The sequence below is a fragment of the Gossypium raimondii genome, chromosome 11, assembly GCF_025698545.1.
Source record: "Gossypium raimondii isolate GPD5lz chromosome 11, ASM2569854v1, whole genome shotgun sequence".
Taxonomy (NCBI): domain Eukaryota; kingdom Viridiplantae; phylum Streptophyta; class Magnoliopsida; order Malvales; family Malvaceae; genus Gossypium; species Gossypium raimondii.
In genome coordinates, this window is record NC_068575.1 from 43,131,678 (window position 1) to 43,197,110 (window position 65,433).

At 33.8% G+C, this 65,433-nt stretch overlaps 8 protein-coding genes across 12 annotated transcripts; 5 read left to right on the forward strand and 3 right to left on the reverse strand.

The window, feature by feature from the left end:
• The first annotated feature begins 20,270 nt into the window (after positions 1-20,270).
• On the forward strand, positions 20,271-22,040 carry LOC105803778 (hypothetical protein). Of its 2 annotated transcripts, none has more exons than XM_012636176.2 (2): positions 20,271-21,343; positions 21,449-22,040. In XM_012636176.2, the coding sequence occupies exons 1-2, from the start codon at positions 20,351-20,353 to the stop codon at positions 21,947-21,949; spliced, it is 1,494 nt and encodes a 497-aa protein (XP_012491630.2). In that variant the 5' UTR covers positions 20,271-20,350; the 3' UTR covers positions 21,950-22,040. The 2 variants fall into 2 exon arrangements, with proteins under 2 accessions (XP_012491630.2, XP_012491629.2); XM_012636175.2 differs by having other exon boundaries at positions 20,272-21,343; positions 21,446-22,040.
• A 1,943-nt stretch (positions 22,041-23,983) lies between these two features.
• LOC105803779 (thioredoxin domain-containing protein PLP3B) lies at positions 23,984-26,024 on the forward strand. Its single transcript, XM_052623119.1, is given in 9 exon segments — positions 23,984-24,094; positions 24,177-24,270; positions 24,592-24,666; positions 24,766-24,813; positions 24,921-25,063; positions 25,182-25,254; positions 25,371-25,437; positions 25,485-25,601; positions 25,674-26,024. Coding segments are annotated over 8 exon segments (717 nt in total). The 5' UTR covers positions 23,984-24,094; positions 24,177-24,186; the 3' UTR covers positions 25,784-26,024.
• A 288-nt stretch (positions 26,025-26,312) lies between these two features.
• On the forward strand, positions 26,313-30,728 carry LOC105803777 (phosphatidylinositol/phosphatidylcholine transfer protein SFH12). 2 transcript variants are annotated; one of them, XM_012636171.2, is made up of 15 exons: positions 26,313-26,826; positions 26,918-27,028; positions 27,127-27,352; positions 27,484-27,583; positions 27,694-27,960; positions 28,093-28,170; positions 28,255-28,356; positions 28,437-28,486; positions 28,587-28,686; positions 28,781-28,876; positions 29,025-29,102; positions 29,360-29,456; positions 29,661-30,082; positions 30,163-30,243; positions 30,328-30,728. In XM_012636171.2, the coding sequence occupies exons 2-15, from the start codon at positions 27,010-27,012 to the stop codon at positions 30,364-30,366; spliced, it is 1,755 nt and encodes a 584-aa protein (XP_012491625.1). In that variant the 5' UTR covers positions 26,313-26,826; positions 26,918-27,009; the 3' UTR covers positions 30,367-30,728. The 2 variants fall into 2 exon arrangements, with proteins under 2 accessions (XP_012491625.1, XP_012491628.1); XM_012636174.2 differs by having other exon boundaries at positions 30,351-30,728.
• Positions 30,729-33,832: 3,104 nt separating this feature from the next.
• On the forward strand, positions 33,833-34,865 carry LOC105803776 (bZIP transcription factor 11). Its single transcript, XM_012636170.2, has one exon. The coding sequence runs from the start codon at positions 34,320-34,322 to the stop codon at positions 34,824-34,826; it is 507 nt and encodes a 168-aa protein (XP_012491624.1). The 5' UTR covers positions 33,833-34,319; the 3' UTR covers positions 34,827-34,865.
• A 2,293-nt stretch (positions 34,866-37,158) lies between these two features.
• LOC105803773 (uncharacterized) lies at positions 37,159-42,588 on the forward strand. Of its 3 annotated transcripts, none has more exons than XM_052623978.1 (8): positions 37,159-37,597; positions 37,932-38,013; positions 38,142-38,918; positions 39,085-39,345; positions 39,934-39,990; positions 40,088-40,663; positions 41,762-41,839; positions 42,306-42,588. In XM_052623978.1, exons 1-6 carry the CDS (start codon positions 37,192-37,194, stop codon positions 40,146-40,148), a joined length of 1,644 nt encoding a protein of 547 aa, XP_052479938.1. In that variant the 5' UTR covers positions 37,159-37,191; the 3' UTR covers positions 40,149-40,663; positions 41,762-41,839; positions 42,306-42,588. The 3 variants fall into 3 exon arrangements, with proteins under 3 accessions (XP_052479938.1, XP_052479936.1, XP_052479939.1); XM_052623979.1 differs by having other exon boundaries at positions 37,290-37,434; positions 37,515-37,597; positions 39,934-40,663; XM_052623976.1 differs by having other exon boundaries at positions 39,934-40,663.
• Positions 42,589-42,881: 293 nt separating this feature from the next.
• LOC105803775 (AAA-ATPase At1g43910) lies at positions 42,882-44,586 on the reverse strand. Its single transcript, XM_012636168.2, has 2 exons — positions 43,493-44,586; positions 42,882-43,406 (listed from the first exon to the last, which is right to left on the reverse strand). Exons 1-2 carry the CDS (start codon positions 44,489-44,491, stop codon positions 43,011-43,013), a joined length of 1,395 nt encoding a protein of 464 aa, XP_012491622.1. The 5' UTR covers positions 44,492-44,586; the 3' UTR covers positions 42,882-43,010.
• Positions 44,587-58,028: 13,442 nt separating this feature from the next.
• Positions 58,029-59,751, reverse strand: LOC128032039 (uncharacterized). Its single transcript, XM_052623652.1, has 4 exons — positions 59,351-59,751; positions 58,816-59,305; positions 58,369-58,632; positions 58,029-58,280 (listed from the first exon to the last, which is right to left on the reverse strand). Exons 1-4 carry the CDS (start codon positions 59,749-59,751, stop codon positions 58,029-58,031), a joined length of 1,407 nt encoding a protein of 468 aa, XP_052479612.1.
• A 2,204-nt stretch (positions 59,752-61,955) lies between these two features.
• Positions 61,956-64,538, reverse strand: LOC105801043 (uncharacterized). The gene has a single exon (XM_052623653.1). It carries the CDS (start codon positions 64,536-64,538, stop codon positions 61,956-61,958), a length of 2,583 nt encoding a protein of 860 aa, XP_052479613.1.
• Positions 64,539-65,433: the final 895 nt, after the last annotated feature.

A 65,433-nucleotide genomic window follows, 5' to 3' on the forward strand; every position in this document is an offset into this window, starting at 1 on the left:
GTGGTGAAGATGAGAAATGCATGGAAATGAAGAAGAAATGAAGAAATTCTTGACAAAGGAGGTAAGTTTCATACTAAACTTACTTGTATTTCAATAGATTGAGTTAAAGATGTTTTGAGTGAGATGTATGAAACATGTATTTAATCTAAATACTAGAAATAGAAAGTATTTGATGAAGAATAGAGACTTGAAACACTAAATTGGTAAGAGAGAATGTGATTTGTATGGTGAAAAGTACTAAGATTAAAAATGAATATGTAATCTACACATAAATATAAGTGTCTAAATTGTATAGTAATCAAAATTATGGCAATTATGTGTGAATGAATGAAAGATAGAGCAAAGAACCATGGCAAAGAAACTATTTTTTTCATTAAAACAGTTTGGATAGCAGCAGTGACTTAATATTGAAAATTCACCAAAAATTATAGAAATTTAGTTAGAGATTGAATTAAATATTTAATTAAATATTATTGAGTCTAGTTTCATATGGAAGAAACAGTGAAAGAAATGGAATTTTATAGTTTTAGATATATTAATTTTCGTGAAACAAGGTCGGAGTGGATTCGGGTTCCCCTGTTCTAACTTTGGGAAATCATAAAAAAATTGTAAAAATATTATTAGGGTTTTAAATTTATATTTTTAAATTATTAATGAGTCTATTTTTAAGAAAAACAAATGGAAACATCATCCAAATCCTGTAATAAGAGATAATTAATTTTAGTAAAGAAAGGTCGAAGTTGTCAAACAAGAAAAGCAGAAACAAATTCAAGAATTTATTGTACTTATTGGCTAATTCTTAAATTCTAAAATTTTTATGGTAAAAATATATTTGAGTCTAGTTTCAAAAACATCAAGCGAATCTTAATTTCAAATTTTTAGCTCAAGATATAAATAATTTAGTGACTATAACTTAAGTGGACAGCTTTGATATGAACGCATAAGTAAATAGTGGAATTATAGATAATATTACATCTAAGCATGTTATATACTAAAAGTTAAAGATTCTAACGAATATATACATAAAGGATGTGGAATAGAGAGGAGAAGGAGGAAAATACATATGAATATATATATAGTAGATGAATTTGAAATGTTTCAAATAGTTGTAAGTGATGGAATGATTAATACATGTGAGTATGTTTAAATGAATTGATAAAATAATAAGTGAATAATTGTTAATTGATGTGATATTTAATTCATTGTTAAAATTTTATGAAGAATTAACTTGATTGACACAATTTAGAAATAAATATGAAATATACGTAAAGTGGGTAAACTACTTTTGAAAGTGCAAGTCTTCCAATGGTCTTATTTGTAAAACTTTAATATTTGTGTTAATTTTATATACTTTGTTATCTTTGATTGAATATCATGTTATCATGAGGACTTGATATTAGAAATAGATGTAAGTGGATGATATGTAAAATGAAGTGGCGGTTATGACATTTGAATATATATTCAAGTAATGATATAAATAAATAAAAATAAAGCGTGGAACTTGTAGGAAAATGGAGACGACATCTCGATGACAAGATCGCCATGTCACGACATGGAAACCCCAACGTCGCGACTATAGTTCAAATTTTTTTATGAGCTATGCAATTTGGCATTTAATCAATTGTAAATGTTTTAATGAGCTTATTTAACTCATAATTAGTTCTATTGTAAATTTAATTATTACTTAAATGAGTTAATGATCTATATTAATTAAATAATATGAGATATTGATCTGAAATTTTCAATAGTTGCTTCGACAACGAATGTGACATCCTGATGCCTTGACTCAGCAACCGGGTCAGGTATTAGGGTGTTACACAAAGTATTCCAAGGGGTCGAACCCAAATGACTTCCAAGTGGGTAAAACATGTTTATCAAGTTAATTACAAGTTAAACAATTACTAATCTAATCGAGTCGGAAATTTTTAGTGCAAGTCCAAATAAAAAGATTTATAAAATAAAATTAAACTATTAACTAAACTAACTAAGTTAAAGTTTCTTCCTAATGTTTTAGATAGTGTATATGATTAAACGATGGTCGGTTGATTAGTTGAGTGCTAATTAAACTAATGAACCTATACCGATTATATTGGTTGCCACTCTTAGTAGGAATCTCCTCTCGATCTCATCCTAGACTAAAAGATACCACCTAAGATTACCTCTCGGTCTCACCTAGGCATATAGATTACCTCTCAGTCTCACTACTCGACACAATCATATTGAACTATCTAAGGATAAACTCTCCTCTCGGTCTCATTTATCTAGGTTTTTTGCTAGAGGCATCAATTATAGCGTATTAAGTATTTCGATATAATCAAACAACCAATTAATCAAGAACAGACATTAACTTAAGCTAACAAACAACCAATCAACCAACCATCTAACAAATTTAGCATATACTCAAACTAAAATTCCAAATAAGCATTTTATCAAACATATTGTAAGTCTAAAATGAAAGCAAATGGTTTAAGAAAATACTCATTCAATTCATGAAGATCCATTGAAGCATAAGAGTTTGTTCATCCTTGTTTACAAAATCTTTAACAATAAGGAAGAAAGAAAGCTGTCACACTAAGATCCATTGAAGCATAAGAGTTAGTTCATCTTTGTTTACAAAATCTTTAATAATAAGGAAGAAAGAAAGCTATCACACTAAGATCTAACCTAAAAAGAAACAAAGAAAACCTAAACTAAAAATGAAAAGAAAAAGAGAAAGAAAACCTAAGGAAAGTTTTTTCAACCAGTAAAAGCTAAAAACAATGGCTTATAAAGTTGTGTTTATAGCCTACTAACATTTAACCTAACATTGATCATTTTTCCCTCAAGTAAAAAGAAGACATAACCTTGTTTGGATACAAAATTGCCCCTGTAACTTTTTTCACTTGTCAGGATTAGGTATTGCGATACCCAGGATTAGGTATTGCGATACCCAGGTTTGAGTATCGCGATAACCACAACAGTCTTGAGATTGGGAATCTTGTGAGACACGGTATCGCGATACCCATAGTCTGGTATCCCGATGCCAATGTAGATGACTTTTATTCTCCTCATTTCAGCATTTTCAGAGGTATCACGACTTACATGTTTCGATATTGCAATACCCCATTTGGGTGATGTTTTCTTCACGTTTGCACTGTTGACTCCCTACAACACTCAATCAACTTACTAGGTTTCCTATGGCACGATTGGCCAATTTGGGTCTAAAAAATGGCTTAAAACTAATAAAAACAATTTATTAATGACAAAACTAAAACTAAAAAATATATATATAAATGACACATCAATTGTTTGATAATAAGCTCTTTAAGTATACTAGAGAGCCTAATTTGACGTATCAAACTATGACAGATCACAATGCTTCTAATTCATTTTGGATCACAAACATATATCTTGCATCCAATTACAAATGGTAAGAAAATATTGTTATATTTTTTTATTTTAATTAATATCATTATTAAGTTGTTAATATTATTATATTTTTAAATTTTTTATATTTATATAATCAGGACAAATATCGAATTATTAAAACATATATACACAATTTAAGTGCAAAAGCACCATGTGTTATTAAACAGTACTTGAAAGAGGTAGGATTCTTACTCATGTCTCGTATGTTCGACGGGACTAAATTAGAGCCTATTTATTATTCAGTGCTTTGTTGGAGAGATGGAGACTCGAAACACACACATTCAATTTTCGCGTGATGAGTCTATGATTACACTCGAGGATGTGGCATTATAACTCGGTCTAGTAATTGATGGGGATTGAGGCCAATTTGCCACCAGCTATTAGGCAAAGTGCTAGACAGTTTAGTGGTAATCGTATAGATATGAAATGGTTAGAAGATAATTTCTCTCATCTCGACAACTCTTCTAGTGCAGTTGAAAGATAATAATTCACTCGAGCATTCATACTGAGGTTGATTGGAGGTCTTTTAATGCCAAGTAAATCTCGAAATTTGGTACATTTAGTGTGGCTCTTACAACTAATCGACCTAAAAGAAGTTGGGAGACTTAGTTTGTAACAACCCGATTTTGGGTCTAGTCGGAACAGTGGTTTCGGGACCACAAATCCGACGAGGAAAAAAAATGTAATGGCCTGAATTTTCAAAGGTGTCGGAATGGTGATTCGAGATCACTAAATTCGACAAATGAGTAGAAAATATTATTAATTTAGTGAGTATAAGTTAAATGTGAAGTTAGGAAAAATTTTGAAATAGTGAATAGTGCACTAGAAATAAATATTAAAATAATTAGAATCAAAAACGAGGTATTGAGACCTCGAGATTTTAAACCGAGCCATAAATATTTTTATAAATATTTATGGAGTGTTAAAAGTTGGTATTAAAGTTTAGTCAAGAAATTTTAAAGTTCGATAATTAATTGAACAAAAAGGACTAAATTGTAACAAATGCAAAATTATAGTAAATGATTAAATAGCTTAAATGATAAAAGGAAGAGGGCTTAAAAGGAAAATAGACCCAAGGTCTATTTGGGTTGGACGTCAAAGGCAGAAAATCAGGAGAATTAAGGGCAAAATTGGAATATTGCAAAATTTACTTAATAAAGTTAGGACCAAAGTGGAATTATCTAGATTTCTCTTCATTTTTTCTGCATTCTCATCAGCTAAAACACCATGGAAGGGTTTCTTCAAGCTGGTTCTTCATATTTTTACTGCAAGTAAGTTCAATTCTTGATCATTTCTTGAAATTTTTGTATTTTTATGACTTTTACAACTAGGCCCACTTGTTGAATTCATTAGTTTTTGATTTTATGAAAGAAGTTGAAAGTTTATATGAATATGTGCTGGAAGTATATGATAATTTAGCATGAAATTAGAGCTTTAAATTGTTCATATGCTGATTTTATTGAAAGAATTGAATAGAAAGTGAATGTTTGGGACCTAATAGTAAAAGAGTTTGAAGTTAGAGCTATATGTGGAAATTCTAAATTTCAATAGTTGTGAAATAACTTATAATGTCTAGGTAAAGTATTAATCGAGAGAATTAGATCAATTGAGGGGTTAATTGAGAAAGGACTGAATTGTATAAACTGTGAAATTTGGGGCAAAATAGAAATTAACATTTTGCACTAAAACAGTTTTGGACAGCAGCAGTAGTCTAACTTTGAAAAATCACCAAAAATTGTAGAGATTGAATTAGAGGATGAATAAAATATTAAATTAAATCTTATTGAGTCTAGTTTCTTATAAAAGAAACGATGTAAGCAATGAAATTGTAAATCATGAGATATAATGGATTTTATGAGACAATGTCAGAATGAATTCGGGTTCCCCTGTTCTGACTTTGGAAAATCATTAAAAATTGTACAAAAATGATTATGAGTTATAATTTATATGGTTAGAATCCTTAATGGGTCTATTTTCAGAAGAAATAAATGGAAACATTATCCGAATTTTGTATAGTGAGACAATTAATTTTTAGTGAAGAGTGGTAGGAACTGTTAGATAGCAAAACAGGGGAAACTTTAAAGAATAAACTGTACTATTTTGCTAAACCAAAAATTCTGAAATTTTATGGTAAGAAGATATGTGAATCTAGTTTCAGGGAAAATTTACGGATCTTAATTTGGAGCTCTGTAGCTCCGGATAAAAATAATTTAGTGACTCTGACTCGGATAGACAGTTTTGAATATACATGTGAGTGAATAGTGAAATTATAGTTAATGTTGTTTAAGTGTATTATACACATTAAGGATGTGGAATGGAGAGGAGGAGGAGGAAAATTGGGAAATGTATGAATGATTTGTGTATAATTGGTCATATGCTTGATTATAATTGATAAACGATAAAATAGAAATGATGCTTATATTTGTGCATTATTGGATATGGTTTAAGCTCATGTGCGAAAATAAAGTTTCATAGTACGTGTGAATAGTATATTTGGTATATGATTGGGCATGAAGTAATGTCATGAATGGTTTATGAATTAACATCTGTTGGTAAATGTGGCACATTAATAAATGTTGCGCTCATCCATGCTTATAATGCTTATGTTATATGTGTATTTGGCTAACATATTTGGTATACATGCTTAGGCTTTGGCCAAGTAGTGGCTGAATTATGTCACGTTAAATTTATAAGTTATGCATTGAAATGTGATTATTGAATAGAAATTGAAATGGTTTGAATTAAATTATTGAATTAAACTGGAATATTGAAATTGGTGATTGATATGGATTTTATTGGAATTGAAACTGAGAAAGTGGAAATTGATATGTGAGACCGACATCGAATCAATTACGAAATCTGAATATTGTTATGTATATCTGCATTAAACCGTGAAAATATGAAATAATGAATTACTGCAATCTTGTGAAACCTGATTGAAATAAGAAATTATAATTGATCTTGAACTAAGATGGAAATTTATCTTTGGAAAGTGAATTAAATACCCTATTAACTAGTCGGGCTAGTAGGATATAGTTGGCATGCCATAGGATATGGAAGAGTACGGGTATTTGAAACATCGATTAGGCACTTATGTGCCGACTCATCTTATTATCGATTCGGCACTTTGTGTGTCGAATCGTTATCGTTATTCTTATCGACTCGACACTTTGTGTGTCGAATCGTTATCTTATCATTATCGACTCGGCACTTTGTGTGTCGAATACGTATCTTATCTTGTTATCGATTCAAGACTTTGTGTGTCGAATCATTATCATTATTATTATGATTTAGCACTTTGTGTGTTGAATATCATTATCGCTATCATTCTTGATTCATGTAGATTGGTGTGTTTGGTTGGAATCCGTGTATCCGTCGAGTCCGAGTCAAGTTAATAGGGCAAATGAAATAAAGTTCTTGGTAAAACTAAATCGAATGATAAGAAATATGTGAAAATGAAATTTGAAATAAAGAAATAAGAATGATAGTTATATATAATTAGTTGATAATATTAAAAGATTGAATTGTTTATTAGTAGTGATAATTGTAATGAAAAGTATGTGTGTGATTTAATGTCGATAATGATAAATTTTATGAAATAGATTTTGATAATATAAAATGATGTAAAATGAGAAGTGAAAATGAAATCATTTGAAATAGTGAAATAATATTTGAATTTAATTGAATACAAGTTATTGAAAAATATTTATGGATTAAGTGTATGAAGTGAGTATTTAAAGACTCTAACGTAAATTGATTAAAAAACGAATTGACAATGGAAATTGATGATGGATAAATTATTAAAATGGAATGAGAAATTGAAATGAATGTGAAATAATTACTAAAAACTAATGTTGTAAGGTTTAGATATGAAATAGAATAAGTTATTGAATTGAGAATTTCATAAACGTGTTAATGAATGATATAGTCAATAAACATTGAATTAAATGGTAATTACGTATTAGTGTTAAACTTAGTGACATTGAATTGTACGTGAATTAAATGGAAAATTGATAGTGATATGATTTAAATTTTGAGCATGAGAAATTGCAAATTGAATGAAATGGAAATGAAACATTGACTTGCATGAGTATGTATCGGGTCTCATAGGCCATATTTATTAAGATTATAATATTTTGAGGATATATTGTGAAAAGTTATAAAAGCATGTTAATAATTTTGAAGTTTTTAATTTAGATGAAATTTTATAACTCGGTTGAATACATTTACAAGTGTATGTGTTCTGGTAATGCCTCGTACCCTATTCCGGTGTTGGATACGGGTAAGGGGTGTTACATAGTTGGGGATCAACTATCTTAGATACATTGTACTGAAAGATGTGTCGGGCAACTGAAGCATAAAAAATTAAAATCGATGGATATATACTTCTTTTTCAGTCATCGACATGGTATCGCTTACCATTTTTACATCCCCGAGTAAACTTCCCTTATCAATTCTCACTAGTAATAAGATAAGATTCGTTTAATAATTTAGTTATCATATTTTTTTTTTCATTATTATATTTTTGGAATAACATATTATTTGAATAGGTGGAACAATGATGCAAGTCATGTAGGTCTACCAACTAAGCTTAAAGATATTTGGTTATTGTTAGATCAACGACTAGAAATTGAGGATAGTTTTTGAATTTTTCAATTACATAATAATTACATAAGGATTTAAAATTTAATATTAGTTGTAATAGCTCGTTTCTAGTGAAATCGAACAATGGTTTCGGGACCACAAATCTAAATTCAAAAATTTATTTTATTATTATGTTATGGTCTAAGTATGATAGAAATACCGTATAAAAATTTTATTAAGAAATTTTATCGTTTACATGCTTAATTTGATAAAAGGGACTAAATTGCGTAAAGTGCAAAGGTTGTGTTCTAATAGCTAAAGGTATTAAATAACTATATAATTTTAAATAGGAGGTCCTTATATAGTAATTAGCCATTAAGGTTGTTAGTGGGTAAGCACAGATTTGCCATCATTGAAATTTGAATGAATTATTAAGGTTAATTTTGAAAATTAGTGATTAAAGTTATAATTAATTAAATAAAATAAACTATTATCATCCATTATCATCATCTTCCACCAAAAAAAAAAGAAAAAAAGAAAACCTAGTCATAGAAGCTTGAAATTTAGGCAAGCTTATTTTGCTCAATTAAGTATGCATTTTTGTCTTTTTTTATGATTTCTATGTTTCTGGGATCATTGTAGCTTAATCTAGCTAGCTTAGGGATTAATTTGTAAAATTGTTACAGTATTAGGGTTTTGCCATTAATGAACATGCTTGAATTTTGAAGTTTGATGATGGAAAATGAAAGGTTGTAGTTAGATAAACAACTTTTGTAAAAAGATTTTTGGTGAAATCATCAATTAGAGACTAAATTGAAAAAGGTGATAAATTCATGGTAAAATTTGTGAATTTTGTAAAATATATGGGTTGCTATAATATGTATAAAATCGGTTAGGCTTGAATAAGGATTAAATTGCATGAATTTCATTTTTCGAGCCTAGGGCTAAATTACAAAAGCATTAAAAGTATGGGAAAAATGGAAATTTTGTCAAAAAAATTCCATGATGGATTAAATTGAATGAGAATTATATTGAAATGAGTTAAATTCGTTCGTATAGATCCTGTTAGACCTCATACAGAGTTAGATCAAGGTAAAGAGAAAATATCAGATTAGTCGCCTCCATATCTACATACACTCGTCGAGGTAAGTTCGTGTAATTAAATTGTGTAATTATATGCCTTGATTGAATTAGATGTATGCTATTTGATTTATTATCATATATAGAGTACCGACCGCATATCCGATGACATACGACGATTATCGAGTCCCGTTTGAACCTTAGGAATTCGTAGGATACAAATGACATGTCATTAGAGTTATTGATTTGGTTGAGGTCTTGCATGTGTTGCGGACACACTACAGCTCGTATGAGCTTACTGATTTGCAACTCGTGAGAGCTTACTGATTCTCAGCTCGTATGAGCTTACCGATTCACAGCTCGTGAGAGCATACCAATTCATACCTCGTATGAGCATACATGTATACGAATTGACGGATTACAGTTTAGTACACCTCGTGTGTACTACCCGCGTATCCAATGATATTCTAAATGGTTCAAATGGCATAGTTTTGTTACAAGTTTATAAGAGTTCAATACGAACTAGTACAGGTATTTACATGAATTACATGGAAATGATTCATATATGATATATGGATACATGGTATAGATGTTACATGTATATGGATTTTGAATAGTAGTTGAATTACATGACTAACATGGTTGTTGAGGATATGTGTTTAGGCTTTTGGCCAAATTGGTTTGGATATGTTTTGTATGCTTACCTTAAATGTGATTAAATGGTAAGTTAATTACTTTGTTATACGAACTTACTAAGCTTAAATACTTACTCCGTGTTATTTTTCGTGTTTTATAATAATTCAGAAGCTCATTCGGGTTAAAAACTTGTCAGAGCTATTTCACACTATCCATCGGCTCTTTTGGTACTTTCGGTAAATTAATATCGGTTATAATGGCATGTATAGGTTAATTTAGCCAATGTTGGCATATAAGTGTTTTGTTGAGACTAGCCATTTATATGGCTTGTGTTTGGTATATTTTGATGTGTATGTATGTGGCATTATCATATTTGATATGTGTTTGATATGGTAGAATGAAAGAAAGTAAAATGTGGTTTGAATATGCATATATCTATTTGGTCATTTAGGTAAGTTTGGATACTTGGTTGACATGTTTTTAAGTTGTCATTTGAGGTGCTTAAGGGCATATTGGTTGTATGTGGTGATATTTCATGTTTAAGACTTGATTTTGGCTTGTTTTGAATGCCTTGTTATGGCTTGTTGATGTGCAAAAATGTTGAGCTAGGTTGGTGTCAAATTGGGTGAGAAATGTAGTTTGGAAAATGGCCTATTTTCGTCTACACAGGTGTGTGTCTCAGTCGTGTGTGACACAAGGCCAGGTGACACAGTCGTGTGTCCCTTGTATCTTCTTAAGGGTGCATGTAACAGCTCAATCTTTAGTGGTGTCAGAAACCATGGTTCGAGACCACCAAATTCGACGAGTGAGCTTGTAAATTTTATTATTTAGTATTTACGAGTCAAATGTGATTTTAGAAAGATTTTTGAATTAGTGATTTGTGTTTTAGAAGGATTTATTATGTTAATTGGTTTCGAAAATGAGGTATCGAGACCTCAGTTCTATAAACCGAGCCGTAATTATTTTTATAAATATTTATAGAGTGTCATTAAGTTAGTATTAAAGTTTCGTTAGAAAATTTTACATTTTGATAGTTAATTAATTAAAAAGAACTAAATTGAAAAAGGTACAAAACTTGCTAATTAAAGAAATAGTGATTATATGGCTTAAATGATAAATGGGGAGGAGTTAAAGAGCAAAATAGCCCAAAGGGGATAGTTGAGGTGGCATAAGAAGAAGAAAATCATGAAATTAGTGTGAACTAAGGGCAAAATGGTAAATTAGTTGAAATTAAAAATAAAACAAATGACCAAATTGAATTCTAGACAATTCTTCATCAATTTTCAGTTCTAAAGCGCCATAGGAGAACCTTTCAGCTGGTTTTTCATATTTTTATTTCAATTGAGTCCAATTCTTGCTCTTTTATTGAAATTTATATGTTTTTAAGACTTTTACAATTAGGTCCAACTATCTATTTCATTAGTTTTTGATTTTATTGGAAATTTTGAAAGTTACAATTGATGAATTCTGCATGTTTTTGATGAAATAACATGGATTTAGAGCTTTAATTTTGTTTTATGATGATTTTGTAAAGTGAATTTGATAGATATTGATTTTAGGACTAAATTATGAAGAATTAAAGAATTAGGGTTTGCTATTAAATTTTTATGTATCAAGTGCTGTAAGATAGTCTAGAATACTTAGATAAACTGTCAATTGAAAAAAATTAGCTCATTTAATAGACTAACTAGTAATGGACTAAATTGTAAAAAATATAAAAGTTGGGGTAATTGTGTAATTTTGAAAATTGAGGGTATTAATTGTGAATTAAATCAAAACTAAAATATATATGCTAATAAATAGATAATTTTATATTTTAGATTCAGAGCCAGTAGACAATCGTGAAAAAGGGAAATTAGCATAATAGTCCCTAAACTACTACAAATCTTACAAATTAACCCAGGTAAGTTCGTATGGTTAAAATTTAATGTTTATATATTAAATTGATGAATGGTATTATGTATTTATTTATATCTATTGATGAAATTAAAATATTGTTGAAATTATGAATTTTGAATTGAATACTCAAAATAAGTGGAACGTGAGATTGAGTACAATCGTTCTGTGGTGAAAGATAGCAAAGGAAGAATTGATGGCATATTACCGAAGTAGACCGAAGTTCAGCATTTGTTGCGAACTTTTGTGTTTACTTTCCGTTTAGCTCTCACGAGCTTCTGTTTAACTCATATGAGTTTCCGTTTAACCCTAATGGGTTTCCGTTCAGCTCCTTTGAGCTTTTGTTTAACCCTTATGGGTTTCCGTTCAGCTCTTATGAGCTTCCTTTCAACCCTTACGGGTTTCTGTTTAGTACTTATGTGCTTCTGTTTAGCCTTCGGGCTTCTGAAAACGATATACTCATATTTGTAAGCCGTTCTCCGATCCGGTAAGATTTGGTAAATGACTTATGTGATTGAAATTGAAAGATTTATCGTTTATTATTGATATTGATTTGAAAGAGGTGTGTTCATTGATTTATGTTGTGTATGACAGGTAGAGTGCATGATTAATTTACAATTTAATTTGTTATATTAAGTTCGGTAAGATTTATATTTAACCTATCAAACTTACTGAGCTTCATAAAGCTTACTTGTGTTGTTTAATGTTCTTATAAATTAACATGAGGTTGGGAGATCAGACCAACACATCAAGCCACACTATCCAACTTAATCCGGTAGCTTTTGCAATGTATACTTTGGTTTATATGACATGTATAGGGTTGATTTGGAAATGAAATAATTTGAGACATGGTTGGAAATGATATATGCTTGTATGTATGTAATGAATAGTAGATTTTGATGAATAATTGAGATAGATTAAATAGGTAAGTTTAAGTATTTGAGTATTTGTGAAGTTATGTCATGCTTAAAACATGATTTTGGCTTGTGTTGATTGCTTGTTTGGGATGTATTGATGTATTAAAATGTTGTGTATAGGTTGACATCAAAATGGGTGAGAAAAGTGGCCTTGAAATGGCCTATTTTCGTCCACACTAGCACAGACACGGGCATGTGTCTCAGCCGTATGTGACACATGGCCTAACACATGGACGTGTGTTTCGACTGTGTGTCCCCTGCATCTTTAAAATTGAGAAATAGAATGCTCAGGTTTTTGCACACAGCCTAATACACAGGTGCGTGGCTTGGCCGTGTGACCCAAGTCAAAGAGTTACACGGGCATGGGCACGGGCCCGGGCACAATCGTATGGCTCACATTAAATGCCCACACAGCTTAAGACATGGGCATGTGTCTTGGCCATGTGAGCCACACAGCCTGGTCACACAGACGTGTGTCCCTTGCACCCAAGGAAAATTTTAAATTTTTGGGAAAAATTCTCTGAGTTTCTGATTTAGTCCTGATTTACTTTTAATGCGTATTTTGAGCCTCGAAAACTCATACAAGGGACAATATGAGTATTTTATGATTGGTTCTTGATATGTATATTAAATGTTATGAAATGTTCATATTTAATCCGTAAAGTTCTGTAATGCTCTGTAACCCTGTTCCGGCGATGGATAAAGGTTAGGGGTGTTACAGTGCAAGTCAGTATGCTCACACAGTCTAGCGCACGGGCATGTGGCTTGGCCATGTGACCCAAGTCAAGGAGTTACACGGGCACAGGCACAGACACGGACACGGCCGTGTATCCCTATTTCAAATGTCTACACAGCCTAAGACACGGGGGTGTCTCTTGGCCATGTGAGTCACACGACCGTGTGACCCCTGTAGCTTTGAAAAATTTTAACATTTTCAAAAAAATTCTTTAAGTATCCGATTTAGTCCCGACTTGTTTCTAATGCATATGTTGGGTGTAGAGGGCTTGTATAAGGGACAAGATGTTTGATTTCGATTGGTTCCTGACATGAATATTATATCATATGAAATGTTTGAAATGTCTGTTTATTTAATCTGTAAACTCCAGTAATGCTCTGTAACCCTGTTCTAGCGATGGATTCGGGTTAGAGGTGTTACATTAGGTACGTAATGAAATTTTTAATTTCGTACTGCAGTTTAAATAGATGTCATACTCTAATTCGAGAATTAAAGTATTCATCTCATCTGAATTTTTGATGAATTGTAATATTTGGAATGTCAAAGTGCCATTGATAGTTTTTGCAATAGTTGAGATGCATGAATCTGATCGAGTGATGCGCTAATTTGGCTTTATGAAAAATATTCTGCCCTCACCTCAAAACCTCGATGAACTTCTCAAGATTGACTTGCAGAGGAGAACTGATGAAGATTGGCCTAAATTCCATGTCAAGTATAGTAACTTGTGGAAACATAGGTATGATTTTTTACCTATACGCGAACAAATTGTTAGATCAGATTTGGTGACGCCTTCGGATTACATGACATGGTTTAGACTTAATGGTAAGCCATATTTATTGTCAAAAGAGGAAAGAAGTAGAAAAATTCATCGTAGAAGGCCAACACGACCCCATATGAGGCCGCAATCGAGAGTACATACATCGAGTTCATCATCATCAGCTCCAACCTCGAATCATATATCGATGGGTGCACCTCTCGGTCAATATGGTTCATATTTTTATGGTGCATTTACTAATTGATGCCATCAGACGTGAGAACGTCTAGACTGGAAATACTGTAGCAAAAAGATACAAAATTAAGTAGTAGTATCCCCAAGTATACAAGTAAAATTGTAATATGGTAAAGTGTTGCAACGAAAAACTCCGGGAAATATTTTGAGGATCGTACCCAAGGGATTACGGATTGGAGAATTTTATTATTAAATTAATTATAGAAAATAATTACTAATATAATTGAGTCACGAATTAGTAGTCTTGGTGCAAAATTAGAATATTAATTAAACTAATTAAATTAAGTAACCTAATGGAATTTACTATTCTTAATGTCAACGATGCGAGTTTCCGGCTTATGATCAATTAAATATTTAATTATCAATTAAATTTCTAAATACCCTCAACTGAGTTATTTACCACTCTTAGATAGGAATACCCTTTCAGTCTCATCTTCTCTAAGGAATACCTCCTTAGTCACCCTTTCATTCTCTTTCTAGGCAAACGGATACCCTTTCGGTCTCACCGCTTGGCACAAGTTTTATTCGACAGGATACCCTCTCGGTCTCACCTGTCTCGACAGAATATCTATATTTTAAGCTTGAAATTTTTCTCCAGCTTGAAGTCGATACTTTCCTTCTAATTCTTAACAGAAACTCGTTCAATTTGATGCTTCGGTTGAAAGGCAGTTATGTAGATTGGGTTGATATAAAAATGGGCTCTATTTTGGTGTCACAAATTTGATTGTCATAATATATAACGACTCTAATTCGTTTGCTCATCTTCACCAAAAAAAACTTGGTTCACATGTTTAATATAAAATTAAAACAAAAATATTATACAGAAAAATAAATACTCATTAACCAAATTTAAATAACGACACCAAATTTACTTAAACTAATTTACTTGTTGGATCGATTTTCCAACTTCAGGTTTTTAACGTCATCAATCTTCTCCTCAACATGCAAATCTTCTGCTCAGAATTTAACTATGAAAATCTCCCCATATCAATATTCATTTTATAGGAAATTTTACCATCAAATATAAAACATTTTTCAAAATGTTGAAAAAGATCGAACATGACTTGCAAATAAAAAAAATGCTTCTAACAAGAACCATTTTTCTAAAATTTGTTTTCTGTCCTAAGATTCGTAGTCTTGTAATAAAATTATACCATGGAAAAGATGAGATCAACTGTAAATTTTATCACGAGATTCTCAAGTTTTCAGAAAATTATTAAACTTTTCTCGATTTCTCAAATTTCAATCCAACTGCTAATTATTCTTTTATTTTTCTTTCAAGTTTTAATCCCATGATTATTTTATTTCGAAGTAGTATTTTTTGCTAATGTGACAGGAGAGAGAGGAAAACGTGTCCTATGTGGCCTACTTTCTTAATTATTTTTTAAAATCTGGATATATGTCTAATTTCCCCCTTTCTGACACTTATATGAAATTTCCATCTTTCTTCAGTTTTTTGTAGTTTTTATGGCATTTGTTTATATGGGAAACTGGCTTTGTAATTGTATTTTTCAGTTTTTTATATAAATAACCTAAAAATATTAATTACTTATGAAAATGACATGGATGAAAAATTATTTAAGTAAATGACTCGTTTGCTAGAGTGACAATCAATGTCGCCTGACCAACGGATGACACCACTCACTTTTCTGGCTTAATCATTACCCAATAATCATTTTTTAAAAAAAAATTGGTGCCACCACTATGTCAAGCGACACTCGTATGTAATTTTCAAAATATTCGTGAAAAGTACGAGTATTCATGGTGGAAAAAAAAAAGAAAAATATATTTTTTAATGGGTGTCGCCGATTTGTCAAGTGTCACCGGTCAAATTTTATTTGAAAAAAATTCATGTCAGCGATAAAAATTATTTTTGGTGTTGTCGTCATGTCAGGCAACACCGATAGTTGTCAAGGAAAAAAATTTTAATAGGTGCCACCAGTCTGTCAGGCGGCATCTCTAATTTTCTTTTTAAATATTTGTGTCGCCACATTTTTAGGCGGCACCACCCACTATATATACCCACAGTCCAGTGCAAAATCTTTATATGGTGAAGTATTTGATTTTTTAAATTTTTTTTTTGTTGAAGAGAATAAAAAAAAAGGAAGAAAGATTTGTGGTTATTAGTAATGGAAAAAAACTAGTTTTCAATAAAAGGCGAGAAAATAGAAAAAAATTAATTTTTTTGTTCGGTGTTCAAAATTGGTATTTATGTTGGTGTTTTAGGAAGAAATTGTGATAGTTTTAAAATATGTTTGAGTTCACAGTGATACGATGATGTTCGGAGACCTACACATTTCATTTGTTGTGTGGGAAGTATACCATCACCCTGGAAGACCTGACATTACAACTCAGGCTCCCAGTTGATGGTGGTTATGCGATCACAAGTTCAAGTATAACTCGGGGCCCCAATTGATAGTGGTTTTGCGATCACGAGTTCAAGTTCCATGCCACCAAAAGAAGATAGTTTGAGATCATAATCATAGGGAAAAACAAAAGGAATTTCTAGTATAATTAACTTATTATTTTTCTTCATATTCACCAAAGTAGTATCCTTAATCTCATTGTCCATAACCTGTGACAAATTTGGGAAAAGTTACTGTGACGGTGGAGAAAAGTTGAAACTTGACTTGGGGCGGCAGTGATTGTTGTGATTAAATAGCTCATTAATAACTATAATTGTTGCCGTCCCGACTCGTGTTTCAGCTTTTTCTCTATCGTCATAGTCACTCCCTCACTAAAAGTCCTCTTACCCCCAACTCTGTCACAGGTTTCGGACAATGAGGTTAGTGATACTACTTTGATAGAGATGGAGAAAAAGAATAAGTTGTTCCTACTAGAAAGTCCATTTCTCCCCCATGATTATGATCTCAAACTTATGGATGGGGTTTATAAAGCATCCTTTTCTAGTGGCATGAAACTTGAACCCATTACCGCATCACCACTATCAATTGGGGGCCAAGTTATACTTGACTCCGTGACCGCATAACCATCGCCAACTGGTAGCCCTAGTTATACTTGAACCCGTGGTCGTATAACCACCGTCAACTGAGGGCTCGAGTTGCAATGCCACGTATTCCAGAATGATGATACACTCCCCACACGACAAATAAAATATGTGGGTCTTCGAGCATCATCGCATCACCGTGAACTCAAACATAAGTTAAAACTATCACAATTTCTTCCTAAAACACCAACACAAATAAATCTTTCTCCCCAAATTTTCAGCACCAAACACACAAAAAACTTTTGGAATGAATAAAACACGTCCTATTGGAAGAGTTTTCGGCTGAGGTGGCAATAGAGAGGCTGAAAGCGCATCCTACAAGGCTAGAGAGAAGATGGAGTAGGGTAGAGTGAGAAAAAAAATTGAAAAAAACACTAAGAAAAAAAAAGAAAAACATAGAGAGCCCATGACTATCGCTATGTCATGTGATTGTTCCAACTATAGTTAGTATCATTATCATACAAGTTAAAATGATAGTGCGGATCATCATATCTCGATTCATTGTTTATGTAACTAGAATTACGATAAATATAAAAAAACTTTCCAGTTCACTTAAAAAAGAATGATCATTGTTAAGCTCAAAAAATTTGTTTTCACTATCAAAATATATGGAATAACGATCCTGACCATCTAGTGAAATTTTTTATTTTCACTATCATCACTACTGTCAAGTTAAAAACTTTTTTCGCAACCATTACTATCAAGTTGAAATTGTTTTAATAGGTGAAAAAAATAATTTAATAGGTGAAAATTATTTTAACGGGTATTCACGATTGGAAAATTCAGTTTAAGAAAAAAGCTAAAAGAGGGTAAAAAAGAAAATTGGGAAAAGAAAGGAACCGAAAAAAAGAATCTAAACAAAGTTAAATCCATTTTTTTTTAGAATTTTTTTCCGGCTCCACTTTATAAAGGGAGAGTTTGGTCCCCTACCCATCAACCACAACCAAATTTAGAAAAATAAAATAAAACATCACGTTTTATTTTTTATTTGTCGTTTTCGAGGAAGCTTATTTGTGTTGGAATTTCAAGAAAAAAAAGTGTTATAATTGTAATTTATGGTTTCTTTTGTTATAATATTTTTTATAAAATATACATATTTATATTTTAGATTATTTTAATTTTAGAAATAACTTTTAAGATTTTTTTAAATTTAGATTTGTGTTTAAGGTATATGGATAGATTAAGATAATTTTATTTTGATAATAATTTCAATATTATAATATTCACATATAATTTTTAGATGGAGTTTAAGATAATAAAAATAATTAAATAATTATGAAATTGAGATGGGGAAATTTTTAATTACGGGAATGAGTTATTTGTTATAGTTCATTTGTGTTTATATTTATATATTTTAATAAAGATATTTAAATTTTAGTTGAAAAATACGAGTTATGATAAATGATTTTAAATGTTTTTTTTGTTTAGTCGGTGATTTTTTTTTTTGCATTGATACCGAAATATGTTTTTTGATTAGAGCAACCGACCACATAGCAATGATGATTAATGTGTCAGTAAAAATATTTATTATTTGTTATTCACGAGTATATTTATAAAGTTGCATGTGGTTTTTTTATTGGAATCATTTAACTAATGCGGTAATTTAATATGGATAGGGTGAGTACCGCGTGTCGAGGACTCGTGTCCATGATCCTAACTAGCGGGTGGATGAACGTATTATGCTATACTTGGATGTAGCTAGATTTGGAACAACGACATTGATCCGGATGTTTGAGTTAAGGTGGTGCCCGATCCATACATTTCATTTGTCGTGTGAGAAGTGCACCGTCACCTTGAAAGACGTGACAATGTAACTTGGGCTCCCAATTGACGGTGATGTTGTCATGAGTTCAAGTAAAGTGTTCGAACCTGTAGCACTCTACTACCACCTCCTTGGGCACTCGCGTGGTAATGGTGAAGCTAGATTTAATAACTTTGTAGTTCACTGACACCTTCATGCTATACTGTTTGATGACAAATACGCAGTCCTCCTTATTCGCGAATTGTTGGCCTACGAACAACTTTTTCGATTCAAAATTTGCCACCAATTGGTAAGAAAGTATTATATCTGGGTACTTAGGGAACTCGAATTCATGTGCCCCATTAGGATATACGTTCAACATGTGGGCCCCAAGGTCATTGTGTATGACAATGTCACGACTCAAGTTCCCAACTGAAGAGGCGTGTACATTTTCACCTTCGTCCGTGCCTTCATCGTCTATATCATCTAAGACTTCATCCAGATCGGGGTATTTAAAATCTTGACCCTCTTAATATGGTAGCACCACTAATTTTTTTTATCACTGACATGAATTTAAAAAAAAAAGATTGACTTGTGCTTCCTGATAGACCGATAACACCCATTAAAAAAATATATTTTTTCCTTGTTTTTCCCACCATGAATACCCGTATTTTTCACGAGTATTTTAAAAAATACATATGGGTATCGCCTAACACAGTGACAGTACTAAAAATTCTTTAAAAAAAAAAAGCTAGATTAGGCTGGAAAAGTGGGTAAAATAGCAAACAAGTCATTTTCTTAAATAAATTTTTTATTTTTAGGTTATTTATATAGAAAAACTGAAATGAGAAGGATTTTGAGGAGAGAAATGAAAAGCGCCAGGTTTGGGGATCCTCAATTAAACGCACCCCACAGATCTTACCTTTGTTTAATCACAAACAGACTGCCATGTTTTCTCAAACAACAATAATTCAAATCTTACTTGATCATAATGCAAGCTGTAGGGGTTTTGGGTCTTTTATCATTTTATTTTGACTTCCTTCGTGCTTTATTGCCATCTACTATTATTATCTTCGAATTTTGTTCATATTATTTGCCTCTACTTTTCTATTGATTTGGTACATCATTGTAATTATTTGCACGTAACTCAAAATTTGAATTTATAATTTATTAAAATAATAAACGTATTCCAGTACTAGCTTTACTTAACTCCCAAGCGAGGAGAAAAGGACAAATGATTTTGACTAGGAGGGTCCTGCGATGGCCTATAAAACAGAGTCCGTCTTTACCTGTGAACACTTGCTTCTCCTCTGGAATTGCTTTTGATTCCATAAAAATGGCTGCCATGTTTTCTTCTTCCGAAATTTCTAAAACAGCATCTTCCTTACTCTCTGCTTATGCCTCCTTTGCAGGGTCCATGATGCTGGTCCGGTCCATGGCCAATGAACTTATTCCCCACCAGCTCAGATCTTACCTTTACTCTGCATTTCGCTACTTCTTCACTCCTCTCTCCCCCGACCTCACCCTCGCCATCGACGAGCGGTGTGGGATGAGCAAGAACCAGGTTTACGAAGCAGCCGAGGTCTACCTCAGCACCAGGATCAGCCCCAAAACGGAGCGCCTCAAGCTCAGCAAAACCAGGAAACAGAAGCATTTCACCATCGGCCTCGAGAAGGGGGAATTGATCGTCGATGGTTTCGAAGATGTTCGATTGACGTGGAGGTTTGTTTGTACGGAAGGCCAGAAGCCTCACGGTGGGGAGAAGAAACACTTCGAGCTTAGCTTCAACAAGAAACACAAAGACAAAGTTCTGGATTTTTACTTGCCCTACGTTTTGCACAAAGCCGAGGAGATAAAGAAGCAAGACAAGGTGATAAAGCTTTATAGCCGTCAATGTCCATTCAGCTGTGAAGATGACAATGAAAGAAGAGGGGGTTCTTGGGGTTCCATAATTCTGGAACACCCTGCTACTTTTGATACATTGGCTATGGACCCAGCTCTGAAAAAGATGATCATCGATGATTTGGAGATGTTCCTTAGGAGGAAAGCGTATTATAACAAAGTGGGGAAGGCTTGGAAAAGAGGGTACTTGCTATATGGTCCTCCTGGAACTGGTAAATCCAGTTTGGTTGCCGCCATGGCTAATTATCTCAAATTTGATATATATGATTTGGGGCTCACCAGTGTACGCTCTGATGCTGAGTTAAGGCGGACACTGCTATCCACTACCAATCGCTCTATACTGTTGATTGAAGACATAGATTGCAGTTCTGAGGTTCTTGAACGACAAATGAGAAACAAAAACAAAAAGCTACCAGATAGAACTGGGGTAAGTACTAAGTACTAATTACTTTTTTTTAATGCAATTTAGACATTCTGTTTGTGGACTAAAGTGTTAAATATCCTTGATTTTAACAATTGCTACTTGCAGCAGTTGACACTATCTGGTATATTGAACTGCATCGATGGCCTGTGGTCAAGCTGTGGGGATGAGAGAATCATTGTGTTTACAACCAACTATAAGGATCGGATAGACCCTGCTCTGTTACGGCCTGGTCGAATGGACTTGCACATCAACATGTCCTATTGCACCACGGATGGATTCAGGCTTTTAGCTTCTAATTATCTAGGAATCAGCAGCAAACACAACCCTTCCTTCGCAGAAATAGATAGCTTGCTAAATAGTACAGAGGCGACCCCAGCAGAGGTAGCTGAGGAATTGATGAAGAGTGATGATCCTAATATTGCTCTTCAAGGTCTTGTTAACTTCCTCAAACGCAAGAGAGATGAAGCCGATGATGAAACCGAGAACAAAGCAACAGGTTGTGGTGAAGTTGGCTCCTCCGTCAGAAGATTGAATGCGATAGTATCAAGAGTTAAGAGATTGAAAACCAATGTTGATCAAAGGAAAATTATGATGAGGAAAAGAAAATAGCATGAAGAGAAAAAAATGTGATTTCTTTTTTCATTTTTGTAGGAACCTTCTTGTTAATAAAATCATCTCTGCAACTCTATTGAAGATTTAATCCTATTTTTACAAACTTTAGACAAGTGAAGAGGAAAATTTATTAGTTAAATGGTTATGATTTTTATCCTTCTTATATCTGTCAAACTCTGTTCTGAATGAAGTCTCCACGAATTGTTTTGTCCTGGTAAAGACTAAAGATTGTAGGTCCACACAGGTTCAATTATAATAAACTACTTGATTATAATATCATAAAATTTCAACTATTACAGCTACAACTTTACTCTTTTTGATAAACAATAATTTTCAGGTATAAAAAGTTGAATAAAAAAGGACAAAAATCCTCAGCCTTTATTTTATGTGGTCCTCCGACAATTTATTGACACATGTATTAAATTGTTTTCATCTCTTTATTTCCTTCCGACTCTGGTTAGAAGAACAGAAGAAATGCTGAAATCTATCTCCTTTCTTGGGTTTATCATGTGCCCCATGTCCATGGTCGACAGGTAGTACTTTCGTGGGATTTCACGATTTGAGGAGGCATGAGCTCATTGGGCCAAGCTTGGTGAGCCGAAGTTAATAGTTGCCACTTGCCACCATCGAGCTAGAAAAACCTCGTGTCCGCCACCACCATGCCATGGATCTGCTTCCCATACAAACCAGATGGGAATTTATATCTAATTGCAATAGGCACTGGTGTCCCGGTGTCCTAATATCAAGTGTTCCGGGATTTGAAACTGATCAATTTGATGAAAAGGAGGAAGCCCAAATGGCTGTTTCTTTTCGACAGATTCTTCTTCTTCATCAGTAGTGGAACTTTGATGGTCGTCACACTGCTTATTTACTTAACAAGATAAAGTTGGTCGATACTGGGTTTATGGGATTTGCTCGTTTCCATGTTTGTAGCCGTCTAGATGTTTATCAGGGACCAAAATATAAAGATTTAAGAAAAGCTTGGAATTCCATTAGTTCAGATTTTCCTGGTTATTTGTAGAGGAAAATGAAATTACCTTACAATGTCGAATTATTACGTGCGTCAAGATCGGAGGAACAGATAAATGGACAACAATTTTTGTTCATTGTTATCACACCGGCAATTATAGTGATAAATTTTAAAGTAAAAAAGTGAAAATCAATATGATTTTAGTTATTTTATTCCAAATTTAAACATGAATTAATGTAATCTTCATGTACTTTTTTCATTAAATTTATTTTAATTTTAAAATTTTAAAATATAAAATTGAATGATGTGACATTTTAAATGTGTCAATTATATTATTTAATTTTTAATTTTAAAATTTTAAATAATAATATGATAAAATCATAATATAGTAAAATTTGTCAGTTATATTCTAAAATACCCAAATAAAAATTAAAATAGATTTAATTCTCGAATTCAACTATAAAATGAATAAAAAATATAAATACTAAAATAAAACTAGCGGTAAAAATTTATATTATCGCATCAAAATATAAAGGAGGGAAGATATAAGGCATGATGATTTATTTGGTCCTCTAATTTTATGAAAAATTTATTTTAGTTTTTTATTTAATTTTTCTTTTATTTATATTTTTGAATTTGTATTTTTTATCAAATCACCCAAAATGAATGAAAAAGTTTACGCTTGTTAACTTTATTGACATGGCATACACATGAATTGCCATATGGATGACATGTTAGCACTTATTTTTTTTATATTTTTATACTTTTTTAATAATTTAAATGATTTTTTATTTGTAAAAATAATTTTTGAATTTTTGAATTTTAAAATTTTAAAAATAAAGTAAATGCGGATGTCTCATCCATATGCATGCCACGTCGGTAAAATTAAAAAACGTTAACTTTTTCATATGTTTTGGGTGATTTGATAAAAAAATAAGTTTAAGAATTAAAAAAGGCAAAAAAACTAATTATAGGGTTAAAATAACTTTTTTATAAAGTTGGAGGGCCAAATAAATAATTATGCCAAGATTTAAGCCTAATTCTCTAATTTTGAGCTATTAGCCCACAGTAGCTTCACCGTTCAAACTGCTGCGCTTCCATCTGGGGCCATTTTCAAGATCCTAATTTCCCTTTTCTTTTTATTCTTCAGTCTTAACCAAAACATTCAGCAGGTAAGATTCTACCCTTCTCCCTCCATCTGCTTTTTTCATTATTATATCCGCTAAAGCCTCGTTTTTTCTTTTAATCTTTCAGTGGTAGAGAAATGGATCCGAATTCAGTTAAATCCACTTTGTCTAATTTAGCATTTGAGAATGTGATGGCAGCCGCTGCTCGTGACTATAAAAAGGTTTTTCTTTTTCCCATATTTTCTCTCCAATTTGTTAGAGAATTGAAGAGAATAATAACCTGTGCTTCGACTTGTAGTTAGTACAAAGATATGTAATTGAATTCATGGTTGTTGAAGGTCTATTTTCTTTTATATCTTGTAACAGTAAGATTCTATTTTGGATTAAAAAGAAAATGGTGGGTTTTGAAGGATTGGTTGAGAACTGTGAATTGATGGTTTTCATTGTTTTGATGAAAATGGGGTGATGATTGTCCAAGTCAGCTAGTAAAATAGTCATGCCAAGTGGTACGTGTTTAATGTGTCAATGTGATGATCGTGCAGGAGATGCTTGCCCAAGAGAAGGCACAGTCATCGACTTCAGTCAACCAAGAGGTTGACCTTGATGAGCTAATGGATGTAAGTCTTGTGAAGATTTCTGTATTCTATGGTGGAACGCCTTTGTTCCATTCTATGTTAGTTGCCGTTACGTAGATCATGTGCTATTCTTGTATGCAGCATCCTGAGCTGGAAAAACTGCATGCTGACAGGATTGCAGCTCTGAAGGTTTGAAATTTAATAGTAACTATTTGCTCTATATGATGCAATATGGCATATGCATCTGGAGATGGGCAGTCTGAACTTGGTAATCACACTAGGATTTGTTTGAATAGAAAGAAGCCGAGAAGCGCGAAGCACTAAAGAGGCAAGGGCATGGAGAGTACAGGGAGATTAGTGAAGGAGATTTCTTGGGTGAAGTCACTGGAAGCGAGAAAGTGGTTTGTCACTTCTATCATAAGGAGTTCTATCGATGCAAGTGAGGTCTTTACTCTTCTCTCTTTAAGACATGCATGCTTATGTAGATGTGAAGTAACATACATGCTCAATCATATATTGGGTAATAACTAATTTTTATATATATGGGGACAATCCAGGGTAATGGATAAGCATTTGAAAGCCCTTGCTTCAAAGCATCTGGATACGAAGTTCATCAAGCTGGATGCTGAGGTGAGCATTGACAAGCCTTTTCTGTTTCTAAATCTTGAGAGGGATTCTTTATATTTCATTTCAGTTTTCTTTATTGCCAACTTAAAATTCTGATTTTATTTTCCCCTTTGTGGCAGAATGCGCCTTTCTTTGTTACCAAACTTGCAGTCAAAACTTTGCCTTGTGTTTTAATTTTCAATTAAAGTTAGAAAACAACAATTTCCCTTTCATCATAAGCATCTAACTTAAAGACTTGCAATTTTTGGGCAGAAAAGGGATTGCAGTAGATAGGTTGGTCGGGTTTCAAGATCTTGGAGGGAAAGATGATTTTGTTATTAGGACACTTGAGGTTGTACTGATAAAGAAAGGTAATGATTCTTATTGAAGTTGCACTTTTATATATCATGTAGCAGCTTCTTAAACCACATATCATTTCACAGGTATAGTTAGTGAGAAGAAAAATGATGAAGATGACGAAGGCGATGTTTACGATGAGAGTAAGCGCAAGACAGTGAGATCTTCTTTGAATCATGACTGCGATTCTGACTAAAGAAATGGCAACCCAGAATTAAATATGAACATGTTAATGCAAGCGCACTAGTAAGTTTACAAAGTATCTTGATGTAGCGCTGAAACTCGTCTTTCATGGCATGGTTTTGTGAGTTTGAAGTTCGAATCATATTGTAAAAGATATGGAAGCTTGAGGGACGGACTATTCACTATATGATACTCCTTAAGCAGTTATCTTTCACTTTTATCATCATAATGGTTATTAATGTATGGTTGTAGTATTTGCCTGGTTATACATTCAAGGTCATATGAAGGTGGTTTCATGTATCACAATATTACAGTAATTAGCAGCTAGTTCTTAGCATTCATTTGTGAATGATTTTGCCTGCGAGGCAATTCAATTAAATAAGCTACATGAATCGATTAAATCTTAGTACTTGTACAAGTTTTAAGGAGAGCCCCACCCTTCGTCAGCATTAATCTTTAGTTATATCTTGATTATCATGTGATCATCATGATTTATGATACTTGTTTGACCTACCTTTATCGATGCGTTGTACCCTACCACCTTCCTTGAATTGCCATTAACAATGGTTGTTAAAAAGCAAGCGGACATGGGGTTTCAATGATTCAACAAGACCATGATGAAATAACAGGTTTGGTCCTTATTAATCAATGACCATAACATTCAAAGCCAAAACCAAAATTCGATACAGGCAAAGCCTGGTATAAGGATCGACCGTTTGTTTTTGTTATCAAGTGGGAAAAGGAAAAAGATACTTCACAATAAATTTGAATGGATAGGCCTTGCATTTCGTATTCAAAGCCATGGTACGTTGAGACTTGGTCAAAGAAAAAGCAAATGCCAAATAAAGAAAGAAATCTGACCCATTTCTTCTTTTCCTACAAACATTAACATAAAAATACAATAAAAAAATATCGGGTTTTGATTGGTAATGTCTTGTCTGCCTCATTGTCTGTCTCCCCGCCATTTTCGAAGGACTCTAAAAATACCTATAGAAAGAAAGAAAATTAGCTCTGTTTCTCTTACATCCCTCCAATCCTCCTTCCCAGTTTGCAGAGGTATATTCTTTCTCTAGCTTTAAGTTGCAGTGTTTCTCTTTTAATCTTCCAAACCTGTGGCGGCCATATTAAACCACTATATTATGTGCAGGCATTTGGAGGAACCATAAATATATATACGTGTGCTTGATTCGCCTGCCTTTTACTGTTTTCTCACCTATAAGGAATCCATAGCCCCTCATCATGGCTGACGTTAACCCAGGTCCTCTTCTTATTCTATGCCTGTTATAGTTGTAGTGTTGGATGTTTCATTTGCATGAATTTTTCTGGCTTTGTATGATTATCACTATATTAATGCAGAAATGGATGCTTCGGAGGAAGAAAAAATAAGAAGGGGTTCATTCAAGAAAACAGCCTCCAATAGATTCAGGAATTCAAGGAAAAGGAGGAGCAGTAAAGTAATATCTGTTGAAATCGACGATGAGCGTGACACGGAGGAGATGCAGTCCGTCGAGACCCTGCGTCAGGCGCTTATAGCCGAGGATATGCTGCCTGAAAAACACGATGATTATCACACGTTGCTCAGGTAAGGTTCTATCCTGTTTCATCTTTGGCATTGTACGTATATATATTATATATATGCATATAGCTGCTGCTGAGTTTGGATTTGTCATATACTTGTTAACCTCTAAACGTAAACCCCCTTTGATAATGCAGATTCTTGAAGGCTAGAAGATTTGACATTGAGAAAACAAAGCAAATGTGGGGTGATATGCTCAAATGGAGGAAGGAATTTGGTACCGACACGATTTTAGAGGTATAATCATCTCTAGAGAACATATAATTCTGCTATTTGTTTATGGAAACTGCCCCTCAAAATGTCTCTCTGGCTGAGTTCCATTCCATTTTCTTGCTATTTTGTTGAAGGACTTTGAATTCAAGGAGAGAGAAGAGGTTTTGAAATATTATCCCCAAGGGTACCATGGAGTAGATAAGGATGGACGACCGGTGTATATAGAGAGAATAGGCCTAGTAGATGCTACCAAGCTCATGCAAGTCACCACCATGGATCGCTATCTCAAATACCATGTAGGGGAGTTTGAGAAGACCTTCAAAATTAAGTTTCCATCTTGCTCTATTGCTGCCAAGAAGCACATTGACCAAAGCACAACCCTCTTGGACGTGCAAGGAGTGGTAACTGGAATAATAACACTATGTCTAATCATCCAAATCTTAAATTTCAAAATTATAACTCATGTATTCTGACTATATATATGTATGTATACATCGTTGTATATGAGAATGTCCTCTGGCTTAATGACACAGGGTCTTAAGAGCTTCACCAAAGCTGCTAGAGAACTCATCACTCTTCTTCAGAAGGTTGATGGTGACAATTATCCAGAGGTACCAATTTTCTTGATTGCCAAGTTTTGACTTTTAACAGTAGATGATGGATTCGAGATGTGCAACTTTTTGCTGTTCTTGCAGACTTTGAACCGAATGTTCATCCTCAATGCTGGTTCTGGATTTAGAATGTTGTGGAATACTGTTAAGTCCTTCCTTGATCCTAAGACCACAGCCAAGATCAATGTAAGCATACACGCTTCCTGTCACTGAATTTGCAAGTTTGACCAATAGAAATCTAATCGGTATAATCTATTATGTACCAGGTTCTTGGTAACAAATTTCAGAGCAAGTTGCTTGAAATAATTGATGCCGAGTAAGTCACAATCCTAGCTTAGAACGTAGAAGAACAAAAAAGAATTTTGAGATACATTGTCATTGAACATTCACATTCCCTGTTGTTACTCTCTTATCAGCCAATTGCCAGATTTCTTGGGAGGTACTTGCACTTGTGCTGAACATGGAGGCTGCATGCTTTCTGATAAGGGCCCATGGAAGGACCCGGAGATTTTGAAGGTGGATCACAACCATCTTCTTTTTCCCATTCTTCCTAGTATTTTAATCTCAGTTGCAGTCATAGGCAGTCCCTAACTATTTCCTTGACTTGCAGATGGTTCAAAGTGGTCAATACAAAGCTGGAAACAAATCTCGGGCTCAAAGCAGTGAAGAGAAAACGACGACCAAGGAAGAGACTCCAGCCCCAAAGGTTCCCCCACTTGCTTTATGAGCTAGCACTGGCCACCTCTTCCTCTTTTCCCACTATATGCCTTATCTGTCTCTGAATTATAATGGTCTTGCATGCTTGTCGTCTATTTGTTTAATTGACCGAGTAGTTTGTTTCACATTCTATGCAGGCTAGTGACTCCGTGGATGCTGAACCTGTTCCAGAGGCAGCAAAGAAACAACCAGAACCTCCTCCTGTTAAAGAAGAGGTAAGTTTTTCAGGCTTTGAATTAGCATTTAGTGGTACCAACATAGGCCACAAAATTGAACCAAGTTGTGAGAACGGAGAACCCTTAGAGATTGCCATGTCCAATACCGGAAAAGTACTCGAGTTTGTAGATATATTGAACCTGATTCAACTTATTTGCTTTCCCTTCTTCCTTTTCTTCTTTTGCGACTATGGAAATTCGTTTCATTGCTGTTGTATTCTGAAAATATCTTTACTTCTAATAAATATATCTCACAGGTCGAAATTATCACACCTAAGATAGTTACCCCGGTGGTTCTTGACAAACCTGTGGTTATAGCTACGCCGGACGAAAATGCTGTAGTTGTTCCGAAAGGTACATGCCTACTTAAGAATGTTACATCCAGTATTCACACGCATACACACTAATGCAGTTTAATGAGGCAGTTTTCGCTGAATGTTCACCAATGTAGTTTAAAAGGCTGATTATTCATATTGTTACAAGACAATCTTATATGTTACATATAAGCACATGAAGTTTGTCTTTCGCTATTGATGTGTGTAAACTAATTTATAATAGGTACAGAGCTGGCTATTGTTCCAAAGGTAGATGCTAATAGGCAAGAAGTTTTAAGGGTTCCTGACGGACTTAGCTCTCATCTTTTCACCGGTGTCATGACCTTTGTTATGGGCATCGGCGCGATGATGAAAGTGACACGCAACATGCCCAGGAAACCGACTGATCCCACCAACTACGTGAGTCAAGTTGAGAGTGTTGGCACAGTGGCTAAGAGCCAGGACCCTTCAGCCCAGTTAACCCAACCAGTAGGCCTCTCCACTGCCGAGTTGATGTCTGTCATGAAACGTATGGCGGAGTTGGAAGAGAGATTAAGTGTTATCAACCAGAAACCTACAACAATGCCCCCTGAGAAGGAGGAATTGTTGAATACTGCACTGACACGAGCCGATGCCTTGGAGCAAGAGCTTATGGCTACCAAGAAGGTAAAAACATTGCTGTTTTTTACAAGACATGTAGAAACATCAAATACATGTAAAGTGATTGCCATTGTCTTTCTTTTCAGGCTCTAGAAGACTCATTTGCTCAACAGCAGGAGCTGGCGGCTTACATAGACAAAAAGAAGAAAAAGAAGAAGAAGACCTTGGTAAGCAATTAAGACCATAGTATTTTTTTTTCCCTTTTTTTAAAATTTATTTTGGTTATCAACATTATAATTGACGTGAAGTAGAAATTGATTTGCTGGTATCCCAGTTCTGGTAAACAATGAAAAAGGTGGATGGTGACGAAGATGCTCGGGAAACCGGTGGCGGGGCAAAATCGTTTTTATAGGGCCGCCCCCAAAAATGCAACTCTAGTATTCATTCCATTCATATGACGAAAATGTAAATTTTTGACCATATTTACTTTTATTTGATTCGGCCCGTACCGGTCAATGTACATATAAGCTGTTGGCAGCCACATTTCCCTTATGTCTGTATGTATGTATGTATTTTTTATTTAATCTTGATATCCCCTGTTTAAGTCCAGGGACTACAAAAGGAAGAAATTAAAAGTCCCCTGGATGAATGCAGGTGATATATAATGAGCTGTAATCTTCATTCTTAATTCCTAGTCTCTGTTATAATTTTATATATGTAACTCACAAGCTGAATACTATTAAATCTGTTAAATTAAAAAGTAGATGATTGGGATCACCTTTGAGAGCCTAAAGTTGACATCTAATAACATGTGTTTTTTGGTCATATGTTAATGTTTTCACTTTTGCAGCAACGAAGAATCTTCCATGGCATACATACCTTTTTAGCAGTCAACTTTCTGACTTTAGCCGCTTTAATCAACTTGGACGCCTACATTTTTCTCATGTCTGATCAACTTTTCATTTTGATAATATCACTTTAAATTTCCACCGACGGAATGGAATAGATAAATTGGTTGGTCAAAATCAGGCAACAATTTCAACGTTGTTCAAACCATCGTCGAGTTCCATGGTGATATATAAAAACCATTTCTTAGCATGAAAGGAAAAAATTAATTTTAAAAAAGGTAAGTCGGAAATGATGATGAATTATTGGAAACTTGGTACCTTATATATATATATATATATATATTAAAGCAGTCATTAGTTTAGGGATCCTTTAAATATAAAATTGATAAGGTAACCATTAACCATAATCAGCTTCTCGTGGTTTTTAAGAGTCACATGCTTTTTATGTTAATTATTTGCTAAGATATTTTATCAATTTGCAAACTCACAAATCAATCTTTATTTTAAATGGATATTATTCTCAATACAAGTGTCTTGACTATTTATAGGTTAAGGATTATAAGTAGTTCTAAATATTGTATCAAAAAGAGCAGATATAATCAAAACATATAATGAAATTGTTAAAAAATACATTTAATTATAAAATATAATAATTTAGATGCAATATTTCAAACGTTATACTATCGAAACATAAGATTTAGTGATTTGATTGTCGTACAAAAAAAATATTTTATTAAATTATCTTATTATAATTTTTTACAATTTCACTTCTTTAATATATTCACAATTTCACTCTTAAAATATATAAAAATTTTAATTAAATACCTAAAGTTTGAAAACGTTTTTTTTGTTCAAATGTAAACGGAGGTCTAAAAGACAATTGGCCCAATAATAAGAAGCCACGTTTGTGGCTTTTTATATGTTTGTATAGTTTCTTAGGAGACTAGGTTAAAAAAATATTAGAAATATATTGTTATTTATTTGTGGGTAAACTATCAAAATAATTACTTTTATTTATGTCAAGTTACATTTTAGTCACTTATGTTTGAAATGTTACATTTTAGCTACTTCTATTATCGTATTATAACATTTTAGTCATTGAGCGTTAATTTTCATTAATGGTGTAACGATAAGTGACGTATGTTAAATCGTTATTTCAAATGAAAATTTTACGTTAAATTATACATTTGATCCCTATATTTTTTCATTTTGAGCAATTAAAATTTTTTTATTTTATGTTCTTTGAATTTTTTTCCATCCTCTTCTTCTCTATCTATTTTCTTCCTTTCTCCATTTCTTTTAACACAAATTTTCTATGTTTTTCATACGTTAAAACTAGTTCCTATATTTTTTGAACTATTTAATCTTTTTCTTTTATTTTCTCCTTCCCTTTATTTTTCTCTCTTATCATATTCTTCGATGCAAAAGCATATTTTTCCCACTAAATAAACCAAGTTCTTGTTTCTTTCACATGATTCCTAAATTGAATTTCACTCAAAATCGAATATCAATCATTCTTAATCAAATCTCAATTTGAATATAATCTAATTTTGAAACTAAAATTGTATCTAATCGATCAATATAAAAATCATATCCTTAACCAAATCTAAACATAAATTGAATTTTTTATATTCAAAACAATTTATTTTTGTTTCCAAACTTTTACATAATCGTGTAAATTATTCATTTCCTTCTCTTTTATTTTTTGACGAATAAAATAAAACAAATGATAAAATCAATCTAAACCTTCTTGGATATTACCAAGCAAGCTTGATTGGAAGTCGCGCATGGATGAACCGAAGAGTGAAAGAGAGCATGGAACCAAACTGGTTTTGGTAAAGTTGAGGGTAAGTTTCATATGGTGGCCGTTTTAATCATTGAGATTGTAGAGCTTGTTTGAAGAATCCGTGAAACAACGTAGTTTCAAGAGGACGAGAATATCATAGATAAGATAGATAAGGTGATCGTAGGGGTTGGTTAAAAAATTAAGAGAACGAGCTCAAAAAACTTTACTGAGGATGGATTGTCATAAGTCATAACCGATGAGATTGTAACATCTCCTTCACCTTAACAAAAGAAACCTCTACAATGACGCTACAAATCCTCACAAATCTTTGTTGGATGGGTTGGAGAAGATACTCATTCAACTGTGAAGCCAAAGCCGAGAGTCTTCCTACAACTTATAAATTGAAAAGAACCAATAACATTATATAAGAAAACAAAAGCATGTTTACAATATCAAGCCCAGCAATCATTTCAGGTAATAAAACTAATTCAAGAATTTAAAATTTAAAATTCAACCAACCAAAAATTTACTGAGGACTTTTTGGATGGAATGTACCCAAACACCTCATTGAACCCCAAATTCTCTGCTGGAGTATCATTTTTAATTAAATATAACATTAATTGTTATTTAATATTAAAATTTCATTAATCAGTATGTATATAATTTTAATAACTTTTAACTATAATTTTAATTTTATTATTTAATGTAGCCCAGATTTGATAGTTATTATTATTATGTATTTTAATATTAAATCATTAAATATTATTTTCTATTTTTACTTTACTGAATCTAAATACATGTTGCTGATTTTAATCTCATATCTCAACCTCACGGGACGGGGCCCTCAATATTTGAAGTACCAAAGAGCAGAACATGTAGACATATGTAAGTAGGGTAACATGTAATTGCATCGTACATGAACACCATGCAAATCTTGCATGAAGATTTGCTGAAAGCTGCCAGACTAGCAAGAAGACGACTGTCTTATAACCTACAGAAGCAGAGAAAACTGACATGACATTGTCGTAGATAACTATTACTGCAAGCTTACCATTATCAGTTTTAGGCGTGCTACTTCTTAAATGGCCCCCACTTTCGACATTCTAGACGCCATTCCCTAATTCTCCCCAATATTTTTTAATGCAAGACAGCAATGTGATTTGGCCATTAGTTTATCAGTTTCCAATGGGCATTTCTTTGTTTATAAAGCCCACCGTAGAATCCCTAGATCAACCTCTTTCCTTTATCATCTCCTTTTCCCTCTAATTTTCTTCAAAGCCTTCTTAATTTCTCAGGTTCATCTTTACATATATATTCTCAAAGATCCCTCCCAGAGTCTCTTCATTTCTCTCGTGTCAACAAGCTAGCAAAATTAGCTTTAATATCCTTTTTTGATGCTTATTATTAACACCTTGTTCTTGATCTTCGAGACTCATGTCTCCTGTAGTCAGTGAAATCCTCCTTTCTGGTTTGATGATAAACTCCACTCTTAGGCGCAGGACCCATCTTGTTCAATCTTTTTCCGTTGTTTTCCTTTACTGGTTCTACGTGTTTTCATGAACTATCTCTTTCTATAATCCATCCCCCATACATATACATATTTTTAAAACCAATTTTCATATATAATCCCGTATTTGTTTTTTTTTTTTTTGTTATAATTGTTATTGTTATGGCTACTTCAAGAACTGGATCATCTTCATCTTCAACCACGCCGAGGAGCTCAAGCTCGGTGGAGGAGTTTCAGCAGGTTTTAAATGAAAGGAAGCGTAAAAGAATGGCGTCCAACAGGGAAGCCGCTCGCCGGTCTCGGATGCGTAAACAAAAGCAGTTGGATGATCTGATGGGCCAAGTTTCTCAGCTCGCACATGAAAACAACCAGATCCTTGTCAACATCAACATAACCACACAAATCTACTTGAACATCGAGGCCGAGAACGCGGTCCTTAGAGCTCAGATGGCTGAGCTCAGTACCAGGCTTCAATCTCTCAATGAAATCAATGATTTCATAAACTCAAACAATGGGGTTTTCGGATATGATCATCCCAACAACTATGAAGCCGCCCATGATCACCATCATCATCAGGTCAATGATGATACCCTCATGAATAATCCATGGGGTTGTTTCTACGGCAACCAGCCCCTCAATATTGCTTCTGCTGATATGATTATGTACTGATTTAATCCTTGCTTTCTGGTAGTTTACTTGCTCTTTTAATGTCGTTTCCATTAAACATGTTATGGTATGAACCGGTCAAAATTTTGGCTAAAAATTGCTGAAAAAAAGTTGCCATTGCTCTCTCTGGTTTTTTAATCAACTTATTGATATAATTAATTATTAAATATAAAATTAAAATAATTAAAACATGACATAAACTAAATAGAATATAGTAAAATTAAAGAAGTTGTCCTAATGTCGCTCTCTATCTCTTTAACTCATTTCTGATGCTCAGGTTTGGTTTCATACAAAAAAGCTAAGATAATCCGTTCTTGTAGGTTTCAATTATAATTTTTTTATTTAATACATTAATTATAAAAAAATACATTGATTAATTTTATAGACACTTCTTTTGGTTTAATGATGTCTTGTGATTACGATTTCTTAACCCATCTCAAACTTGGTTATATAGTCAAACTCACAAAACACTAATTAGGTGCACAATATTTAATTAAGTTTTAAAAGACAAATATCTCCGACTCCTACTAAGGCATTTTGGGTATATTAATTTAGAAAATAATTTTATAGGGATATTTTGGTATTTTAAATTAAATTAAATAATTAAAAAAATATTTGCAAAGGAGTGTGTAAACCAAACAAAGTTAGGTACCAATTCAAGACAAAATCTATGTCATTTTTCCACCACAACAAACCAACCTAATGATCCGACTTAATTATAAATGTAATTAATTACTGTAACTTGATGGTTACCTTTTGGCTCAAATATACTACTAGTCCTTGTACTTTTATAAAATTTAAGATTTAGTCCTTGTGCTTTTCAATTTAAAAATCTTTGTTCAATCATTATCTCATTGGTAATTTTTCACTGAAATTTGTCAACTTAACATATTTATTTTTCACATCCCTAATCAACATGCCAAACAAACAAGTTTTGACGAAAAATATTTACGATTTTAATGGTTGAATTAAAAATAAAAAACTTAATTCTTAAATATTAAATCTCGAATTTTATCAAAATATAACATTTTTAACATTACCTTTTCTATGACTGCGTTGAAAACCATGCAAAGCTTTATGCTCATTCTTTGGATCTTAATACGTATTAATGAAATGTAAAGCAAATATATTCATGTTTTTAATAGACTGATTACGATTAGCAAATTAATTAATGAATATGATAATAGTGATCATATGTGGCTGCAATGACTTTTTCTTAAACAAAATTTTTGTATTCATTTCATTTCTTTATGAAGTAAAGTTGAAACTGGAGGAGCAAATTAAGAATTTGGGAAATGTAATTTTAAATTTAAATCATAACTTTTGGAACGCTGTTATACTAATTTTTTTAATAAAATTTGGTAGAATAATTAAATTTAATATCTATAAACTATATATAAAAGGCGTTCCTTACATGACATGTGTTTTCTTGGCATTTTTTTAAGATTTAGTTTTGATCCCTATATTAAAATTTAATCTTTATATTTTAATTTGACATAATAAAATTGACTCCCATCTTTTACAATGGCATTAATTACTAAAATATTTATATAAATTGTTTTTCTAACACAATGGTTAAATTTCAGTTTTGGCCCATATTAATCTTTGTACTTTAATTTTTATATAATTTGATACCTCCACTTTTATATTTTAAGGCCTTTCTTACATGACGATGACATACCTCGATCTATTTTTAGTTTATAAGATAATGATTAAATTTCAATTCTTATTGATAATGATCAAACTTCGATTTTGGTTTCTATACTACCTCAAACTTGAGATTTAATTTATATATTTTAATTAATGACATGATTTGATGTCTTAACTTTTACAATGTCATTAGTTAGTCAAAATACTTTATTGTAATAAAAATATTTATGTGAATTTAAAATTATCAAAATCATTAAAATTATTTGTTAAATTTAGGTGCATTACAATGTCATATGTTTTGTCACTTGACTATTAAGTGAGTGGTTTTTTTTTAATTTTAAAATGTCGACTTACAAATTTAACAAAATAATTTTAACGTTAATAACTAGACTTGAATTTTAAATTTAAAAATAAAAAATTAAATTCTTAAAAATAAAATGTGTGGTTTAAATTCTAAATATATAAAATGATAAAATCTTCAAGCATATTTTAAAATTGTAATCTTTAAATTTTTACTTTATAATTTAGCCAAAAATGTGCCAATGGATCGGCTTTTCTAGCAAAGTAAATGGGCGTTGATCCGAATACCCATTGGGCCGCTTTTGAACCATAAGGGTATTTCAGGAAATAAACAGAAAAAGAAAAACTATATGGTTTTAAATTTAAGAGCGTAACGAACACTGACTTAACTTGAGGAACCCGGAAGGAAGGGGAAAAAATGGCAAACCTTGAAAACCCTAAAAACTGGCGGTTCACATGGGAAGCGCAATCTCATTCTCCAAATCTCCGTTTGTTCCTCTTCGATTCTCAAGCAAAGCCTTCGGTTCAATGCATAAACCTCGAAGTTCAACTCAATCTTTCTCACTCTCATCTTCTCGTCTCGTGGCTAAAAGAGGGGGAGAAGGAAGAGGTGTCGCTTAGGGTTCCGGTTCCAAGAGTTCTGATAGATTCTGAAGCTCCGGTGAGTTTTAGAGCTTTGGATGATCACATTGAGGTTAAGCTTGTTTTGCTTCTTCCTGTTGATCATCCCATCGTTTCCAGCTTTGATTTGATGTTGGATTCGTCTGAAAATGGCTATAATGCCCCCTCATTGGATGCTGCAAAGCCGCTGGTGATGGATACTGGTTAGTTCAAATTTAAGTTTCATTTACTTGTTATTTTTCAGTATTTAATGTTTTACTCCCGAAGTGAAAATGCAAATGCTAGTATTCTTTTTTTTTTGGGGGGGGGGGTGGGGGGTGGGGTGGAGAAGAAGGCGTTTTTAATAGAAAAATGCAAAAATTGATGCGGATTTTACTTCTATGATTTATATGCAAAAGCTATATTTGGGCATGACCTTTTTTTTTTTTTATCATTTCTCATGGCAACTGAATGGAGGCTTAAATTAGCTTATTCTACGCTTGGCTCATTCGTCTTCTTCTTCTTCTTCTTCTTCTTTTGTGTGCGTGTGAGTGTTAGATTTGAAGAGTCTGTCATCAATGGAAGGAGTGCACTTCTATTGCAGAAAATGCTCCACTAGGCTGACTAAAAGTCCTCTTAGGTAGGTCATATGTTTTCATTTCGGTGTGCTCATTAATGTCAGTTTCAAATATATGTGCTGTTTGATATCCCTTTGCTTGTTGTCTTTTCATTCCTATTTATTTTGGGAATTTTGATTTATTTATGTAGAAATTTTGTGGAAATGCCATCAATTGACTGGCGAGAGGTTGCTGATAATTGGTTTGGAGGTTGCTGTTGTTCATTCGGGGGTATAAGTGAGAAGCTGGTGACTAGATTTGCAAATTCCTATAGATGTGCCAAGGGTGTGTGTCTTTTAAACTTTACGACCATTCTTCTTTTCAAGGATGACCTCGCGGCATTTAAACTTTATAATGGAACTCATGAATACCAGCCTCGACCAGATTTTTCTAGTGACTCTGGTTTGAGTGAAGATATGTTAAGTTCTCAAGAGGGAACAAATGACTTATGCGAGAAGTTGAGCTCTATTCATCTCAAGGATAATAGTGTTAGTACAAGTGCGCTAGTTACTAAGGAGAAAGCCAGTGGTAATGAATTTTTTTCTGCATTACCTCTACCAGATTTCTCTGAAACTGAGACATCTGTGCGAGGATGTTGTGTTCATACAGCAGATCATATACAAAATCATTTTGACGAAGGTAGCCAACACAGTGTTCCTGAAACTTGTCCAGTGGACCAAAACACTTCACAGCTTTTGGCTAATCAGAAACTGTTTCTTAATGGTTTTCTTGGAAATGTTTTTATGGCTAAATCTTACAATCTCTCGATGGATATTGATTGGATGGAATTTGTATGCCCTAACTGTTTATCGCTTCTTGGAGCTTATCCATTTCATAATGGTGCTGCACCCATTGATGGTGGAGTTCGACTCTTTAAATGCTACGTTTCCACTTCTTCATCTGCTGGTGGATCAGGGGACTTATTCAGGTGAGCAGAAACCCATTTGGCAATTGAGCACAATTACAATAAATTATTTTGTTTGGATTTTTTCTTACATATGGATCATTTTAGTGATTAGATAGCTTTAGAAGTGTTACTTTATTCTGATTGATGTAGATCGTACTGCATCCTTAAGTTTTCTCATTGTGAACAGGAAATATAGCTTGGAAAGAATGTTCACTAATCAGCTAGTGGAGAATGCAAAAGATGAATTATCATTTCGAACTTTGGTTAGAGATTTTAAAACCAAGTCTCCATTGTTGCAAATTGTTCTGCTAAATCCAAACTCTTGGTGCTGTTCTGGTTATTGTTTGGACACAACTAGTGCAGCTGAATCTATTCTGAAGTTAGATTTACTCCCTATTATCAAGGTGATCTTTTCTGATTGTCGTGAAACTTCTGCATCTCAGCCGAGGTTAGTCTCAATTGATCTCAATTGTCTCCTTGTTCCACTGTTAGCTAAAACAATAAGCTCGTTGATTTTCTGACTTGCTTAATAGATTAGTTGTTTCATGTTTGGAAACTTTTGATGCTCTTGGTCTTATGTCCTGCAGTCATTGACAAAAAATTGGTTCTCATTCTTCACTTAACAAGTCCAGTGGCACATACATATGTAAACTAGGAAATTGAAACAAGAAAGAAACGCAAAGCCAAAGCACATTGATACTCTTGAATGATAGTTATAAATGAATAATATGCCTGACTTGGCATTTATAATACTCACATGCTTGAAGGATAGAACAGAAATTGCTGTTAGAATTGGATTGTCAGCTTTTGCAAGATTCAGTAAAAAAAAAAATATTTGGACACCTGGAAGAATTCATTGGTTTCATTGCTGTAATCTCTCTTATTCAATATCTAATTCATTTCCATGGTTGAGATAGCTAAGTTGTCAATTTCCTCGAGTATTAATTTTTGCATTCATGTTATTTCCCATTCATATTTAACTTGTCAATATCAATTTTTGTTTTAATGCACTATAATTGTTTTCCCAATTCTGCAGGGTACATGAAGATTGGATAACCAGGAATGTAGCAGATGTAGTTTGCATGTTTGCACGGCAAGTAGATGAATTGATTCAATCTCTATCATCGGCAAAAGATATACTTCCCCCTTCATATAACTTTCTCCAGGGTTTACCTCTTTCATCATTGCAGCGGTAGAGATGATTGGTTGTGTAATAGCTTTGATCGGCAAGATCCTAAACTTGACACCTGATTTAAAAGAAATTCAACCATGAAGCTGTGATGATATACAGTCAAGTTATTGTAAATGCCACAACAAAAATTAACCTTATCAGGGGACTTTTAGCTAACTAGCTAAAAATTGCGGTTGGTTTGAATTTGACCACTATTCGTATGCAAATGATTGAGTCTTCTTCATGCTGTTTATCACTTTCAAGAACTGACAAGTAATTAAGGGTCTGTTTGATTGGTGTAAAATGTTTTCCGGAAAATATTTTCCGAAATTTCCAGTGTTTGTTTTGTGTAAAATGAATTCTAATAGGAAAACATTTTACAAACACGGGTAAAATCCAAAGCTTTTTTTTGGAAATTGTCTTACCCATTTCTCTACCGTAAGACATTTTCCTTTCTCCTTTTCTCTTCTAAGCAAATTTTCTTCCACATCTTCATCTCCGTTCATCACCTCCCCTCACCATCTCTGTCCGTCATCTCCGTCGACCGTCGGCCTTACTTCTATTTTGAAGAAACCGTCATCTCTGTCATTAACAGGTATTTTTTCTGTTAATTTTCACTGATTTGATTTCTAGATTGGGTCTGGTTCTTGCTTTTTTCTTGCTAGATGGTAGATCGGGTCTGGTTCTATTTTTTCTTGATTTTTAGATCAGTTCATCTGTTTCTAAAAGAGAACTTGAAGACATGAGATGGGAAATACTGCTTGAAATTGGTATGGGAAATACTGCTTGAAAATTGCCCAAACAAACATTTAAGTGGCAAATATGGAGCCTAGGTGAGGAATCATGTCTGTAGGGATTTCTTATTGGTTGCTCCTTACAGTTAGTCCGAAAGCAAGAGAGAAATATCAATTCCATTGACATGGTTACTGCTCTATTTCTTGCCAACTGGAATAGCAACCCTTTTAGAAAGAAAGAAAAAACTGATGAAATGTTAATGCATATTGGATATTCATGAATATTGATTAACTACTGCAGATATAATGGTGCATAATGGTATTTGTTTCTGTAAATTACTGATTTGCTTCAATTTGTTTCGGTGTTAAATTGTGTACTTGTTATTCTTCTGAAGGTGTTTTGATTCTTTCTCTATTTATGAAGTTTACTTGTACAAGAGATGTCTGAAAATGCGTAGAACTAGAAGAAAAAAAAAACAAAAAGCAGAAACAACGTTGTTACTTCCTGTCATAATGAATCTTTTATCAGTTGAACTGGTTTACTTCCAGTCACTGAATCCCACCTTTTCTAACCGGTCCCAATTGATTTTTTTTCATCACTCACCAAAACAACCAAAGAGTAACGAGGAAAAAGAAACCCAACCCCCAAGAATTTAGTCAATTACCAGCAATAAGAAAAATTACTAGAGCGCTACATCTAGGATGAGCTATGCAGATCCAGGGGCTAACAATTAAATACTCATTCATGTTTAAATCAAACACCTCACAATAATAATGTTCACGATTCATAGTCTCTTCATGTCAAAAAATTTAATCGAAACAAAAGTAAAATTCAAAGTAAAGCTTCCGTTATCTCATCTTTTAGTTTTTTGATGAAACCTTTTCCTTGGTTTAATATTATGTCAATTGGGTGAAAGGTTTATCATTTGGATAATCTTCTGTGTATATTGTGCTTTCAGCCTGCACTTTTGTCTATTTTACCGACTGTTATTGGATTCTTGGCTGCTCACTGTGTATGGAATGGAGATGTCAAACCGGTTTGTTCTCGACCCTTGTTTGATTCTCTCTAGCATTATTTGCTTGGCATGGAATTTTTAATTCAATTTCTTTTGCGATTGCCTTTTTACATAAAATTCTATATAGGAGATGGATCCTTGTTAAAATTTGTTTGTTACATTGTCCCGTTTTCCAAGGACTAGCAACAAGTAGGATTTTGCATTTGAGAATTGGGTTTAATGTTTATGAAATGAACCATGTCCAAGTCTTGGTAAAAAGTAAGAAAATGGACTCAATTCCCATGGAGGTACAGGAGGACCTTATGCTTGACACAAACAAAAACCTGGAGAATGTTGGATTAATTGTGTTCCTAAATAATGATTATAGTTTGGTTATGGTATATGATAAATTTCACTATTCAGCTTTGAATATAATCAATGAAATGATTATGGTCTGTATTTGTATTTAGATTACAATATGGTTAATAGGAGCTAACATGATGTGCAGCTATTGGAGTTTGACGAGTTGAAGACTGTGGTTACGTCTGAAGATGGTAGTGATGACAAATCCAGCAAGAAGGTTGAATGAGTTAGAAGCAGAAACCCTTACACTGAAACCATTTTATTTTAGCTTTGAGAAGGATATAGTGTTCACTTTTAGTACTACTAATTATGTATTTGGATAATATTATTAATTTCTAGTACTCATTGTGGTTTCAAAGCAATTTATAATTATTCAATACTTGTTTTTTTAACACAATTACAAATAATTTATTTGATATTAGTTTTTTCAATTTAACGATTAATATTGTAGCTTAATAATTGAGTATTATTATAAATAAATCATTGCAATATATGTAAAAATAATTTAAAATATAAAAATTTATTAATATATATTAATATATGTAAAAATAATTTTCTGGAAAATATTTTCGAAATCATCAAACAGCAGAAAATATTTTACACAGATTTAATCAAACACTAGAAAATATTTTTCAGTAAATCATTTTACAGAAAAGTAAAACATTTTCTAGAAATTATTTTACGGAGAACATTTTACTGGCAATTAAACAGACCCTAAGTATAAACAAACAAAAGCTTTTATTAATTCGTAACTTAGCTAAACTAAGTCAAATATATGCATCTTGTTTCAGACTCGACAAACTCTGAATTTTGTCTTTCAATTTGCTTTTCTTCTGATTCTTGCTCTTCGTTAATCGTTATTACTCTTTTCCTTCTCTTCAACTGCTGCTTCCTCTATATCCTTCTTCGTGTTAAGAAATTCGATGAGACTTTCGAGTGCAACTTTTGGTTCATTACTGATCATTAGTTGTTGTGCCACTTCAGCTGGAGTAACCTCCACACTTTTAATCATATCATCAATGCGGTCAAACAGTTTGTCATCTTTGATCCCAAGATATGAAGCTGCAAGTTTTCTGAATCCTGCTGGACTACAATATCCCATGTAAATATGCACGTCCATTCGCCCTGGCCGTAGCAGCGCCGGATCTAACTTTTCTTTATGATTTGTGGTGAAGATTATGATTCTTTCGTTCCCACAGCTCGACCACAATCCATCAATGAAGTTGAGTAAACCTGACAGTGTTACCTGCAAAATTATGTTAGATTAGAGACCTTGAAAAACTTGTTTCAACTTCAACCAAACCAAGATAAGTAGAGAAACAAATGAATTACCCCAGGATCGGTACCATAGGGATGTTTGAGTTCATCATTTTCTTCTTCTTCACAATTTTCCTTGACCTTGGTTCGATCATTTGTGACTTTCGTGCTACAATCTATGTCTTCAATGAGCAGAATGGAGCGGTTTGTGGTGGATGTGAGTACACGTCTGAGATCAGAATCGTTTCTTACGCTTTGAAACTGAAGATCATATACATTATATCTCATGTAATTTGCAATTGCAGCAACCAGTGATGATTTTCCTGTCCCTGGTGGACCATACAAAAGGTACCCTCGTTTCCACGCCCTGCCAACATTCTCGAAAAACTCCTTGCGTTCCACGAATGAGTCAAGATCCTTCATTATGAACTCCTTAAGGTCGGGCTCCATTGCCAGGGTATCAAATGTTGCTGGGTGCTTGAAAACTGCGGGCTCCCACTTAGAACAGTCTTGATCGTATGTGTAAATATTGAGGCTCTCACTCTTGCTCAGAATCGCTTGTGCAGTTTTGTTGATATAAGGGAAATATCTTTGCTCAACTCTTTCTCTATCACTTTTCTTGCAGGTCAAGCTAAAGAATCTCTTATTAGGGACATAGTACTTTTTTGTTTCAATTGAAGATAAAGTCCATTTCAAGCGTATGCCTTGGAAATCATCCGTGATCGTGCAATCTACAGGGATGCTTCGTTTTGGTGGTTCCGTGGGGTCACTTGACTCATCGAAACCTACAAGAATACTGTCGCTGGAGGGTCCAATTATGGTTGGCAAGTAGAGCTCAGCAGCTCGAAACATTTGGTTATCGCTTGCGTGCCATCGGTCTTCAATTACGAAGGTGAACTCTGGTGAAAAGTAAGCAGCTGTCAAGTCATAAATTTTGGAGGTGATGTAGTTTCTCATCCTTTCTGGGACCATTTCATTTAAGATGGTACGGATCAGCATAGCCATGGCTGAAATAGAGGCATAAGCGGAGAGAAGAGTGGAGAAAGAAGGTAACTCATTCCATACCGTAGCCATTTTCTATTCCCCTGTCTGGAAACAGAGGAAAGCAGGGAAAGCAAAAAAAAAAAAAATTGAACAGAAGGCTGAGGAACACTCGGTACATAGGATAGGAGGCAGGCGTTGGCTTATATACATCTCAAGAGACGACGTGTTGAGGAGTCATGACTCTTTCCGTATAGGAGGAAAGCTCCTGGAAATAGACATCATCTGTGTAAAGTTTGACTGAAACAGGCTCGTGGCCCCTCTACCTTATGTAAATGCATTTTAATGGTCACTTTATTTCCAAGTGTTTTTCCGAAGTAGAAAACAAAATGGGTAAAAGTACCATGGAGCCCCTGTATTAGGAATTATATTACATTTTTCTCTATTTAATAAAAAATAGTTAAATTAATCTTTGTACGTTAGATTAAAGAGTATATTGGTCTTTTTTATTAAAAATTTTATCTATTTATATTGTTAAAAACTGACATGATTGATTAAATAATTAGATAGTTACACATGGCGTGTTACATATACTTTATGCAGATGTACAAGAATTGATTCTTAACAGTAGAATTGAATGAAATATTTAACCGAAGGATTAATTTGTTATTTGTTCTAACTTACATGCACTAATTTACTAATTTTTTAAATAAAGGGGACAAAATGTAACCCGACTCTTAGTCAGAGGCCAAACCAGGGGGCCAGCGCCCCTTAAAATGGAAAGTTGCTATTTAGGCATTTTAGAAATTTTTAAAAATTTAAATTAGTAAAGGTAAAATTGTACTTTGCCCTCTCTAAAAATATAAAAATTTGTTTTAATTTTTTAAAAATTATAAAGATATAGACTATTAAAATTAAAATTTCATTTCGACCATTCTAAAATTTTTTTCTAGTTTCTCCCTTGCTCTTCGTACAAAAACCTTCATGGTACTTTTACCAAATAAATAGCTTTTCAAATTGATTTTTCAAGCCAAATAATAAAAAAAAAAACTGAAAGATCTAAATTTTAATTTTCAAATTATAAATTTATCTCTCATTTTAATATTAATTGTAAATTCTAAATGGTCTAATTAAATTTTATAAACAATTTATATTAATTACTTGAAAAATATTTAAAATTTATATAATATATATCATAAAATTAACAATAAATTATTTTATTATATTTGTATTATAATTTAAGTTTATATATTTCATATCATAATGCTAATTACTTAATAAATTATTTTAATAATTTTATTATTTAAAATTTATATTTTATATATCATAATATGAATATATTTAAATATATATAATTTTATAATATTAAAATCATACCTTTTACAATATCATTGATTACTCTAAACATTTTATTTTATTAAAAATATTAATATAATTTTTAAGAATTGTAAACCTTGTTAAAATTATTTATTAAATTTAAGTTCATCGTAATGTATTTTTATTATATGGAAGCTAAGTGAGTATCAATGTTACACCAATAAATTTAATAGAAGAATTTAATTTGGTTAACAATTGAATTTAAATTTTAAATTAAAAATAGAGAAATTAAATTCTTAAAAATAAAATTTAAAGTATATTTTAATTTTCGAATGTGTAGTCTATAATTTAACTAATCAAATAATTAACATAATTAAATTTATCGTCCGATTGCAAATTAGTGGATGACTGAAGTCAAACATCTTCCGCTTTTCCAATAAAATGTCTAAATATTGTAGCCGAAAGGCAAGGGTGCTGCTTCTCCTCGTTTTACAGCAGTAGGGTCCAATTCTACTATTATGGGTAAATTCTAGATTAGTCTCTCTCTATCCTCTTATTTTCATTTGTGATCCCTTTTTTAATTTTTTTTTTCTTCACATGTTCGTGTAATGTCGCGTTAATTTATTATTTTTACATAAAATAACCAAAATTATTCTAGTTAATGGATTTAAGGTTAACATTAAAGTCAATATTAAAACTTCAAAATTGAAAAATGTAAGAACTAAAAATGATTAAATTAAAAAAATGGACTAAATTAACAACTTGCACATAATCTGAAACTAATAATATGATTTAAATTAATAACTTTAATTACTTCGAGATTGAAATTTTAAATTTAAAAAAGTATAAAAATTAAAATATATAAATTAAATTTATAACTTATGCATAGTACAATAGCTAATAACAAAATTTGACCGTGTAATAGAATGGTGGACGCCCACTCTTTCAGCTTGCAGCGCAAGCAGCTTTGGTCAGACGCTATATCGACGCGGTCCATATATGGTATCCAACGTTAGAGATGTCTGTACTTTTATTTTTTTATTATTATTGAATAATTTTATTATAATTTCTAATTTTTTTTACACAAGGATTAGAATTACTCATAGATCGTCCCTAACCCATAAATAAGAGAATAATATATTTCTGCGCACTCGAACTCATATCCTCCTACATTGGCAACATACCAATTGAGTTACGAATCAATCGATCTGTACTTTTAAATTTTAAACTTTAATTTTGAGATATCAAATTTTTTAAATAACTTTTATTTATGATTTGTTGTCCGATGAACAAGTCGGTCCAATGATGTCAAAATGTTGCTCCTATATTTTTTGAATTTTAAAATTTCAATCATCATCAAACGATATTTGTTAAATTCATTAAATTATGTTATTTACGATATCTAATGGGGTAACCATATCATATCAAATGTGTAATGTCATATCAACATGTTATTTTCGCATATTACTCACTAAAAATCCAGTTAATGGATTAGCAATTGTTGTTTATGTTAGATTGAAATTTCAAAATTCACAAAGTATAGGGTCTCAAGATGATCTAATTGGAGAATATGGGCTAAATTTATAACTGTACCCATAATACGAGACTAGTAATCGAATATAACCAAATGCATTTAACTGGTATTGTTTTGGTCAACACTAAAATTTCAAAATTCAAAAGGTACTTGGACTAAAATTGACCAATTCAAAAAATACAGGGATTAAAATTGATCAAATTAAAGTATAATAACTAAATCTATAATTTTTGCAAAGTACAGGGACTAATAGTAGATTTATTTCTGGAAGAAATTGCTATTATTATTATTATTTAAATAAAACAATGTATAGAATAATATGGGGGAAGGGAGGGAGCAAATTGCACCTTCTTGTGAAACACGAAATATGGAGGAAGCCGACATGAAATATCTTTGAAGTTTAATTGGACGGAATCATTTATTTATTTATTTTTGGTTATATGAAGTTAAAAATCACAACTATTTTTTTTAAAAAAATTAATATTAAAATTCAACTTATAAGATAATTTCATGATTTCAAAATTCTAGGAATCACTTTTGTTATTATTGAGTATTTTTTCGTCGTGTCTCATTGAAGAAGATAATTGAATATTTATACACATGGTTATTGTTCATGAAATTGACATTCTTAGTAAACTCTATGCATGTTGGACACATGTACTGTTCCATTCTGCCTGTTAGACTTCGTAGCCTCCCACATACAAACTACTTGGGTATATGCGAACTAAAACCGCGAATTCACCTTGCGAGCCCTCATTGGTATATGCGAACTGGGGCTGCGAACTCCCCTTGCGATCCCCCACTATAAGACCTGCACGCATCCATCTGGTGGGGTTCATCTAGGTTGCGGGCAGACAACCCAGATTTTATTTGGGTTTCGGGTTGATAATCATAAATACATAACAGTTATATATAATTTTTAAGTTTTTTTTTGTATTTAATAATTTTTATACATAATTGATTGTGGATGTAAATTTTAATTTAAAAAAAAATACAAAGACTGATGTCTCAAACCAAAATTAAAATAAAAGGATTAAATTAAGAAAAAGTAAAATAGACAGTGTATTAAAATATAAAAATTGATCGTGGTAGTCAATTTTAATTTGTGAAGTCGTTGAAGATGTGATGTACATGGCAGACATGAAAAGGTTTAATTATGCCTCACTCCTTGCACTTTTCAATTTTACCCATCTACTTTTATTTTTACACATTTGATGTGTAAAATTACACTTCATTTAATAATATTGTTAATGAGTTTTCGTTAAATTTGAATAAGAAGTGTTTTATTAATCAAATATTTAGTTTAAAAATTAAAGTATAATCGATAATACATATTTAAATTTATAGAATAAATTATATTAAGGTCATCCTGAAAAGTATAATTTTAGGCACCAATAAAATAGTGTCACATCATTAAATTTTAAAGATAATAAAGTATTATTATACACTCATCTATATCTAATATCTTCTCCAACTTAATTTAACTTTAATTAAATTACTTAAAATAATTAATTTTTAAATTATAAACAAACATCTTTTTTCTTTTACAAATTTTAATCATTTTTCATAAGTTAATATTTTTTATTTTTGTGCAACCAATTTTTTTAAAAAATAGTAATTTTTGTGCAATTTTTCATGTCATTGACACATAAATTTGGTAATTATTTTGCCTTGAATCTCGAGGTTCAGGGTTTGGGTTCAGGATTTAAATTTTAGGGTTTGGGCTCAGGGTTTAGGGTTCAAGGTTCAAGAGTTTGTGATTCTAGGTTTTTTGGGTTTAGGGTTCGGGTTCCTAAATTCAGGGTTCAAGGTTTTAGGTTTGGAATTCAAGGTAAAAAAAAATACAAAATTATTTATCAATGATATGAAAAAAATTGTTGAGATGTTATTAAATAATTAGAAAGGGCCATGAATAATATGGTGGGAAGGGTCCATAAAATAAAATTTTTATAGATGAGTGTATAATAATAATTTCATGTCTTTAAAGTTTGATGATGTGGTAAATTTTATTGGTGCCTAAAACCTTAATTTTAGGATAAGTTATTCCTTAAATTTAATAGAATTCGGTTAATATGTTATTGATGAACTTCAAATTTTAAATCAGACAAGAACATAACTAAATTATTGAAAGGAATAATGAAACATTTAGTCTGATAAATTTTCTCAACTTGTTCTCTTAAATTTTTTGCTAACATTACTTCTGAAACGTGATAACTTTTCTAAATTGTCATAGAACTTGAATTTTTTATATCATCACTTGAAACTTTTTTAAAAATAATATAAAATTAAAAAAACTAAAGAAAATATATAAAACAATTTTAGAATGCAACATCATTATATCTTAATGGTATCCAAAATTATGGATTAAATTGGGATAAATTGCCAATGTCATAGAATAATGTGAATAAAAAGTTTAACGACTTGGATAAAAAATTGCTAAGTTCAAAGATTAATTTTATTTTTAAAATTAAAAAGTAAAAAAGACTAAATTTTAAAAATTCATAATTAGACCATTCCTAAAACTATGAAAGAGGTTTAGATGAGTAACAATTAGGGAAAGAATGATTTTGGGGAGACATTGTGATTAGTGGGCTTAGGTTTGGAAGGTTAACCCAACCTGACTTTTACTTTTCTTAATGCTAAAAGAAGCAACTAGCCCCAGATTGGGCCCACGTATATATTGGGTTATTGCAAAAATTGATATAGGAGGAGAAAATAGCTGTTAGATTCAGGGGGGAAAGTTTAAATGTTTGGACACCTGGAAGAATTTTGCGTTGATGTTATTTCCGCCTTCACATTTAAAATGTCAATATCAATGCACCAGGATCCTAAATTGATTTAGGAAAGAAATTCAACCATGAAGATTGTCATGAAGCACACTCTTTTGATGATATGGAGTCAAACTCTTTTGTAAATGCCACAACAAGTTTACCCTCTTTTAAGACAAATAACTAAATTAAGTCAAAAATATTTCAGTGTCTCAGTCCCAGAAAGCATTGAATTTTGTCTTCTTCTCTTCAACTGCAGCTTCCTTTATACCCTTCTTCTTGCTGTTAAGAAATTCGATGAGACCTTGGAGTGTAACTTTGGGTTCATCACTGATCATCAGTTGTTGTGCCACTTCAGCTGGAGTCGCTTCAATACTTTTAATCACATCATCAATGCATCCAAACAGTTTGTCATCTTTGATCCCAAGATATGAAGCTGCAAGTTTTCTGAATCCTGCTAGACTACAATATCCCATGTAAATATGCACATCCATTCGCCCCGGCCGTAGCAGCGCTGGATCCAACTTTACTTTATGATTTGTGGTAATTATTATGATTCTTTCATTCCCACAGCTCAACCACAATCCATCAATGAAGTTGAGTAAGCCTGATAGTCTTACCTACAAAGTTATGTTAAATTAGTGACTTCAGAAACTTGTTTCAACGTCAATCAAACCAAGATAAGGAGAGAAACAAATGAATTATCCCATTGTTGATAGGGAAGGAGCGTTTGTTCTCATCTTCATCTTCTTCTACTTCACATTTTTCTATGACATTGGTTCGATCATGTGATGCTGTTGTGATGCAATGTATGTCTTCGATGAGAAGAATTGAGCGGTTTGTGGTGGATGTGAGTATGCGGCTGAGATCATAATCGTTTCTAACGCCTTGAAACTGAAGATCATATACATTGGATCTCATATAATTCGCAATTGCAGCAACCAATGATGATTTTGTTGAGAGTTGGCCTGCAATGCAACATGAAACCAGCAGCATGCAACCATCGAAGTCAGCAACTTTGCTTGGTGCGCAAGACTGAAGCTGGACCGAATGAAGTAAACTGATTTTGTCACCTTGTTGTTATGTATTTTTTGTTTAGTTCATTTCTAACTAACTTATAAAGTTAGTAGGATTAAGTTAGTGATGTGATTTTGATGTAAAAGCTGGTATGCAAGCTTATCTTTGTTTTTGTTTTAAGCTTGTATTAGTTTAGCTTAAGTGGGAGCAATTATGTTATTAGGTAACTGTCAATGTGTCAAAGTTTGTAACTCCAATATATTTTTCAAATTTTGAATGAAAAATAATGAATGTTCAGTTACAATCTCTAAGTGTCTAAGTTTTGCTTGCTGTTTTCTTTTCTTTGCTTCGATTTCCATTGGTTTTCTGCTTTGTAAATTATTTTTACTGTTGCCAATGTTCCAACAAATGGTATCATGAGCCCGAGTCTTTGAGGGGCCTCTTTTGTTGGTTGTATTATGTCAAAAGCAAAGCTTAAAAGAGGAAAGATCGAAGCCTTAAACCTAGTCCAACAAAATGAGTTTCACTCTACCTCCACCACCTGTGTTTACTGGAGAGAACTACCATATCTGGGTAGTCAAAATGAAGACATACCTTCAGGCACATGACTTGTGGAATGTGATTGAAAATGATGCTGAACCACCTCCATTGAGAGCCAATCCCACCATTGCTCAGATGAGGCAGCATAGTGAAGAATGCTCCAAGAAGCACAAGGCTATGGCCTGTTTGCAGAATGAGGTATCTAATGTAATCTTCACCAGGATAATGGCCTGTGACTCACCTAAGCAGGCATGGGAGAAGCTGAAGGAGGAGTTCATGGGGACTGACAAAACAAGGCAGCAGCAAGTGATCAATCTCAGGATAGAATTTGAAAATTTGAAGATGAAAGAGTCTGAGACCATTAAACAGTACTCAGACAGGATAATGGCCATTGTCAACAGCATAAGGCTCCTTGGAGTGGACTTCAGTGAGAGCAGAGTTGTTGAAAAGGTCATCACAACTCTCCCTGAGAAATTTGAGTTAAAGATCTCTTCACTTGAAGACTCGAGGGATTTATCAGCCATCTCATTATCTTAGCTGATAAACTCCCTGTATGCACTTGAGCAAAAGAGAGCAAATAGGCAGGAAGAACATCCTGAAGCTACTTTCCAAGCAAAAGCCAATGAAGGCTTAAGTTCGAATTTGAAAGGCAATAAGCCTTGACACAATAGAAGAGATAAACCAAGAAGAGATGAAGGAAAAAAGGTGTTTCCACCATGCATTCATTGCAAGAAGACAACACATTCAGAGAGGTATTGCTGGTATAGGCTAGATATTCAATGCAGAAAATGTAAACAGTTTGTTCATGTGGAAAAAGTATGCAAAAGCAAGGGAAAGGAGGCTACTCTGCAACAAGCTCGACCTGCTGAGGACATTCAAGCTCAGGAGGAGCATGTGTTCACAGCATCCTGTTTTGTCAGCACAACAAAGGCCACAAATGATTGGCTAGTGGACAGTGGCTGCTCACATCACATGGCAGCAGATGAAAGGCTGTTTAAGGACCTTGACAGGACCTTCACCTCGAAGACCAGAATTGGAGATGGGAAGCTGATTGAGGCTAAATGCAAGGGCAATGTGTTGGTAAGCACTGGTTCAGGTAACAAGCTGATTACTGATGTGCTCTTTGTGCCTGATACAGACCAAAATCTGTTTAGTGTTGGCCAATTAGTGGAAAAAGGTGTAGCGACCTAAAAATTTTGGCACGGGTGCTAGTCGAAGTAATTATTGAAAACTTGAAAATCGAATCTCGATTTTATTTGAAAAAGGAGTCGCCACCGATCTTTTTTCTAGGTGTGATCGGACACCTAATAAATTCTCTTTTTTTAAAAGAAAATTTATTTTTTAATTTTTTTTAAAAAGAGTCAATTTTAGGTCCACGTTAAAATTCAGAGAAAATTAGGGTTCGGGAGTCGGTTACACGCGAGGAAGGTATTAGCACCCTTGCGACGCCCAAAATTGGTATCTCGTTAAACGCACGTTGTCTTAATTTTCAAAAATACGAGTTCAATTTAATATTTAATCGAGATCAGATTAAAACACGAGAATTTTTTTAAAACACAAGAATTTTGGAAACACAATTTTTTTTAAAAAACGAAAATTTATGAAACACGATATTTTTTTGAAAACACGAAAATTTTCAAAACACCGAAATTTTTGAAAACACGAGGATTTTTGAAACACGAGAATTTTCTGAAAACATGAAAAATTTTGAAAATTGGAATTTTTTGAAAACACGAAAAATTTTCTGATTTTTTTATTAAGCACGTATCGTATTTAACACTAATCGGTGATATTCACTCAACATAGCAATGAAATCAACGAATTAGTGTCAAATCGATTCGTTACTTTATTTTTGAGAACACGAGAAATTTTTTTGAAGACACGAAAATTTCGAAACCCGAGGATTTTTTTGAAAATACGAATTTTTTGAATATTTTTTATTTTTAAAAGGGCGTATCGAGTTTAACACAAACCGGTGATATTCACCCAACATAGCGATGAAATCAACGATTTTATGATAAATCGATCCGTTGCCTTATTTTTTAAAATTTTTTAAAATAAAATAAAATTAAAATTGAATTAAATTGAAAATATAAATACAAAAATATAAAAATGCATAAAATGCTAATAATATTAAAATAAAATAACATAAAAATACGAGCATTAAATTAAAAGTGAAATAAACGAAATTACCGAAAAATCTAAAACGCGAGCTTCACCGAACGGGTTACACAAATTGAATTTTTCTTTTCTTTTTCTTCTTCTTTTTTCTTTTTCTTTTTCTTCTCTCTTCTTTCGGCTCGCTTCTTTTGGGCTGTTAATGTTTGGTCGCCTAGCTTCTTCTTCTTTGAAATTTGGAGCGCAAGGGCCTTCTCATTGGAAATTTGGTGTTGAGTGAAATTCTTGGACAAGCTGCAGTATGTTGGGCTCAAATGTTGTTGGGTTGGCCTGCTAAGCTTTTTTTTGGTTTTTTTTTCTTTTTTTTTTGCTTAAATTTTTTTTGGGCTGGGGCTGCTGCTGGGTTTCTTGGGTCGTGAGTTGGGTTGCCGAATCGGGTCGGGTCGGTTTGACCCGGCTATTAATTTTTATTTTTTATTTTTTTCTTTTTCTTTCTTCTTCTTCTTCATTCTTTCTTTCTCTTTTTTCTTTTTTCTTCTCCGATCGGCCTCCTTCATGCCACCGCTGCACCACCGTCGCTCCTCCTCTCTCTTCCTCTTCCTCATCTTTCTTTTTGCTGCTGAAAATTTTTTTGAAATTTTTTTTGTCGGGGTTCCCATTTTTGGGGTTTTAAGCCCAATTTATAACTGTTTTTCTCTTCCTTTTTGCAGAGATTAGGTGGCTAGGGGAGAGGGGGCCATGCCTTAGGCCGGTGGCCGGAAATCACGGGGGTAGGTGTGCAAGTTGCTGTCAGAAGGACTAAACTGCAATTGCAGTAAAAGTTCTGGGGCCAAAACAAATTTTGAGAAAATTTAGGGGCCAAAATGTAATTTCAAAAAGTTGGTGGGTCAAAATGTAATTTCAAAAAGTTCATGGGTCAAAATGTATTTTTTGATTTTTGATTTTTTGAATTTTTTTTGAATTTTTTTTAAATATATATATAAACACGACAACACCCGGACAAAATTTAGTGCTTACAGCTGCCCCTCTTTGCTCATCGCTGTGAAACAGAGATAGAGCAATGACTTTAAAAGCACTGAATTTTGTTCGATTGTCCAATTTTATTCTCTATTTTTTGTTGAAAAACAAAAATTGAAAATCGCTCGGCATGTGACCCGAGGCTCAACTCACCTCTTGTATTACGAGTTGATTTTAAAAAACAGAAATTTAAAAGAAATACCTCGGCATGTGTCCGAGGCTCAATTCACCTCTCGCAATATGAGTTGATTTTTTTTTGAAAAAAAACAGAAATTAAAAAAAATACCTCAGCGTGACCCGAGGCTCGACTCACCTCTCGTATTATGAGTTGATTTTTGAAAAAAACAGAAATTAAAAATACCTCAGCTTGACCCGAGGCTCAACTCACCTCTCGTATTATGAGTTGATTTTTGAAAAAAAAAGAAATTAAAAATACCTCAGCTTGACCCGAGGCTCAACTCACCTCTCGATTATGAGTTGATTTTGAAAAAAAAGAAATTAAAAAATACCTCAGTGACCCGAGGCTCAACTCACCTCTCGTATTATGAGTTGATTTTGAAAACAATGAAATTAAAAATACCTTAGCGTGACCCGAGGCTCAACTCGCCTCAGATTATGAGTTGATTTTGAAAAAAGCGAAATTAAAAATACCTCGGCGTGACCCGAGGCTCAACTCACCTCTCAGATTATGAGTTGATTTTTGAAAAAAAACAGAAATTAAAAAAAATACCTCAGTGACCCGAGGCTCAACTAACCTCTCGTATTATGAGTTGATTTTGAAAAAAAAGAAATTAAAAATACCTCAACAGTGACCCGAGGCTCAACTCACCTCTCGATTATGAGTTGATTTTGAAAACAATGAAATTAAAAATACCTCGGCGTGACCCGAGGCTCAACTCACCTCTCGTATTATAAGTTGATTTTGAAAAAAGCGAAATTAAAATACCTCAAGATGACCCGAGGCTCAACTCACCTCTCGTATTATGAGTTGATTTTTGAAAAAAATAGAAATTAAAAATACCTCATCATGACCCGATGCTCAACTCACCTCTCGTATTATGAGTTGATTTTTGAAAAAAACAGAAATTAAAAATACCTCAGCGTGACCCGAGGCTCAACTCACCTCTCGTATTATGAGTTGATTTTTGAAAAAAAATAGAAATTAAAAAAAAATACCTCAGCATGATCCGAGGCTCAACTCACCTCTCGTATTATGAGTTGATTTTTAAAAAGAAAAAAAAACCAAAATTAAAAATACCTCAGCGTGACCCGAGGCTCAACTCAATCCAAGAATCCTCTTTTTTCTATAGCAGAACTAAACTGAAGTTTCTTCAGAATGCCCATTCAAACCAAAGCGGACGTATACGGAAGAGTCATAACATAAAAAACTGCTTTTTTTGTCCACAAAATAGTTTTTATGCGTCTGTAAATGTAAAACCGCTCAACTTAATTCAAGAACAAAATAAGCAAGAAATCGAAATATGGATTCATCTCATATATCAAAGTATTTCAAATAAAGACTTTCGCTTTTATTTGCAATATTTGGAGTTGATACGTGAGATACTGAGATAGATCATATCTTGTAAATTTTCTCTACTTTTCTTTTCTCAATCGGCCCTCCCTTTTATCCTTTCTTTTGTGCTCCTTAAGAACTAAAGAACTAAACAAGTGGATTTCTTTCTTATAACATAATGATAAATGAATGATACCTTTTCTCGTCTTTTTTGTCACTCATTTTGATCAAGATAATATTTTTCCTAATTTTTTTTCAATTATTCTTGGACTCTAGACTCTATATAGTTTAGATAACCCATGAAAATTTTCGACATATTTGATTGCGATCTTGATATAGACAGTATGCTCCTTCGTCTCAAAATCGAATAGAACAATCTTTATTATTTGAAGCGGTTCTTTCGGCGATTATCAAAGAGGGAAATTACTTGAATTTGATCAATTGAGATATCTGGAAACAATAACAATAACAATATAACAATAATATATATTTCATTCAATTCAAAGTGGATTCTTATTTTCTATATTCTGTATTCTTTTTAGATTCAATTAGATTCAAGGGCTAAGCACTGAATCAAAAAAAAAAAAAAAACAGAGAATAGATTCATGGGCCCCTACTTTATAATATAATGAAAGGCATGCTTGATAGAAAGATTAGATCACATAAAGTCAACGAATGAGGTGGGTTCATTAACAACTCACAGATGAAAAAATGGCAAAAAAGAAAGCATTCACTCCCCTTCTATATCTTGCATCTATAGTATTTTTGCCCTGGTGGATCTCTCTCTCATTTAATAAAAGTCTGAGTATTATGAGTTGATTTTTGAAAAACAACAGAAATTAAAAATACCTCAGCGTGACCCGAGGCTCAACTCACCTCTCGTATTATGAGTTGATTTTTGAAAAAAACAGAAATTAAAAAAAATTTCTTGAAAGAAACAGGGTTTCAAAAAACATCCGGTGAAACTAAAAGCCTTCTTCTTCATTGATTCTGTGCAGCTTTCTCCCAGTATTCATTGCTCTATTGGTATACCTGTATATGTCAAGTATGATGTTATTATGATATGCACATGTTTGTCCTAAATGCTTTTATGTCTAACATGATCATGCCATGCACTCTGGGTTGTTTGTCACATGACCCTTTCTGACTTTCGTGAGGGCCTTCATTCATTGCCTCCATTCTCGACTTTCTCTCAGGTTTTGTATTCATCTTCAAATTTTGCGAATAATCCACTCTTCCTCGTATATCACCCTCCTGCCCCTTGTTGAACCTTGTTCTTACTTTGGGGCCCGCGTACTTATTAAATTCTCATCCAGGTAATGCTCAACATTCCTTTTGTTTAGAATATGTCATCTTACTATTTATCATTTAAATGAATCAAACACGAGATGCATAAAAAAGACAAAGTAGGCATGAAAGAAATACCTCACATTCATTTTTTTAAAAGCAACAGACGAAGGAAATTGACAAGGAAAGTTTAACAAATAAATTGTCATAAAGAAAAGAAAGCGAATTCAATGGCCAGAAATGCTCTAGATATCCAATGCATGAACTTTCCACGTTTCTTCATCCTGGATCTTTTCGAGCACGGCTTCTTGTGTAGAAGATTTTGAGCTTCTGAGAATGCTTCAAATATTGTAATCTCACCATTCGACTCCCCATTCAAGTCGTCTTGCTCCTTAAGTTCAAGCCCATTTCATTAGGACGCCTTTTCGGGTTTTCATCCTAATCCTTTTTGTTTATCAAGACACCCTTTTCGGGTTTTCATCTTGATTTTTCTTTTTCTGTTTTTTTGTCTTGTTTTTTTTAAGCATAATATTTTTTCACAGCATCTGAGTTCACTGGATTAGGCAATTCTTTTCCATCCATCTCAGTGAGAATCAGAGCCCCTCCTGAGAATGCCTTTTTTACAACGTATGGCCCTTTCCAATTTGGCGACCATTTTCCTCGAAAGTCTTTTTGTATTGGGAGGATCTTTCTTAGTACCAGTTCCCCTTCGAGGAATTCTCTTGGCCGCACCCTTTTATCATGGGCCGTGATCATTCTTTTCTGATACATCTGTCCATGACAAATTGCCTTCAAGCGTTTTTCCTTAATAAGATTTAGCTGATCATATCGAGCTCGAACCTACTCTGATTCTTCTAACTTTGATTCCATCAAGACACGTAGGGATTGGATCTCCATTTCGATGGGCAGAATAGCTTCCATTCCGTAGGCTAGAGAAAAAAGGAGTTGCCCCTGTAGATGTTCTCACAGAGGTGCGGTACGCGTACAAAGCAAATGGTAGCTTCTCGTGCCAGTCCTTATATGTCTCAGTCATCTTCCCGATAATCCTCTTTATATTCTTATTAGCCGCTTCTACCGCTCCTTTCATCTTCGGGCGATAAGGTAAAGAATTATGATGCTTTATCTGAAATTGCTCACATACTTTTTTTATCATCTTGTAGTTTAAATTTAAAGCATTATCTGAAATGATTCTTTCAGGCAGACCATATCGACATATGATCTCCTTTTTTAAGAACCTACAGACTGCAGCCTTTGTAACATTAGCAAACGAAGTAGCTTCTACCCATTTTGTGAAGTAGTCTATAACCACAAAGATGAATCGATGCCCATTGGAAGCTTTCGGGGAAATTGGCCTTATAACATCCATCCCCCACATAGAAAAATGCCACGGAGAAGTCATGACATGAAGGGGTGATGGAGCTGCATTAATTTTGTCGCCATAAATTTGACATTTGTGGCACTTTCGTGCGTAGCCAATGCAATCTCTTTCCATCATCAGCCAATAATAACCAAGTCTCATAATCTGTCTGGCCATGGTGAAACCACTAGCATGCATTCCACAAATTCCTTCATGAACCTCATCAAGTATCTTTCTAGCTTCAACAGCGCCCACGCACCTCAGGAGCACTTGATCTTTTCCCCTTTTGTATAGAATATCCCCGTCAAGAACAAATCCAATTGCCATTCTTCTGATTGTTCTTTTGTCATTCTCGTTTGCTTGCTCGGGGTACCTTTGATTCTTGATGTACTCTAGGATATCATGGAACCATGGTCGTCCATCTGACTCCTCCTCAATGCTAAATCAGGGTGCGGGAGTCTCATATATGCTCATTTGGACAGACATTATTTCAGTTTCTCTGTTTGCTTTGAACATTGAAGCAAAGGTGGCCAGAGCATCAGCCAATTGGTTCTCTTCTCGTGGAAAGTAGTTAAAAGTCACTTCCTTGAATTCTTTGACCAATTTCGTAACGAGATCGTGATATTTGACTAATTTCAAATCCCTCACTTCCCAATCTCCACGGATTTGGTAAATGACTAATGCTAAGTCCCCGTGTACTTCTAAGATTTCAATTTTCCTCTCGATAGCTGCACGAAGTCCCATGATGCAAGCTTCATACTCTGCAATATTATTGGTACAGAAAAAGTTCAATCTGGCAGTGAGCGGGTAATGATCTCCTTCTGGTGACACTAAGACTGCTCCAATCCTATGCCCCAATGCATTCGATGCACCATCAAAGCTCATCTTCCATGATTTCTCTTTTGATGACTCACCTTATTTTTCTGAAATGCACATCAAGTCTTCATCTGGGAAATCAAATCTCAAAGGCTTGTATTCTTCCGCTGTTCGACTTGCCAAGAAGTCAGCTATCGCGCTTCCCTTTATCGATTTTTGGCTCACATACACGATGTCATACTCAGTCAGTAAGATCTGCCATCGTGCCATTCTTCCTGAGAGTGCAGGTGACTCCATCATGTACTTTATTGGATCCAATTTTGAAATTAACCATGTCGTATGATACAACATGTATTGTCTAAGCCTTCGAACCGTCCAAATCAATGCGCAACAAAACTTCTAAATTGAAAGGTACTTTGCCTCATATTCTGTGAACTTTTTGCTGAGGTAGTAAATTGCCTTTTCTCTTTTCCCTGACTCATCATGTTGCCCTAGTACGTAACCCATTGAGTTTTCAAACAAAGTCAGGTACAATACTAAGGGTTTTTCCGGAGTCGGCGGTACTAGTACCAGAGGATTAGACAAATACTGTTTTATCTTGTCAAATGCCGCTTGGCACTCCTCGTTCCATTTTCCCGGATTATGTTTTCGAAGGAGTCGAAAAATTGGATCACACTGATTGGTAAGTTGAGTGATGAATCGAGCAATATAATTCAACCTTCCTAAAAATCCTCTGACTTCCTTTTGTGTACGCGGATGTGGTAGTTCTTGTATAGCTTTTATCTTGTCTGGATCAACTTCGATACCTCTCTCAATGACAATGAAACCTAGCAATTTTCCCGAGGTAGCCCCAAACGTACATTTGGCTGGGTTAAATTTCAACTGGAACTTTATTAACCTTTCGAACAGCTTCTTGAGATTCCCAACATGCTATTCTTCTCCCCGGGACTTGGCAATCATATCATCGACGTAAACTTCTATTTCTTTGTGCATCATATCATGGAACAATGTCACCATGGTTCTCTGATATGTTGCCCTAGCATTCTTTAATCCGAACGGCATTACCTTATAGCAGAAGGTCCCCCACATTGTTATGAATGTAGTTTTCTCCATATCTTTGGGAGCCATCTTTATCTGATTATAACCTGACAAACCATCCATGAAAGAAAACAAAGAATGCTTTGCCGTATTATCCACTAAAGTATCGATGTGCGGTAGAGGAAAGTTATCCTTGGGGCTTGCTTGATTCAGATCACGATAATCCACACACATTCTCACCTTGCCGTCTTTTTTCGGTACCGGGACTGTGTTAGCCACCCACTCTGGATATTTGGAGACTTGTAGGAAGCCAGCGTCAAATTGTTTATTGACTTCTTCTTTTATCTTCAATAGCATTTCAGGTCTCTTCCTTCTTAGCTTCTGTTGAACAGGTTTGCATTCTGGTTTCAGTGGGAGCTTATGGACCACAATATCTGTGTTCAACCTTGGCATATCCTGATAAGACCAGGCAAACACATCATTGTACTCATGGAGCAAAGCGATTAAGTCCTGTTTGGTATTTTCTGCAATAGAAGTCCCAATCTTCACTTCTTGTTTCTTTTCTTCACTCCCCAAGTTCACTACTTCAACAGATTCTTGATGGGGTAGGATCTGTTTCTCTTCTTGTTCTACCATTCTCAGTAAGTCAGGAGACGAGACACAATCTTCAACATTTTTGTCAGCTTCAAATTCTCCTAAACAAACAGTCTTCTCGAAATCGATTTCAGGACTCGTAACGGGATTGTTCATGCCATTGATATCTGAGCACCTGAAAGGTGGATGGAAATAAAACTATAGAGGAGCATCAAAGTATTGGAATCAACACACACAATGTTATGGAATGTTATGATATATGTGTAGGAGAAAGCTATGAGAAGCGGGGATAATTGCAATACTAATTGAAATGAAAAGACCATGACAAAATGCATCTTCATTAATGTTCATTGAAATGATAAAGAGCGAACATAAGCTCTTACAAAAGGAATCTCATTCTTAGGAGCACACAAAATAATGGAGAATTAACATTTGGCATTACTTTGGAGAGGACTTAGAAACTACAAGGAGGTCCACAACAGTCCAGTTGTTCAAAACATATCCTGGAGGACAAGGGTGTATCATTGAAGCCTTCTTAATTTCATTATTCTCATTGTCAATAGCATTTAGACTGATATTCTGAAGACTCTTTTCAATCAATAATGTGACTTGCGGATTGTCTTGCCTTGCGTACATCACTCCTACTGATGTAAATATTCTTGAAAAGGAGGATACGCCAACGACTCCCATTCTAATTCCCGGTCTGAAGCTCTCGCGACTCTTCTTTCTCGATTCTTTTGCAATTGTTTTCTTCCTTGATGTATACCTGGCTTGAACCCCAAACCGTATCGACCCTTGTGGTGCGTTGGTTTCAAAGCTCTAACCATCCCTTGTTGATATTTTCCTAGGCCTTTCTTCGCTCGAGCTCCTTTTCCCACAGTCAGCTTAATTCCCATCTTAGTATTCCTCGGCAGTTTAGAAATGGGGATCTTATTCCCTTCAGCAACAAATGCAGTATTAATAAATTCTAAGGAGCGAAAAGAACATTCTACAGCATCTTCACTTATTTCGATGTAGGGTGCATCAGCAGAGATAGATGCGACGATGTCTTCCTCACCAGCGACAGTAATCAAGCGGCTATCCATGATGAACTTTACTTTTTGATGGAGAGATGAAGGAACTGCCCCAGCAGAATGGATCCAAGGTCTTCCTAAGAGGCAATTGTATGAAGGCGTGATGCCTATGACCTGAAACTCGATATCATATTCACATGGACCCACTTTTAGAGGAATTTGAATCTTTCCCATGACCTCTCGTCGTGTCCCATCAAATGCCCTTACTATAGAATGACAATGCCTTAGATAGGACATATCAACTGGCATCGTAGAAAGCGTGGCCAAAGGCATAACATTAAGTGTAGATCCATTGTCGACGAGCACATTTGGTACTATGTAGCCCTTGCAATTGGTTGTGATGTGCAATGCTTTTGTAGAGCCCCTACCATTTGGTGGTATTTCGTCATCACTAAAAGAGATGAAATTATCTGCATTCAGATTATTTGCCCACCTATCAAGCTTTTCCACAGATACATCGTTTGCCACATAAGCTTGATTTAACACTTTAAGCAAGGCGTTTCGATGTGGCTCCGAGTTTAACAATAGAGATAATACCGAGATTAGGGCCGGCTGCTTGTTTAATTGTTCTACAACGTTATATTCGCTATGCTTAATGAACTTTAAGAACTCACATGCTTCCTCCTCATTCACAACCTTTTTAACTTCTTGCTCGGGTGGTATTTCAACATCGTCCTCAACCTCATACATTGGTGCTTTTCCTTTTTGGCTCGGACCAACAACCTTCTTTTTTGGCTCAACCGTCTCGGGAGAATAACATCTTCCGCTGCGAGTAAAATGTCCTACTCCACTAACACCTTCACTCACAACCTTAGACTTTTCACCCTCAGGTACAATGATATTGACATCATAATTCCACGGCACTGCCTTGTTGTCCTTGTAAGGGAAATGAGCAGGTACTTCAATTATGAAACTTGGTTTAACTTCTCGACTAACTTCTTCCTTCTTTGCCTCGTAATAAATCACCAAAGGTCTATCGGCGCTATAAGGGAAAACTGCTGATTGATTATCAGAAGTACATATTTCTCTTTCCTCGGCCCCCTCTATCCTATCAAAGACCTTGACCTCCTTGTTATCCATCATGTCCTGAAGTAACTTTCTAAATTCCTTACAAAACTGGATGTCATGCCCTTCGCCGCCATGGAAATCACAGAAACCTTGGTCTTTTGTACTAGCTTCTTTGAGAATTCTACTAGACGGGTGGAGCAAGCCATTTTCAACCATCAACTCCCATACCTTCTGCAAATGTGTTCTTACTTCGACAACATAACCTTTGGCTTGCCAATCATCTTTATCTGCCACAACATTTACATTCCCACCAGTATGGTTAGGAAGAGGATTTCCCGTCACATTGCTAACACCATCGAATCGCAAAATGCCAGCGTCAATGAGACCTTGAACCCTCTTTTTAAAGGCCAAACAATTTTCTGTAGAGTGTCCCTGATTCCCAGCGTGATACACACAACTAGCGTTAGGATCATACCACTTCGGGTATGGGGGCTTCATAGGTGCCATATAATGTAGGGATATTAATTGTTTTTCTAATAGCTTCGGGTATAATTCTCCATATGATACGGGAATTGGTGTAAATTGAGGTCTTTCAGAATTAGGTCTTGCTGGTCTTTGTTCATTTTTGGGTTGGTTTGGTATAGGTATGGTATTTGGTGGGAACATGGTGAATGGTCTTTGGTTGTTCATGGCATACACGGGGTAAGAGGGAGGTGTTTGATAGTAAGGACCTTGAGGAGGAAAGTAGAAGTTTGAAGGTGGGCGATAATGTGGTCGTGATTGGGCGGGGTACGGATTGGAGGTACAGTGACTCTCAGTTCCAATCATATGGGCTTCTGCTTCTTTATTCCTCACGGGTACTGCCCTCTTCGAACTCTCGGGGCCCTCCATTCTCTCACTCTTGACGGCATTTTCAATAAGCTCCCCGGATATTACAATTTCCGCAAAGTCCTTTGTGGCACTTTCTACCAATTTATCGTAAAACGGCGCTTTCAGAGTATTAATGAAAAGAATCGTTATCTCTATCTTAGTTAATGGCGGCTCCACCTGAACAGAGATATCCCTCCATCTTTGTGCATATTGCCGAAAAATCTCTGTAGGTTTCTTTTCCATCATTTGTAAAGTTAGTCGATCAGGCACCATATCCGATACATGCCTATATTGCTCACAGAATGCTGATGCCAAATCCTTCCATGATCAGATTCTCTCTCTACTGAGCTGATTATACCATCGAAGAGCTGAGCCAACCAAACTATCTTGAAAACAATGTACCAACAATTTATCATCGTTCACATAACCAGTCATCTTTCGGCAAAACATGATCAGATGCACCTCTGGACATCTTGTTCCATCATACTTCTCAAAATCTGGCGTCTTAAATTTTGGGGGTAGAACCATATCAGGTACCAAACTGAGCTCTTTGGCACTCAAAGCAGAGAAAACTTCAGCCTTCTACTGCTCTGATCCTCTCTTCCAGGATTCTATATTTATCCTGAGCATTATTGTCATCAATTTTCAGCCTTGCTATTTCTACAGGATCATCTAAGTTTGGAACAATTGGATCTGAGGGATTTGCCCCAGGGTTCGACACAAACATTCCTTGTCCTAAATGAGCAGATGGAGCAGGATGTTGTTCCAGGACTGTAGGTTTTCTTTGGGGATATCCTCTTTGCATTGTGTGGACATGAGGTGGAGTGAATCCCGGAGGATAAAGTGGATCTTAATTAGCTCTTGACCGAGGCGGCTCTACGATATCCGGGATCTGTATAGGTCCCTTTCCTTTGACCAAAGCTGTCATCATTTCCATCATTTTGGCCATTTGATCCTTTTGCTCGAGTGATTCCTCTCGAGATCTCACCATCAAATCTCTTGCCTCTTGCTGTAACTTGGCTAGTTGTTCTTGCAACTCTCTTTGCGTCCTTTCCATTCTTTCATTGAGTTCGGCATCCATAGCTCTAGCTCTTAGGCGCGTCCTATAAGAGTGACGTGATTCCAGACTCGTAGTGTAGCAACTGTGGATTAGATGGTTTTAACCTTA

Coding starts and splice junctions, on each gene's coding strand:
- LOC105803778 (XM_012636175.2), top strand. CDS start 20,351: ATGGCTGCCATGTTTTCTTCTTCCGAAATTTCTAAAACAGCATCTTCC. Junction 21,344..21,445: donor AGCTACCAGATAGAACTGGG/GTAAGTACTAAG, acceptor TGCTACTTGCAG/CAGTTGACACTATCTGGTAT.
- LOC105803777 (XM_012636171.2), top strand. Junction 28,357..28,436: donor AGACCACAGCCAAGATCAAT/GTAAGCATACAC, acceptor ATTATGTACCAG/GTTCTTGGTAACAAATTTCA. Junction 29,103..29,359: donor CTCCTCCTGTTAAAGAAGAG/GTAAGTTTTTCA, acceptor TATATCTCACAG/GTCGAAATTATCACACCTAA.
- LOC105803776 (XM_012636170.2), top strand. CDS start 34,320: ATGGCTACTTCAAGAACTGGATCATCTTCATCTTCAACCACGCCGAGG.
- LOC105803773 (XM_052623976.1), top strand. CDS start 37,192: ATGGCAAACCTTGAAAACCCTAAAAACTGGCGGTTCACATGGGAAGCG. Junction 38,014..38,141: donor CTGACTAAAAGTCCTCTTAG/GTAGGTCATATG, acceptor TTATTTATGTAG/AAATTTTGTGGAAATGCCAT. Junction 38,919..39,084: donor GGATCAGGGGACTTATTCAG/GTGAGCAGAAAC, acceptor CATTGTGAACAG/GAAATATAGCTTGGAAAGAA.
- LOC105803775 (XM_012636168.2), bottom strand. CDS start 44,491: ATGGCTACGGTATGGAATGAGTTACCTTCTTTCTCCACTCTTCTCTCC. Junction 43,407..43,492: donor CCTATGGTACCGATCCTGGG/GTAATTCATTTG, acceptor ATAATTTTGCAG/GTAACACTGTCAGGTTTACT.
- LOC128032039 (XM_052623652.1), bottom strand. CDS start 59,751: ATGAGCTTTGATGGTGCATCGAATGCATTGGGGCATAGGATTGGAGCA. Junction 59,306..59,350: donor AACAGAGAAACTGAAATAAT/GTCTGTCCAAAT, acceptor ACCCTGATTTAG/CATTGAGGAGGAGTCAGATG. Junction 58,281..58,368: donor CGTGTCTTGATGGAATCAAA/GTTAGAAGAATC, acceptor TGTCATGGACAG/ATGTATCAGAAAAGAATGAT.
- LOC105801043 (XM_052623653.1), bottom strand. CDS start 64,538: ATGGTGCCTGATCGACTAACTTTACAAATGATGGAAAAGAAACCTACA.